Source organism: Haliotis cracherodii, unplaced genomic scaffold (assembly GCF_022045235.1).
Source record: "Haliotis cracherodii isolate W230 unplaced genomic scaffold, xgHalCrac1.p SCAF_2, whole genome shotgun sequence".
NCBI lineage: Eukaryota > Metazoa > Mollusca > Gastropoda > Lepetellida > Haliotidae > Haliotis > Haliotis cracherodii.
Window position 1 is genome coordinate 41932341 of NW_027266275.1, and position 50951 is coordinate 41983291.

General features: G+C 41.5%; 1 protein-coding gene across 1 annotated transcript; it reads left to right on the plus strand.

Annotated features, from left to right (window-relative positions):
• Window positions 1-401: 401 nt before the first annotated feature.
• LOC139468116 (myosin-2 heavy chain-like) lies at window positions 402-50140 on the plus strand. Its single transcript, XM_071249856.1, has 27 exons — window positions 402-485; window positions 813-836; window positions 24021-24715; window positions 25421-25523; window positions 26714-26889; window positions 27640-27774; window positions 28179-28351; window positions 28649-28814; window positions 29532-29665; window positions 31448-31562; window positions 32359-32559; window positions 32794-32835; window positions 33068-33250; window positions 33543-33701; window positions 34191-34394; window positions 34730-34833; window positions 34961-35093; window positions 35463-35659; window positions 38433-38529; window positions 39469-39676; window positions 41050-41228; window positions 41471-41626; window positions 41974-42119; window positions 45836-45975; window positions 46338-46435; window positions 48152-48296; window positions 48966-50140. Exons 1-27 carry the CDS (start codon window positions 458-460, stop codon window positions 49028-49030), a joined length of 4206 nt encoding a protein of 1401 aa, XP_071105957.1. The 5' UTR covers window positions 402-457; the 3' UTR covers window positions 49031-50140.
• Window positions 50141-50951: the final 811 nt, after the last annotated feature.

Sequence of the window (50951 nt, forward strand, 5' to 3'; positions counted from 1 at the left end):
AGACAAAAATATTACAATATATACAAAGATGTATGAATATTTGGTCACAATTCTCCACCTATTCACTATTGTTTTACACCCCTAACAAAACCAATACGTAGGCTTCCATGCCTGGTTTGCTGTACATCGATTCGACCGGGTGGGAAGGAAGGCACTCAGTCCTTCCTCAACCGATCAGATCTACGCCTTTCAAGGTATTCGAACAATCAGAATGTTCGACTGACGTTCCAGCTAACAAATGACAGGATAAGAACGAGTATTAATAATGCACAGTTGGGTACATATTATCATCCTTTGCGTTCTGGAGTTTAACCGAGACGATCTGACATCACGTGATTAGAAACGTCATGCGCGTTTTGCGCATGTGTCAGATTTTACCATCGGATAATGTACCACAATATACACGGCACTTGGCGGCTGTTCTTCACTGAAGCAAACCGTGTATCTGCTCTCAGCGATGACACGACACGCACTGGGGCTGCTAGGTAAGCTCTACTATAAAGCATGCAAGCATCAGTTCTTGATAGTGCCCCACACCTATGTACATGTATTATTCTCTTGGATAATATAATAATATAAATAATAATAATGATATATATATATATATATATATATATATATATATATATATATATATATATATATATATATATATATATTGTATAATTATGTAAATGTTTTGAATATTTGAACGTTTATTCTTGTAACTATATTTGTTTGCATTTACATGATTTTAAATGCGATTGCGTTTTTCGACGTAAAGTATGTAAATGATGTATTACACTGTATCTGCAAGACTGTTTCTGTTGCAGTTGCGCTGACGATTGTTTCAACATGTAAGTGGCAGTAGTAGTAGTAGTAGTAGTAGTAGTAGAAGCAGTAGTAGTAGTTGTCGTAGTATTTTTGTAATTATTTATGTTTATTATTATCCATCAACATCGTTGTTCTGTCAAGATCAAGCAGAGATTTCACAACTATAAATTTACTCGATTATGTAAACGATTTTGTTCTCTCGACACATTATTTGAAAAGGCCTGCTACTTTCATCGAAGTACCCCTTGACCTCCTATCGCTATCAGTCCACAGTCACGCTTTAACTAAGTAAGAGCACAAGCACGTTCGTGTTAATATATCTAGATATGTAAAACAACACACCATCATATCTAGACATATAATCAAAACACACCATCATATCTAAACTGATAAATATGTTTCCTCCTATAATCAAGATACTTATTGTATCCTCTACAACTCTGCTTAACCCCGTGAAGATCCGGGGTAAAACAGGTCTTCAGCAATCCACGCTTGCTGTAAGGGACGACTATGCTTGTCATAAGAGGCGACTAACGGGATCGGGTGGTCGGGCTCGCTGACTTGATGTATGCATGTCGTCGTATCCCCGTTGCGAAGGTCAATGCTCTTGATAGCATCTGGTCCAGACTGGATTATTAATAGACCGCCGTCTTATAGCTGGGATATTGATGAGTGCGGCGTTAAAACAAACAAACAAACAAACAAACAAACAAAACCTCTGCTTGATCAATGAGCCTCACATTAATGTTATGATTGAAGCGAATTTTATATCGTACACTGAAGGTTGTACTGTAAATTCAAGTTGTGTGTAAATGTCAGCCTGATTGTCTTGGTTATCGTCTTTCCGTTTATTACAATGACAAAGGGTAGCCAACACAGAACATAAATGCCCCATCGATAGCACATCATTTGGACGTAGTTGTATTGGCGCTCAGAAACGACGGTGTGTATTATACATTCGTACCCATAACGCAGCCTTATATGTTTCCATGCGGAACTGCTCTTTTATGTACGTATTCGAGATAGAGAAATCAGGTGGGCTATATCTGATTTTAAGAACGAACAAAGCGTTGTAATGTTGTCACGATTTTAGAGCCAAAGCCTGGCTTCTTCAGGTCTTCAATGTTATGAATCAGCACTTCAACTACTTGGCCACTCTATCGCCCCTAACTATTGACAGTACTCCAAAACTATAAATATTTGGCTTTCTGCCCAATCTACCCTGCAGTTCACCTTGACCAAGTAAGAGTGTGGTTGTGTGATGGACAAGACAACAGATGGTAACTGTTAAAGAGCTTTGTGCACGCCAGAAATCTATCGCGGGATCGAATACCGATTTGCCCCGATTATGTTTCTATGTTTATCAGCACCATACCCATGCTCGTGGGTTTCATCGAAGTGGTAAACGCATGAGATTAACATAATTAGGTGTACCTTTCCGATCAGATTTATGTTTTCGGTTTCCCATACTTCAGAGCCATACAACAAGATAGGTAAAATCATAATATCAAATGCTTTTAAAAACAGTCAAGTGGAAGGTTACTATTCCGTACTGTTCTCGGAAGATAATACACGTACTTAGTATATTCTCTATCAGGGACTTTGCGGCAAATGCAAATGTGCCAAATTTTATGAATTCTATGCTAAGTAATTATAGTAATCAACCATTTCCAGCTGACTGTTACCCATGTTTGTTTTAGAAATGTTAACAAGAAGCTTCCACTATTCGCAGTAACTGTACAACAAGTTTTAAAGACTTTTCTAGAGGTCTTGGATTCGTGCTAAGTATAATAATATCGTCCGCGCATAAAAGTAACAAAACTTGTATACATGATGTGTATTTTTGATCAAAATTAGCTGATACCTTCACCACCATGGTTCTTCAGCCAGGGTTCTAAATCGTTTAGAAAAGGTGTGTGTGTGTGGGTGGAGATAACATTTTCGCCTTGCCGGACACCTGAATGGCTTGGAAAGAACCAAGAGATAGAGTTACCTATTTGAATACAAGATTTGATATTGCAGTACATATTTTATTCCAGCGTGAGAAATGTTCCAGTGATACCATATTTCAGTAATTCCGAGCAAAGCTCAACCCTCCAGGCACAATTAAACGCTTTGGAAAAAATCAATTCAACCACTGAATAGCTTTTGTTAATTATATATTAAGATATTCATAAGCACGTTCTTTCCAAACATATTATCGGCTGTTGAAAATCCTTTGCTTGAGCAGGGGATAGAATATGATTAATATATACATGTAAGTAGCTGGTTAATCGTAAGCTTAGAATATACTAATGGTATCTGTACATCGTGTCGGTAACTACACTTATGGTGTCTGTACATCGTGTCGGTAACTATACTTATGTTTATCTGTACATCGTGTCGGTAACTACACTTATGGTATCTGTACATCGTGTCGGTAACTACACTTATGTTTATCTGTACATCGTGTCGGTAACTACACTTATGTTTATCTGTACATCGTGTCGGTAACTACACTTATGGTATCTGTACATCGTGTCGGTAACTATACTTATGTTTATCTCTACATCGTGTCGGTAACTACACTTATGGTATCTGTACATCGTGTCGGTAACTATACTTATGGTATCTCTACATCGTGTCGGTAACTACACTTATGGTGTCTGTACATCGTGTCGGTAACTACACTTATGGTATCTGTACATCGTGTCGGTAACTACACTTATGGTGTCTGTACATCGTGTCGGTAACTACACTTATGGTATCTGTACATCGTGTCGGTAACTACACTTATGTTTATCTGTACATCGTGTCGGTAACTACACTTATAGTATCTGTACATCGTGTCGGTAACTATACTTATGTTTATCTCTACATCGTGTCGGTAACTACACTTATAGTATCTGTACATCGTGTCGGTAACTACACTTATGTTTATCTGTACATCGTGTCGGTAACTACACTTATGTTTATCTGTACATCGTGTCGGTAACTACACTTATAGTATCTGTACATCGTGTCGGTAACTACACTTATGTTTATCTCTACATCGTGTCGGTAACTACACTTATGTTTATCTGTACATCGTGTCGGTAACTACACTTATAGTATCTGTACATCGTGTCGGTAACTACACTTATGTTTATCTGTACATCGTGTCGGTAACTACACTTATGTTTATCTGTACATCGTGTCGGTAACTACACTTATGTTTATCTGTACATCGTGTCGGTAACTACACTTATGTTTATCTGTACATCGTGTCGGTAACTACACTTATAGTATCTGTACATCGTGTCGGTAACTACACTTATGTTTATCTCTACATCGTGTCGGTAACTACACTTATGTTTATCTCTACATCGTGTCGGTAACTACACTTATAGTATCTGTACATCGTGTCGGTAACTACACTTATGTTTATCTGTACATCGTGTCGGTAACTACACTTATGTTTATCTCTACATCGTGTCGGTAACTACACTTATAGTATCTGTACATCGTGTCGGTAACTACACTTATGTTTATCTGTACATCGTGTCGCTAACTACACTTATGTTTATCTGTACATCGTGTCGGTAACTACACTTATAGTATCTGTACATCGTGTCGGTAACTACACTTATGTTTATCTCTACATCGTGTCGGTAACTACACTTATGTTTATCTGTACATCGTGTCGGTAACTACACTGATGGTATCTGTACATCGTGTCGGTAACTACACTTATGTTTATCTGTACATCGTGTTGGTAACTACACTGATGGTATCTGTACATCGTGTCGGTAACTACACTTATGTTTATCTGTACATCGTGTCGGTAACTACACTTATAGTATCTGTACATCGTGTCGGTAACTACACTTATGTTTATCTGTACATCGTGTCGGTAACTACACTGATGGTATCTGTACATCGTGTCGGTAACTACACTTATGTTTATCTGTACATCGTGTCGGTAACTACACTGATGGTATCTGTACATCGTGTCGGTAACTACACTTATGTTTATCTGTACATCGTGTCGGTAACTACACTTATAGTATCTGTACATCGTGTCGCTAACTACACTTATGTTTATCTGTACATCGTGTCGCTAACTACACTTATGTTTATCTGTACATCGTGTCGGTAACTACACTGATGGTATCTGTACATCGTGTCGGTAACTACACTTATGTTTATCTGTACATCGTGTCGGTAACTACACTTATGTTTATCTGTATATCGTGTCGCTAACTACACTTATGTTTATCTGTACATCGTGTCGGTAACTACACTTATGTTTATCTGTACATCGTGTCGGTAACTACACTTATGTTTATCTGTACATCGTGTCGGTAACTACACTGATGGTATCTGTACATCGTGTCGGTAACTACACTTAGGTTTATCTGTACATCGTGTCGCTAACTACACTTATGTTTATCTGTACATCGTGTCAGTAACTACACTGATGGTATCTGTACATCGTGTCGGTAACTACACTTAAGTTTTATCTCTACATCGTGTAGTTAACTACACTGAAGGTATCTGTACATCGTGTCGGTAACTACATATTTGTCAATCTATACTTCGAGTGAAGTCCGGCGAGCTCGGACCAGGTGTCCCGCGACTTCCGTGTTTTTTTAAACATGACTTCGGACTAATGAGCCTCATGTCGGTGTATATTTCGCACGTGACACAATAAATACATGTAGGTGTCGGGTTAGCTGTACCGCCAACCGCTGCAAATAAAAGATCGCTGTCCCATTCCATTATATCGCCCCCCATAACCAAACAGGTACCACAATCAAGCCTGCAAGGTAAAATGCCATAAACGCAAAATTTTCCACTTTCATATAAAAAACATCTGAAATCAGAAATCTCTCTTGCTTATTTTTTTACATGTGAAATGTGGCCATCGTTGAAGGACAAACGTAACGGAAGGGAGCACGGTCGTCTTGGGGCATGATTACGCGCTACCCTCGTTAGCGATAAAGGCCATTCAACCCCGGCTTTATCTTATTTTTATAACAATTGCCAAATTGAGATGAAAAACGTCGTTCCGTCAGTAGAGGTGATACAAGCAATATCGGTCGTCATCTAATAACTATTAACCATGGAAGAATTCCCTTATGTGATTATTCTGCACATTACATGATGTCAACAGGACAATGTATGGGTTGCTGTCGGATAGAAACCAAACAACGGCAGAATTGCCTTGTGATGGCGTTAAAGTGCATGGTACACATTGCAGAGGCATGGTTTGTTGTCCCTACCCTTGATCCGGATATAAAAACGCTAGGTATTAACAGGATTTATTGACGGCTTCTACAAATCTACCCATTATTCCGAACGATCAGTGTTTATACATCGTAATTGACAAGGTGGGCGGTGTAGCCTCACATAAAACTTGACTTCGATTAATTCTCGTCATTTAGGAGAGATAGTAACCATATATAGCATGTAACAAATCCTTGATATCAATACATTCCAATAGTTATTATTATTTTTCTTTCATTTATTGTACTGGGTTACATTTTACCTTTAAGTTGTAAAGATATCAGAATGCTTTAACATGACGTTAGATAATAAAAGGTTATGACACAATTTTCAGAATTTATAGAAGCAGTCAATTCTGGAGCTTAAGATGGCTAAACATTTTGAAAGGACATAATATGTGTACGTTAGTGGATTTATGCTTGAATATGATAATGGCTAGTTATGTCTGCGACAAAGACCAAGAAGAATTTATTGCATGGAATTTCTTTTCTTAATTCATGTGTTCTTGAAGTCAAGTTCTAGCCAGATGGGTGTTACCTTGCTACAATAGGAAAGTAGGTGTGAAACGGTTTCTCCAAAATCTTAACAATAACGGCAAGTGTCGTAATCTACTTAACCCATTTAAAAAGTCTACTGTTTGTTGGTAGAATGTGATGTTTTATTTCATATTGAAACCATTGAAGTTCAGAGTCTCTTGAACATCGAAATGGATTATAGTTATATCGTTGCCATGTGTGTATTTGTATGTCGGTTTCTAGTATATCTTGCTATTTTCTGAAGTGTAGATTACTAGTGTAACAGTGTATTATATTTATTAAGGATCTATAGTAAAACTGGTTTCCCTTTGATTGCCTGTGTAGGCACTTCAAATTGTAAGCTTGGACAGGAATGTCTTATATTTTTAGGTTTTCTTATTAACATATGTTGCTCAAACTAATTATTTGATTGAGCTGACATAATTTCTTTTTACATTAAACTTACATACAAATTTATCATTTGATAAAATTGTCCTGATGCCTGGAGCAGGACATTCATATAAGATACCCCTTTCTCTTTCCAAGTTGGGTAGCATAGTACTTTTCTATCATTTAGAATGTTTTGTTATACAAAATAGTTTGCGAAGTTATATTAATATGTTTGATGTGTCATTCTTAGTACCAGAAGTAAAAATCACCCAGGAATGGAAAAGGTCACAATAGAACTTATTACGAACTAATGGGGTGATGACACCTTTTAGGTCTTGACAGTCATGTTGGAAAACAGTTCGGTTCTTTCAATGCTTTTGCAGATAATCTTCTTTTCACTGAAACGTTTAGTGCGTTTTTCCTTTATTTTGGGGTGTATTTAAATCTCCATCTTTTACGCTTCATATCTATTGGTCTCTTTTCATCTCGTCCGGTTTGTTTCCTCATATGAATCTGACTTCTTCTGCAAGTGTATCTGGTGGGTTCGGAAGAGTTGAAAAAAAGGATTTAGCTTTGGAGTAATAAGTGATTATAATGCACAATTTCCACCCAATTTTGAGGTTGCGCGCTAACAACTAAGACATTAGAGTTTATAAATATAACAATGGTTTTGGCAATACTTTTACATTCGACCAATTAACCACAGGCCCATCCTAGAAAGCTATTGTCCTAATTTGATAAGGTGACCAGTGGCATCTAGGAACTGCACGGGTGTCTCTCTTCCGGAGTCGAGATGCTCCTTCAGTCACATCAACCTGCTGTCCCGGTACACACGTTTTGGATTTGGTTTTGTCAATATTGACTTGCAATCCCGAGAAACGCGCAAAGAATTTTAACATGTAGCACGGAAGGGACTCAACCCCAAAGAGTATTATCCCAAATATAACATGTGTTACATTTGACCACTTTCTGAAAGGCATTGTGTAGTCATACGTTCTTCCTGATGAAACCACGTGACACTATTCTAGGAGTCGTTATATCTAACACTTGAACATTACTGACGGAGTTCTTTATTCTTTTATCGCGACTGAACAGGAACGAGAACTGGTACCATTTCCAAGTAATTTGTTGAAAATGATGTCTTTTTTGGAGTACTGTTTTATGTAGCGTAACGTCAGATGAGCATACAATACTACTTGACGATATCTCATCTTGGTTAGAGTGATCGTCGACGTTGCTGCTATCATAGTTCCAAACAGACAGGGGGGTGGGGTAGCCTAGTGGTTAAAGCGTTCGCTCTTCACGCTGAAGACCCGGGTTTGATTCCCCACATGGATACATTCCATACAAACCCATTCCTGTTGTTCCCTGCCGTGATATTGCTAGAATATTGCTAAAAGCGGCGTACAACCATTCTCACTCACTCCAAACAGACAACGTTGAGTATACGTTATGTAGAAGGGGGCGTCTGTTGGTTTAGCTCCAGTCATCTAAGACGTACTGTCACATTACAGTCTACTCATTACCTTTGCCAGAAAGGTTTTTTTTTTATCGTTTATTGCTATAAAATTATATTCGAAAACGGGTTATTTATAGCAAACGTAATCGACTATCGTTGAGCTCGCTATAAAACGTGCAATTGTTCCAACCTTACCCCTTACGTGTTAAACGTAAAGACACCAGTGAAAGGAGAAGTGATGAAGTAAAGTCAACGGTGAAGGGGAACTAAAGGCTGAGGGGAAAGATGCAGCGACGAACTAAGGAAACCGGTAAACTCAAGCCATTGTTGAAAGGTGAAACGGTGAACTAAAGACAAAGGTTGGGGAGGTGTAAAGTCATTGCTTAAGGTGAACTAAAGTCGGTGAAGCGGTGAACGAAAGACAATGGTGGGGAGGTGAACTAAGGGAGGTGGGGAGGTGACACGTAAAGTCATTGGTTAAAGGTGAATGGTGGAATGTGGAGAAATCAACTAAAGACATATGTGAAGGGTGAAGGGGAGAACAAAAGACATCTGTGAAGGGTGAAGGGGAGAACTAAAGACATCTGTGAAAGGTGAAGGGGAGAACTAAAGACATCGGTGAAGGGTGAAGGGGGGAACTAACGACATCTGTGAAGGGTGAAGGGGAGAACTATAGACATCTGTGAAGGGTGAAGGGGTGAACTAAAGACATCTGTGAAGGGTGAAGGGGAGAACTAAAGACATCGGTGAAGGGTGAAGGGGAGAACTAAAGACATCTGTGAAGGGTGAAGGGAGAACTAAAGACACCTGTGAAAGGTCAAGGGGAGAACTAAAGACATCGGTGAAGGGTGAAGGGGGGAACTAACGACATCTGTGAAGGGTGAAGGGGAGAACTATAGACATCTGTGAAGGGTGAAGGGGTGAACTAAAGACATCTGTGAAGGGTGAAGGGAGAACTAAAGACATCTGTGAAGGGTGAAGGGAGAACTAAAGACACCTGTGAAAGGTCAAGGGGAGAACTAAAGACATCGGTGAAGGGTGAAGGGGGGAACTATAGACATCTGTGAAGGGTGAAGGGGAGAACTATAGACATTTGTGAAGGGTGAAGGGGTGAACTAAAGACATCTGTGAAGGGTGAAGGGGTGAACTAAATACATCTGTGAAGGGTGAAGGGGAGAACTAAAGACATCTGTGAAGGGTGAAGGGGTGAACTAAAGACATCTGTGAAGGGTGAAGGGGTGAACTAAAGACATCTGTGAAGGGTGAAGGGTGAACTAAAGACATCTGTGAAGGGTGAAGGGTGAACTAAAGACATCTGTGAAGGGTGAAGGGGAGAACTAAAGACATCTGTGAAGGGTGAAGGGGAGAACTACTAGTAAAGACATCGGTGAAGGGTGAAGGGGAGAACTAAAGGCATCTGTGAAGGGTGAAGGGGAGAACTAAAGACATCTGTGAAGGGTGAAGGGGAGAACTAAATACATCTGTGAAGGGTGAAGGGGAGAAACCAGTGAAACATCAAGGGTTAACTAAATGACACAAGAGAAACGGCAAGGGTTAACTTAATGACACCAGAGAAACGTCAAGCAACAGAATTTATTTTACCACAATACATTTCTACAAGGTCCCGACACCAACATACTAAAAGTCCCAAGCAATCCCAGTTTGGGAAATATGTCTTATTTGCATAATCCAATATGGCCACCAATTATCAATATACCTTCCATATGTCAGATGAGGGTCAATGTTTTGATGAAAAAAAAACATGTGTTGTCTTGCGAAACATCCATGTTATGTTTCTAAAAAGATATTCAAAACTCTTGAACGTTTTCGATTATTGACAAATCTGCAAAAAATCAAGATGGCCGCCAATTTCAAGATGGCCGCCAAATTTCCTAAATGTGTGTTTACACTGTTGAATCGTTTATCTCTAAAACAGTGTGCTACGACTTATATGCATATAACTTGGCACACTAACTCTGGCACGCTAAGAGTTTAATGGCTAGACATAGAATGTCAAGACACTGTTGGTCTCTGATGACATATTTGAGTGATTTAAAGTTCTACATTGGGGTAAACAGACCCAAGGATATATGTAGAATACTCAATCATTTGAATAAATCCAATATATCCACCAAATATGAATATTTATCTCTTAAATGACATGTTTTGGCGAGTTTAGAAATCAATGTTGATTGTTATTGTCTGAATCTACTTATTAACATGACAATAAAGGCTATAACAAGTTTTGTTTTCATTCCTGTAAATACTTGTTGGAAACTAGGATGACCTATATGAGGTCCTCTCAGAATTACCCCAAACCAGTTGTTTCACAAGAAGTCGATGAGTTATCTCCCTTGTAGTTCATTTGCTGAAATTCAATATAACCACCAAATACCAATATTTGAATATAAATCTGAAACTTCATATCCACTGCGCATTCCATCACATGATTGTGTGATTCATGAACATTATTACGTGATGAACAGTGTAAAAAATGTCACATTGAATGCTGCAGCTTGACGTTGCAGGGTCATTATATACATGTACCTCGAAAGTCTCAACAGGTTTGTCATCCCCCAAGAAGTCTGGTAACTGTTTATTGGTACGGCTTGTACCATGGCATTCCCTGCACACATCATTGCAAGTGAGACCATATTTCCGAACAAGTACATCTTCGCGTGTTACAGTCCTTCTTTGAAATTACAGCAGATAATATCAAGGAGCGCTGAAGGTGCTGCAGTCTGATCTGACTGTGTTGATAAGCAACGTCCATCTGTCCTCTGCCATCCCCGCTCAAATTCACATTGGACCACATTGGACCCTTTCCACTCCTTTATCAGGTAGTTGACATGGGGGCTGTTGTATTTTGCGACTGCAGAGGTTGCTGGCAGAGTTTATGGCTCTGCAAGTGATCAATTACTCGCCACCTTCTCCCAAAAATCGCTTGTATCATAAACTATGCAGTCCTTCCACCTTATATCCGCCATATAAAGACATATGTTCACCTGCTTCGGTGATGACTTTTCATCCCCAGTTTCCCTGTTTGGCTGAAATGTTTAGCCTGATGGCAGAACAAGGCATCATTCATGATTTTCTTCACTGCTAGACCCTTTCCTAAGCCACACAGTCGAGAAGTGGTGCCAAGAATTGCATGTAAAAAGAGCACATGTTCACATATATCACTGCCCAGCTTTGATTGATCATGCACCAAATCCTGTTCCTTCTTGAAGCTTGCTTGGGTTCTGGTGCCAGAAACGTTATGTGCTTCCTTTTCAACATGATGAGGAAGGAGGATAAGCAAATCTGTGTCATCTCCCACCAGAACATTGTCTTGCAGATGTGACAGCGTCTTGTTTTGCCAGCTTCTCCAGTTTGTCACCCAGATAAAACGCTGTTTGATTTTGTGAGAAGGTGACAAAGAACCTACCACATGTAAGCCACCAACACTGCCGCCATTGCAACCTCTGTTGCCACAGCCCGCCATGTCCACTACCAGATAATGGAGTGGAAAGGATTCAATATGAATCCATCAGGGTGGGGATGACACAGGATAGATGGACGTTGCTCACTTACATGTATACAGACAGATCAGCCTGCAACACTTTCAGCAGTCCTGGACATCATCTGCTGTAATTGCAAATGGGACTGTAAAACAAGAGTGAGTGAGTGAGTTGGATTTAACGCCGCTTTTAACACTATTCCAGTTATATCGCGGCGTGTCAGCTTGCTGTGGTAGGAAAGCCCAAAGTGATGCAGGTGTAAGACGTTTACCATTTCAGTGAAACCAACGAGTACGGGTATGGTGCTGACAAACCTAGAAACATAATCGGGGCGAACCGGGATGCGAACCCACGATCATAGGTTTCTGGCACGCCCAAAGGAAGCAACTCTGCACAGCGAATCGCGGCGCCTCAGACGACTGGGCAACCCATGCCCCCCTGTAAAACAAGAACAAGCACTTACCAGAAATTTGGTCTCATTTAAGTGTTGTGTGCGGAAAATGCCATTGTACAAGCTGATGATGTTCATGAATCACACAATCATGTATCGGAAAGAGCAGTGGATCAAATGTTTTCAGATTTATATTCAAATATTGGTATTTGGTGGCTGCAATGGATTTCCACAAATGAACTACAAGGGAGATAACTCATCGATTCTATTGAAACAACTGGTTTGGGGTAAATTCTGAGAGGACCTTATATAGGTCATCCTTGTTTCCAACAAGTATTTACAGGAATGAAAACGAAACTTGTTTTAGCCTTTATTGTCATGTTAATAAGTAGATTCAGACAATAACAATCAACATTGATATCTAAACTCGCCAAAACATGTCATTTAAGAGATAAATATTCATATTTGGTGGTTATATTGGATTTATTCAAATGATTGAGTATTCTACATACATCATTGGGTCTGTTTACCCCAATGTAGAACTTCAAATCACTCAAATATGTCATCAGAGACCAACAGTGTCTTGATATTCTATGTCTAGCCATCAAACTCTAGGCGGCCATCTGACCGCCTCCGTGGTCTTGTGGTAGAGCGTCCGCCCGGAGAGCGGAAGGTCCGGGGTTCGATCCCCGGCCGCGTCATACCAAAAGACGTTAAAAGATGGTACTTGTTGTTACCCTGTCTGGCGCTCGGCATTAAGGGGCTAAAACAAGGACTGGTCGGCTCGGAGTCAGTATACTGTGTCTGAGTGGGATATTCATGTTAAACTGCGGCATGGTATCTCAGTGAGCTAGCACTATAAATCGGCATTAGTCCGGACTAGTACAAGCAGCCACACAAACACACACACGTACATGCACGTCGCTATATAAGTGCAATAATCTTGGACGCGACGTTAACCCCATTTCACCTCACCTCACCTAGGCGGCCATCTTTGAATTTTGGGCCACCAGGGGGCTCTGGTGACGGAATTTCTTATCTAAAAGTGTTAACTATACTTCAGTGAGTTAGTGTGCCAAGTTATATGCATATAAGTCGTAGCACACTGTTTTAGAGATAAACGATTCAACAGTGTAAACACACATTTAGGAAATTTGGCGGCCATCTTGAAATTGGCGGCCATCTTGATTTTTTGCAGATTTGTCAATAATCGAAAACGTTCAAGAGTTTTGAATATCTTTTTAGAAACATAACATGGATGTTTCGCAAGACAACACATGTTTTTTTTTCATCAAAACATTGACCCTCATCTGACATATGGAAGATATATTGATAATTGGTGGCCATATTGGATTATGCAAATAAGACATATTTCCCAAACTGGGATTGCTTGGGACTTTTAGTATGTTGGTGTCGGGACCTTGTAGAAATGTATTGTGGTAAAATAAATTCTGTTGCAATTTGTTCAAAGTGAAACCTTATTTTGCCTGGACTACAAAGGGGTGAAAACGAGACCTGCAACAGTGAGTGCATGTGATGATTGTCGTTTGCGTCATTTGAAGGGCTGTGACGTTCAGACATTCTCTTGTGTGTATGCACGTGTGTCAACAATATATATACCTGTCACACTGTCGGGTGTCATGTGACGTGACTTGACAACGCTGACCTAGACCGCTGTTACAGGTTGCATTTTAGCCCTCTTGAATGTGTTAGCGGGAAAGCGACTGAAAATAAGACAGCTTATATACACAGAAGAGTGCTGTGTTAACGGTAGTTGACTAAATTGTACAAACACTACACTGCCTGCCAGACTACAGTAGCCGTCATAGTGGAAGTGATATATTCAAGAATCACAGCATGTACATGTCATATACGAAGTACTCTCACAATCCTGCATCTTGTTATACCAACTGGACCATTTTAGGATGAAATAAGAATGTAAAAATAAGTAACTCTTTTTTCCTGCGAAACGGACAAACAGGGGCAGGATGAACAGAAACATATGTTAGAATGGGTATGGACAGATCTAACCAAGCTGGTTTAACGGAGTGTCTGTTGACGAGATGGGTGTGTTTGGTAAACGAACCTCGAGAAACATGTGAAGCGAAGGCATGGAAAACGAACAGTTACATTACGTCACATTCTAACAGAAATAAACTTCCTGTAGACAAATAAAGTTACCATACCTCCAGACTAATGAGATCTGATTGGTCAACGTGATCAAGAAAAATACTGTGTAACCCGCCTTGGAGACTCGTGGCATAAAACTAAACGCGGGACGCATACAACCCCATGTAGCCCTTGTGAACTTACAATAGAAACATTCTGAATAAAACCCCATGTAGCCCTTGTGAACTTACAATAGAAACATTCTGAAAAAAACCCCATGTAGCCCTTGTGAACTTACAATAGAAACATTCTGAATAAAACCCCATGTAGCCCTTGTGAACTTACAATAGAAACATTCTGAATAAAACCCCATGTAGACCTTGTGAACTTACAATAGAAACATTCTGAATAAAACCCCATGTAGCCCTTGTGAACTTACAATAGAAACATTCTGAGTAAAACCCCATGTAGCCCTTGTGAACTTACAATAGAAACATTCTGAATAAAACCCCATGTAGCCCTTGTGAACTTACAATAGAAACATTCTGAAAAAAACCCTGATCAACAAGAATTATTTTAGATGAACAACACTTTGACATTATTTACCTGTCTTCACATAGGCGCAAAATGATGTTGCTTCTTGAACCCACTGTTTATGTAAATCCAGTGTGAAGACAGAGAAACAGCCCCCCATATGTTACATGGCACGCTGACAATGAGGGAGCACCTGGTGCCGACTGAATGCACATGTATTCCGACAATTTATAATATGTTACACGGGTGGAAACTATATAAACACAATGAAGGATTCAAGCATAGATTCGGGATTTATCAGTCACACGAAATGCGTTGATATCGCTCATGATGTGTAAAGCAATTGCATGTGTCAACAAATATAACTTCTTAAAAAGGAAAATAAGCGGGATAATTCGATATGTCATGTTGATATGCATGCTCTAATGCTCCTCTCGTCTCGAACTAGGGATAAAGTACACTTTCAAAGGTTCTGAGAGCTCCAACCAAATGGGAAAATGTCAATTAGTACATGTATTCAGTGGAGGCAATCGTGCCTATGAAAGTGCTGACGTATGCATTGTTTTAAACGTCATCACCCTAGCTGCCTAAGATAATCAATTACCACAATCTATAACTCACATTGTAAACAGGGCTGTTCATAAAGCATTTGGACAAGCGAGTTTTTAATATTTTGTTGTTGTGTGATAAATTGTGTTACTGACGCTAGTCATTAAACATTCTTACGTCGCTACTGTGTGAAATTTATAAATGTATGTTGACAATAAATAGAAGTTTATACATATACCTTGTACTACAACGCACATAGTTCCACGTGGTCGCTTTCAAAGCATACAAAAGATGTTGCATTAAACAAACAGGTTGTTTTCCGATGCCATGGCAACTCAGCTATACCTATGGAGGTAAAGTACCTGTGGAGGACACGTACATCTATACGAGCGATGTATTATTGATTGGCGGAATAGCTCGCTCCGTTGTAGTGGCTGAGTGTATTTACTTTATTGATGCTGCGTTTGTTCCCTTCTGGGTACAATGCAAAGAAAGAAAATATACTCAACACCAAAAGAAACGCGAATTTGAAGTGGTAAAAGAAACATGCTATAAAAATGAAGGTTTCCAATAGAAACATATCAAACTTGGCAGTGTTATAGGAAAATATTTAATTCACGTACGACTGAATGCCATGAACTTCTTGTTGGATTCAAGGTCACGTTGACGTTTAAAGTCTTTTTGAATCACATTCAGTAACAGGTATGACAGCTGATTGGTCTGTTGTGAATCCCAAACATTCTGGTAATAAGGAGTATTCCATGTTTTATGAAATTCGTGCGATTATTGCAAACTGCGTTTTTGTGAATGGTATCATTTAAAATAGAATGGAACATTGTCTGATTAAAAATGTAATTCATACTATAATTTTACATCACTTCTCTGTGATGATATCGCCCATCGAACATCTTCGCGTTTCTTTTGTGGTTGACTATATGTGTGTCAATGTGTATCACGACATCTACCGACCCGAAAAAACATTACAGGAGTGATCATGATTTCTGTAAAGTGATGTATTTCCCTCTCAGACGTTTCTTGCAAGGCTGTATTCTAGAAATGACGTAAACAATGATGGACTACTTCAACGAGGCTTTAGAAACCCCTGGGAATTCCGTTATACGAGTAACAGAACAGTTGTTTATGGTGATTTAGACACTTAAATATCATACATGTATTGACACTGCGTTCCCCTCGTAAGAATATCCTTGCTGCCAAACTAGTGGACTAAATGAAGGAATGCACACGAAAACTATCGACTCCGTGCTCAGACTAAAAGCGAAAGTCGACAGCATTTGCAGCAGTCTATGAATTAAAGTCAACACATGGTCGACACATCTTTATAATCCCATTTATATGTTCAACCAATTCATCGCCTAATCGAAATCTCGCTGATCGTGTCGGACATTTTGAAGTCCTGTACTAGAAATGAACATATAACGACGCATAATCACTGCGGCTGACGTAGTTAGAAACATAGGCTGCTCATCTGAGGGTGATGCCGTTCAAATCAGGTTGATTAAAGTCATCGTCGACGTTACTGCTATCCACAATAGTTCCAAACAGACAGGGTGGTGGGTAGCATACGTGGGCTCCTAGAATCTCGTTGTGGGGGAAGTATTTTCTCACGATACAGCTGGTTGGTTTATGGCATTCGGTGCAAACATGACGTCACATATGAACAGTGAAGAAACATAACAATTAGTTGCTCCGGCGTTCGTACCGTTTGGTCCTAAAACTCTTTGAAGTGCCAGACTCAAAGTGAAAGTCATTTTCTAATTTAAAAAAAAGGCCTAGTGGAATTATGATGATACATTGTCAATTATTGTGCGATATGATAATAAAATGTAATATACATACATCGAAATAGATTCCATAATTGTACATTCATAGAGCTGGTCATATGGTCATACTCATGTTCTGTATTCCTCTTGAAACACGTCTGCTAATACGTGCCTTAGTGGCTAGCAAATGTTGTTATTTGTCTTGTTGTTATGGTATAAAACGAGAGTACGCCATGAACTTGAAATTGACGTCTGCTTACATAGCACGCCGATCGTGTGTGTCCTTGACATCGTGTACGTGGTCACCTAGGCGTGGGAACCGCCCGGAACTACACGGAACAGTTCACACGCGACTCTTCTGTTTCAGCGGTTGTTGTCGAGTTCATGCAAATGTAAACTCGGAATTCATTCCCATAGGTAAAAAGCAATCGAAAACGAATTCAGTTAGTGGCGTTGTTTATCCACTATGAATATTCAATATAGGTAGCTGCATTGAAACCAAAATATTAATTGCTCCCGATAAAACTCGTTCAGTTGTTTTCTTATAATTTAGGCGAGAATCAATAAATTGTACAAGGACGTTTGTTTTAATACCGTCTTTAACACATTTCGAAGAATTTAAAACATTTGAAATAATGGGGGTTTAGCGTTTGTTATGTTCATCAATACGATTGTATACAAGCATTTGTCCGAAGCACATGAGGGTTGCCAGATTATACGTATCAATCTTCCTTATCAATAATGTACTGGCACTTCAATTTCAAATGTAAACATGAAACAAGACTGTTATGACAACAATTCAGTTAGCAACATAAAGTCATCTTGAATCCGACTGGTGCCTGTGTTTCTGCAATATGGTGTTCTAAAGCTTTCAATGTTTACACTGTCAATGAATTACCAGGATGCTTCTGCCTCAAGTTGTATATGTTTCCTAGCTACCCGCTTTATGGAATGCTGAATACAGAGTGTTGTGGTACCTGGTGATGCTATAGACATAGACTATTTCATTTATTGAACAGTGTTTATTGTGACAATACCTTTGTGGCGTGAGTTCTAAGGACCGTCACGGATGATAATAATAATAGAACAATCGATAAAACAGTACCAAGATCAAAACCTAGGTTGCTCGAGGTTGATTTTTGCGTACAAGGCAGAACCAGAGGCCATGTCGTTCAGAGATTATTTTTTTAATTAAAATATTCACGAGTAGAAGATCACATTCTTCCTGAATATCCACAAAGAAGATTTAAAATACCGAACTTACTTTAAAATATACTGCAAGTTTCTTGTGAAAAAGTTGACATTCATGTAAATCAAGAAAGTTGAGATCTATCCTCTTGGTACGTTCCTGTATAACAATAGTTGATATCTATCCTATTGGTACGTTCCTGTATAACAATAGTTGATATCTATCCTCTTGGTACGTTCCTGTATAACAATAGTTGATATCTATCCTCTTGGTACGTTCCTGTATAACAACAGTTGATATCTATCCTCTTGGTACCTTCCTGTATAACAATAGTTGATATCTATCCTCTTGGTACCTTCCTGTATAACAATAGTTGATATCTATCCTCTTTGTACGTTCCTGTATAACAATAGTTGATATCTATCCTCTTGGTACCTTCCTGTATAACAACAGCTGATATCTATCCTCTTGGTACCTTCCTGTATAACATGAGTGAGTGAGTGAGTTTGGTTCAACGCCGCTTTTAAAATTATTCCAGTTATATCGCGGCGTATCAGCTTAATGTGGGAGGAAAGCCCGAAGTGATGCAGGTCTCAGACGTTTACCACTCCGGGGAAACCCAAGAGCACGGGTATGGCGCTGACTAGAAACATAATCGGGGAGAACCGGGATTTGGACCCACAATTATAGGTTTCTGGCTTGTTAGGTTCATATACAACCTGACAGTAAATATCTACCCTCTTGTTATGTTCATGTATAACACGACAGTAAATAGCTACCCTCTTGTTATGCTCATGTATAGCACGACAGTAAATATCTACCCTCTTGTTATGTTCATGTATAACACGACAGTAAATATCTACCCTCTTGTTATGTTCATATACAACACGACAGTAAATATCTACACTCTTGTTATGTTCATGTATAGCACGACAGTAAATATCTGCCCTCTTGTTATGTTCATGTATAATACGACAGTAAATATCTACCCTCATGTTATGTTCATGTATAACACGACAGTAAATATCTACCCTCTTGTTATGTTCATATATAACACGACAGTAAATATATACCCTCTTGTTATGTTCATTTATAACACGACAGTAAATATCTACCCTCTTGTTATGTTCATGTATAGCACGACAGTATATATCTACCGTCTTGGTATGTTCATGCAAACACAGAGTTGATGTCTACCCTCTTGTTCTGTTCATGTATAACAAGACAGTAAATATCTACCCTCTTGTTATGTTCATGTATAACACGACAGTAAATATCTACCCTCTTTTTATGTTCATGTATAACATGGCAGTTGATATCTACCCTATTGTTATGTTCATGTGTAACACGACAGTAAATATCTACCCTCTTTGTATGTTCATATATAACACGACAGTAATTATCTACCCTTTTGTTATGTTCATGTAAAACACGACAGTAAATATCTACCTTCTTGATATGTTCATGTACAACACGACAGTTGATATCTACCCTCTTGTTATGTTCATGTACAACACGACAGTTGATATCTACCCTTTTGTTATGTTCATATATAACACGACAGTAAATATCTACCCTCTTGTTATGTTCATGCACAACACGACAGTTGATATCTACCCTTTTGTTATGTTCATATATAACACGACAGTTGATATCAACCCTCTTGTTATGTTCATGTACAACACGACGGTAAATATCTACCCTCTTGTTATGTTCATATATAACACGACAGTAAATATCAACCCTCTTGTTATGTTCATGTAAAACACGACAGTAAATATCTACCTTATTGTTATGTTCATATATAACACGACAGCTGATATATACCCTTTTGTTATGTTCATGTACAACACGACAGTAAATATCTACCCTCTTGTTATGTTCATTTATAACACGACAGTAAATATCTTCCCTCTTGTTATGTTCATGTATAGCACGACAGTAAATATCTACCCACTTGTTATGTTCATGTATAACACGACAGTAAATATCTACCCTCTTGTTATGTTCATGTATAGCACGACAGTAAATATCTACCCTTTTGTTATGTTCATGTATAACACGACAGTAAATATCTACCTTCTTGATATGTTTATGTATAGCACGACAGCTGATATCTACCCTTTTGTTATGTTCATATACAACACGACAGTAAATATCTACCGTCTTGTTATGTTCTTGTATAACACGACAGTTGATATCTACCCTCTGCTATGTTCATGTATTATTGATTTCCTGTCCCGTCGGTTTCCATGTTTAGTAGCAACGTAACACCACCAGTACCCGAGAAAACATGGCTTTGTCTAAGATAATTATTGTCGAAAACAAAAGCAACGCAAAAACCTACTTAACATCAATATTCCTTTTCTGTCGATCATGTATACTGCAGACACCATAATTATATCAAACTTTAGGCATACAAGATGCAATGAAACCGCCCGAGGAGAGGTTAAATGGGGTTTAACGTCACATTCAAGATTATTGCACTTATACGCACGTGTGAGTGCGTGTCTGCTTCTACGAGTCCGGACCAGTGCCGAATTTATACACTCTTCAAGAAAAGAAACGCATAGTTAAAACAAGGATATTAATTAAGCGGATGTAAAAGTATCTACACAGAATATGCGTGAACACAATCAAATGAAATTAGACACAGAGATCGACAAAAGCATTGTCGTCATTGTCAGCATTAATTCAGTTCAGTCATTCCACATGTGTAGCCACAAGGGGGCGCCATGGTCACTACCTCGTCACACCACCTCTTACAGCCGTCACTGCTCGACAACTCCTTGGCACAGATTGCACAAGTCGTCGGAGTTTTTCGTGGGGAATTCTTCGCCATTCCTCGATTAAGGCGTTGGCGAGTTGTGCCAGTGTGTGGGGACGCTGGTGACGTTGACGGACGCGTCGATCAAGTTCGTCCCACAAATGTTCAATCGGGTTGAGATCAGGCGATTTGGACGGCCATGGAAGGACATTGATGTTCTCATTAACAAGGAAATTAACTGTTGCACGTGCTGTGGGGGGCCGAGCGTTGTCATGTTGGAACAGCTCCCTCTGGCGGTCAAAAGTTGGGAGGAGGTGAGGACGCAGAATTTGGTCTATGTATCGGTTTGCTGTAAGATTGCCCTGGACAACCACTAACTGTGATCTACCCGTGTAGGATATGGCTCCCCACACCATGACACTCCCTCCACCAAATAGGTCCACCTGCCGGACGCAGTTCGTCGCAAAACGTTCATGTCGACGTCGGTATACACGTTGTCTTCCATCCCGTCACTGAAGAAGAAAACGTGACTCATCGCTGAACCAAACGCGTCGCCAGTTCCTGAGATCCCATGCATGTACTCTGTTGCACCTCCGGACACGTCGTTGACGGTGTAGACGTCGCAAGACAGGTCCAACATTTTGAGATGAGTTTGCGCTCAATGCACAACAAACATGACATGATTAACGGGAATCCAACATAAGAATTGTCTTTATGACGACTGCTGGGAAAACAATCTTATTGGAATTCTCAAAACACCTATGCGTTTCTTTTTTTGAAGAGTGTATATATCCCACTGAGATACCATGCCACAGTTTAACCCCACTCAGACACAGCATACTGACTCCGAGACGATCAGTCCTTGTTCTGGCGCCTTAATGCTAGGCATGGTAACAACAAGTACCATATTTTAACGGCCTGGGATCGAAGCCCGATCTTCCGCTCTCCGGGCAGACGCTCTACCTCTAGGCCACGGAGGCGGTCGATAACCGCCTATCGAGAAGACCTCAGAAAATAAATATTATACAGCTTGGTTGATATAAATAATAACGCTGGTGTAAACACGAGCAGACCACTGACACTGCATTTAACATAGATAATCTTCTTCTGATTGAGGTAAATGTCAATGATACATACACACGATTAGGCACCTCCGAGATGAAAACTATATTATACTTCTGAGATTATAGGAACACAATGGGCGTCACCCAATCGATGCCTGGACTACACTACATGTGTAATGCCATACGGCGTGTGTGGCGCACAGGGGGACAGCGCATCGAGGAGATGTTTAAAATACTGTGACATCACGATAACATGAAGGTCACCCGTCTTACATGGTCTCATACCATCACTGATTGAGGACGTTCGCCGGGAACAACTCAGTCGCCCCAACCTGAATCGTATTCATAACCTTTGTCTTTGAACTTTGTGTGAAAGGGATATTAAAGATATTTAAATAAGCAAGCACTTTCAAAATCCAGTATATCTCTACAGATAACATCGCACTAACTAGTGTGAAAAATATAGTGTAATGAATGTAAGGGGCCATGGAAAATAAATATAATATCAAAAGCAGCAAAATTGTTAAAAGTCAGCATTTGGATATATCTCCTCTCGTGGTATATATCCCGACTGTATCCATACTGTACATATTGCGTGCTGCCATAGACACGGACGAATGAGTATGATCTCTATGGCATGTTTATGATGTGCAGTTTTTTGTAATTAGAATTCAAGTACCTAATCGTAAATATTAAAAATAATACGAGTTTATTTTCGAAAGGATGGAAACACGAGGAATGTCAACACACCTTAGTTTAGATGTACTGTAAATTAACCTGATTGGTTCTAAAATGTCCAACAAAGCCTTAAAATGTTTGTATGCATATCTATGATAAAATGTGCGCCAACTCGATATTCTTTCTCCATACATGATGTATTCTTTTACCATTAGACCGCCGCCGATGGTGGACAGAGCGTCTGCCCGGAGAGCAGAAGGTCGGGGGTTCGATCCCCGGCCGGTTCATACCAAAACGCGTTAACAGATGGTACTTCTTACCCTGCCTGGGGCTCTGCATTTACGGGAGTAAAGCAAGGACTGGTCGGCTCGGAGTCCGTATACAGTGTCTGTGTGGGGTATTCATGTAAAACTGTGGCATGGTATCTCAGTGAGCCAACACTACAAAATCGCATTAGTCCGGACAAGTACCAGCACACACACACACACACACACACACACACACACACACACACACACACACACACACACACACACACACACACACACACACACACACACACACACACACACACGCGCGCGCGCGCACGCACGCACGCACGCACGCACACACACATGCACGTAGATATATAAATGCAACGATCTTGAACGAGACGTTAAACCCGATTTAACCTCACCTGACCTTTTACAATTGAGATTGACAACATGGGCTGAAACTTTGACATTATCAAAATCAGCTTTGCATATGGTTATTGTTTCATATTCTACGTCGAAAAAAAATATATTCTATGTTACATTATGGAAAATATGCATATATTCACATACACAATCATCTATGAACGTTCATATTAAATGCCTGAATAGCTACACATAGTTGTATGATGATGTCATGCTGTTGGTTACTAACTGATTATCCAAGTGAACGAGTCAAGGGGATGATTCAACATTGTTGTGGTATATTGTTCCAGCATATTATTTTAGGAAAACATCGGTCTCCATTTTTCGTTGATTTATTTTTTGACTGTTATTAAATAGGCTGTGCGCAAACCAAACCACCAATCAGAATGATAAAGAAGGAACCACCGTTGCAAAATATGACACAACAACAGAAGGAGGCGCTCGTTGAAAAACTTGCACTTGGAACACTCGTAGAAGAAGACATTAAACAACTAGCGATGATAAGAGAGAACCTCACAGACGATCAACAGTCTCAGCTCGCTGAAAACACCCTGAAAAATGTAACAGACGAAATTAAGCAACTGATATTAGGGAAATTTAAAAAGAATCAGCAATTAAGCCCATTTGAACGTCACATTATATGGGCCCTGGATGAAAGAAATGAAATTACATCACAAGATCTGGGAAAAACCAGAGAGGAAATAGAAGAAGCGGCGAGGGATGCGTTGAGGGATTTAGACGAGGGTGCACAACAGACCCTGAAGTCTAGACTGGGAAGGCCAGGTGAAAGTCTGACTGATGACGATATCGCAAAGTTAGAAGCTCTGAAAATAGAAGGCAAACTGTCTCAAGACCAACGGGATAAACTAGACGAAAGAATTGCAATGGATTTGGATGCTTCAGAACAAGAGGAGTTGAAGTCTGCTTTGGACGGTGGGGTCCTCGGAGACGATGAACTGAGGAAGCTGAAAGCCATGTTTAAAGCAGGAAACTTAACTGCAGAAGAAAGAGAAAAAATGAAAACAATTGCAGGATTAACGTCAACTGGAGAGGTAAAGCAGTTTTACAAAAACAACTACAGTGACTTAAATAGCATTTAATTTGAACAACCTTTACCCCAGTGCAATTTAGTATATCTTGTCTACTCGAACTCATGTTGTTGTATAATCACATGTTGGGTTGATCTCTAATTGTAAGAAGTATTTCAATGTCGTTATATTGCTACTTGAAATGTAACAGTGTGTGTGTGTGTGTGTGTGTGTGTGTGTGTGTGTGTGTGTGTGTGTGTGTGTGTGTGTGTGTGTGTGTGTGTGTGTGTGTGTGTGTGTGTGTTTGTGTGTGTGTGTACATTTATCAACTAGTCTTATTGTACCAGTAGAACCCACGTCATGATGGGAATCATCACAGAATTACGAACTCATGTATCTGATAAATCCAGATGTGTTTCAATCCAAAACAACCCACACATAATCTTCGAACTAAATGACTGATATAAAAGGTCTAAGTAATCTTAAAGCAACGTGAGGGGCGGTCGGGTAGCCTAGTGGTTTAAGCGTTAGCTCGTCACGCCGAAGACCCGGGTTCGATTCCCGACATGGGCACAATGTGTGAAGCCTATTTCTGGTGTCCCCCCGCCGTGATATTGCTGGAATATTGCTAAAAGCGGCGTAAAACCATACTCACTCACTAAAGCAACGTGTTCACATCTTTTCCCTTAGTCTCATCTTTACTCAGTATTCGTTTTTGTGCTCATTCAGTCAGTCAGTGACATATCTCGGGGACTTGCCGACATCCCAGACGATTTTGGACTGGACGAAAGAGGGAAAGAAGAGTTTCTGGAAGCCGGTCAGCAACTAAAAGGTAGGTCACCCTCTTCCCATATTGCTGCATCCAACTGTAATAGAGTGAGCGAGTGAGTTTAACGCCCTGTGAACAGTATTCCAGTTATATCACGGCGTGTGAGCTTGATGTGGGAGGAAAGTACGAGGTAAAGTAGGACTTGGACGTTTTTCACTTTGATGAAACCCTAAAGCACGGGTATAGTGCTGACAAACCTGGAAACATAATCGTGGCGAAACGGAATTCGAACGATCATAGATTTCCAAGGGACGCAACTCTGCACAACGAATTGCGGCGCCTTAGACATTGGGCCTCCCGTGTCCCCCAACTGTAATGTAATGTGTCATGATATCGCAAAATGTTATCTTGTCCTACCCAGAGGCTTTAACGAACAAGGTCATCAAGATACATGAAGTTCAGATACATCCCCGTGGGCACGGGTGCCCCAGTCGTCTAAGGCGCCACGATTCGCTGTGCAGAGTTGGGTTCCTTGGGCACGCCAGAAACCTATGATTGTGGATTCAATCCCGGTTCGCCCTGATTATGTTTCTAGGTTTGTCAGCACCATACTCGTGCTCGTGGGTTTCACCGAAGTGGTAAACGTCTGAGACCTGTATCCCTTCGGGTTTTCCTCCCATATTAAGCTGACACGCCGTGGTATAACTGTAATACTGTTAAAAGCGGAGTTAAACCCAACTCACTCACTCACTCAGATACATCCCAAATATGTTGTTGGACCAGTGTTATTATGATATTACTGCATGAATGCTTTATGAATGAACCGTTGTCGTATATGTCTCATCTGCATTGCAAGTCAGGATTAGATGCGGCACTTGCCACTTACACTGTAACATATGTCCATAGTTGAATCACTGAAACACCAATCGAGCTTGTTAGTTTATGAAAGTCCATACAGAGGACCCACCCAGATATATTCATTGGGAAATTTTGAATATGAAAAACTTCATAAATAAACAATAATAGCACTGAACATCTATGGACATTGCAGCAAGAACGTAATATATACCGATCACCGTTAATGAAACCATTCCGATAAATACTATTGCATGATTTGTTAAGCAGCGATACAAAGAGTTTTCATCGATTGTGCTTCACCGGTCTCGTCCCTCCTCGAACGTTCTTTCTTTGCTTCAGCCCCCCGAAAACCCTACCATTATACTATAAACTAATATATTTTGTCACTATTATAGATGTCATTGACTTTGACGAGCTGTCAGATCCAGCTGCCCTGACAAAGTTCCTTGAGGAATATAAAAAGCTGCCTAAGGAACAAAAGAACCTTCTTGCGAACATAAGCACTCTCATCACCTCCATGTCAAAGGCTGAAATTCGTGACATGTCTGACGCTATGCTCGAGAAAATGACAGTGAGTATGGTTGCTTGGACAGTAGTTGTTATGGAATGTTCTCAGATACCATGTATTAGTCCCGCAAAATGGAGCAAAATAAACTAAATGGCAGCCTGACATCAGGATTCATTAACACAGGGGCTTTTGTGCAGGAGAACATTGATGGCACTATCCACATCATACCTCACATCAAGGCGTGAAATATGATCACAAGGTCAACTTTTAACAGGTTGCCATGGTGTCAAAGAATACCACTTAATACAGAATTTAACATGTGCATGTAACAATGTTTTACTGGTGACACTACCCGTGAAGATCCGGATAATAATTGATATTAAGCAACCAATGCTTGTCGTAAGAGGTGACAAAAGGGATCAGGTGGTCAGGCTCGCTGCTTTGGTTGATGCATGTCATCGTATCCCAATTGCGTAGATCGATGCTTATGATTTCAATTACTGCATTGTCTGGTCCAGACTCGATTATTTACAAACCGCCGTCATATAGCTGGAATATTGCTGAGTGCAGCGTTGAACAACAAACAAAGAAACAATAACTAGTGACAGTCTAGGGAATTGCTTCATTTTGCTAATTCATAAGATCTGAAGCTCTTAGATTCTACTTGTCTTTGAGACAATGAAAGAGAATTACATTATTTTGTTCGAGCAGACACACGCCTACTATCACAACACGATCGTCCAGGCTTGAACAATATACACATGTGTATATGTAACGTGTTAAAGGTGTTTCAAATTGTCTTTATACATTTAGCCAGACACATTGGCCAATTTGAAAAGAAACATGACGAATGAGCAACGGGCGGAGCTATGTTCCAAGGGACTAAAGGGCTCACAACGACTGTACGAGAAGCTTGATGGTCCACTGAATTGTGATAGCGTCAAAGGGGTACGTATCTTGATACACCCTGGTATTGTTTGATAGGAATTACTTAAAGGTTGACGGGTGACAAAGTAGACACAACTTATGGATAACAACTTCTTTAATTTCTTTAATTGTGTCTACTTAAGATGCGCTTTGACATTAGAATACTTTTGCAAATGCATTTAGCATTCCACCAAAGTAAGCACGTTGTATCTCCCATCAGAGGGATTGGGAATTGTACGATTTCATTAACTTAAGAAAATAAATTCTGAACTCGAAATTTGACGTGAGGTATGTACGAAAAATCGATTATAAAGGAAAAGTCAAAACTCTCGACATTCTTTTAAAAATGGTGCATATTCGTCATGAGTAGATGTTATCTATTGCCTGCACAAAGACAATGCACAAAGTATGTTTGCTGAGAACAGGAGGCGGCTCAGGACATGGAGGAGTTTGAGAAGAAACGAATGAACCAGAACATCCTCAGGAAAAAAGGCAACCCGTCGAGGCTTTCGGGAGAGGATGTGGATGATTTCCTCTCCACTGGATTGGTGGACAAGGATATTCTAAAACTGATTGACCCCGCGGATTTCCTTTCAAAGTACGTTTATAGATACAATGTCGTAATAGAAATAGATGAGGTTAGATTTCTCCCCATTCGCATGTGGGATTGTCTAAAATTGTAAAAAGCCTGCGTTTAGGCTTCCTCCCGAATTCACCTGTCACGGTCTGAGGTACCTATGCTACTCGGCATGGAGGCTCAGACCCAAACTCACTTTTCTACACGTCAGTTTCTCATATTACTTCATGCGTAATCTGATAATTACTTACTGCAGTGAAGAGCCTGTAAACACTTGCTGAATTTTTAAATGAAGTCAGTGTTGCTGTATTGCTTCAGCGAGAACCTGCGAGAGACGGCCATCAGAAGCGGTGAAAGTAAAGTGTTGAAGGACAAATTCAAGGAGGCGAAGGGTTCGCTGGGCACCGCCACCGCTGCAGACCTAAAGAAGATGACCGGTGCAGAATGGACATTATCAGATGCTGAGGGCTTCCCAGAAGATGCTGTAAGTATTACCACAACAGTAAAAGTAACCAAAAGTAACCAATTATAAACGATTAAATTCTTTTTGAGGATATAAGGTCACAAACGTTTATTGCTATGAGTGCAGGAACGTTGAAGAAACGAGGTAAATTGGCTTCAAAGCTCCAAGAGATTTTTATATTTTTTGACTAACACGTCTTAACCATTGAGAAAATACAGATGAGTAAACAATTCTTAAAGTTAATGTAAGCTGAAGAGCATGAAAGCACTGTCCCAATACACAAAATATTTAAAACCTTTAATTAGGATAATATTTACAAAAAACAATCTAATGCCCCCTGCTTCAACGCGGATCTGTCCGCGTATGTATACATTATCAGTGTTTCCATCCAGGGAAGACTAGGTCCACAGTACCCCCTGCTTGTTATAAGAGGCGAGTAAAGAGGATCAGGCTGACGGATTGCGGGTTGTCGTTATATCATTTACTTCTAGATTCCTGGAGGGGCCTGGGTGACTCAATGTTCGAAGGCAACGCAATTCACTGTGAAGAGTCGAGCCCCTTATCCGTGTCAGGATCCACTGATTTCTAGTTCAAATACCCGAGTCGCCCCGTTTATGTTCTTGGTCTATTATCGTCGGTCTACGTGAAGTCGTAAAAGTGTACGATCTGCGTCTCTTAAGGTTTTGTTCCCAGAGCAAGCCGAAATGTCGCGTTGTCACCATTTCCTTCTCACTCCAGATCCGCGGAGCAACTAAAGAATTTCTGGAAGGAGTGGATGAAACAGACATGTCTATCAGAGCTAAGGTGGGCGAAATTGTGAAGAAAGGTCTACCCACCAACAGAGGACAGACCACAACAGCCCAATTGGCCAGGTATGTGTATTAATGATTTGACAGGGATTGAGTTTTCATTGTTTCGGAAGTTGTTGTCGATTTGGAAATGGTCAACGGTCACAATTAAGTGCCCCCACAGTTTACAAGTTCAACAGAGGCCACATTAAACTTCCACATCAGAGGCGAGTCAATTACATGATTGGTTGGCTTGTTGTTTAACGTCGCACTCAGCAATATTCCAGCTATATGACGGCGGTCTGTAAATATTCGAGCCTGGACCAGACAAACCAGTGACTGACATCATGAGCATCGATCCAAGCAATTGGGATCGATGACATGCTTCAACCAAGTCAGCGAGCCTGACCAATCTATCCCGCTAGCCGCCTTCTACAGCAAGCATGGGTTGCTGATGACCTATTCTACCCAGGATCGTCACGGGTTGGCAATGACATGAGCGTTATCTGATGGTGGTTCCCCACAGGCCGGGGCGGTCGGATAGCCTAGTGGTTAAAGCGTTCGCTCGTCACGCCGAAGACCCGGGTTCGATTCCCGACATGGGTACAATGTGTGAAGCCCATTTCTGGTGTCCCCCGCCGTGGTATTGCTGGAATATTGCTAAAAGCGGCGTAAAACCATACTCACTCACTCACTCACTCCCCACAGGCAATCATTTATATCAAAAGATGGGATTGTAGTGACATCAGTGTAATAATGGTGGGTGGGTGAGTTCGGTTTTACGCCGCTTTTAGTAATATTCCAGCAATATCACGGCGGGGGATACCAGAAATGGGCTTCACACAGTGTACCCACGTCGGGAATCGAACCCGGGTCTTCGGCGTGACGAGCTAACGCTTTAACCACTAGGCTACCCGACCGCCCCCAATGATGTGACGATGACATCGGTATTTAGTGTTGAAATGACATTATTCGCGATGTGACAATGACATCAATGCATTGGTGTCATTATTACATTCATGACATCAATGTACGAAACCCGTGAAGATCCGGGTTTGAATAGGTCTTCAGCAACTCATGCTTACTGTAAAAGGCGATTATACTTGTCGTGAGAGGCAAATAACGGGTTCGGGTGGTCAGGCTCGCTGACTTGGTTGATGCCTGCGTGGATCGATGCTCATGATAACAATCATTGAATTGAATAGCTGGACTATTGCTGAATGCGGCGAAAAATAACAAACAAACAAACCACGTCAGTGTCTAGTGTTGAAATGACATCAGTACATGATGTGACAATGACGTCAGTGTCTAGTGTTGTTATGACGTCAGTGTCTAGTGTTGTAATGACATCAGTACATGATGTGACAATGACGTCAGTGTCTAGTGTTGTTATGACGTCAGTGTCTAGTGGTAATGACATCAGTACATGATGTGACAATGACGTCAGTGTCTAGTGTTGTTATGGCGTCAATGTCTAGTGTTGTAATGACATCAGTACATGATATGACAATGACGTCAGTATCTAGTGTTGTTATGACGTCAGTGTCTAGTGTTATGACGTCAGTGTCTAGTGTTGTAATGGCATCAGTACATGATGTGACAATGACGTCAGTGTCTAGTGTTGTTATGACGTCAGTGTCTAGTGTTGTAATGACATCAGTACATGATGTGACAATGACGTCAGTGTCTAGTGTTGTTATGATACCAGTACATGATGTGACAATGACGTCGTTGGGCGGTGTGACAATGGCATCAACAGATGGTCTGGTAATCACATCAAAGCAGTTGTTCAGAATACCTAAGGTCTGATGTTTATTTGACGGTAATTACGTGGCAAAGTGACTGTGATTATCTTGTTTGTTTCAGCATGTTTGAAGTTGGAATGGGCGAGGACGTATTTGAGGATGTACCTGACGCCACATTCGATGACTTCATTGATTCACTCAATGTTCTGGAGACCAAGGGGAAATCCCCGACAGAGGTATGCCAACTGAACAAAGTGATGATCGAGTGAGTGAGTGAGTGTGGTTTTACGCCACTTTTAGCAATATTCCAATATTCGGGGGACACCAGAAATGGGCGTCACACATTGTACCCATGTCGGGAATCGAACCCGGGTCTTCGGCATGACGAGCGAACGTTTTAACCACTAGGCTACCCGACCGCCCAAAGTGATGAGTGAATATGAAGTATCTCATGATAATACACACATGTTACTCAGGTTGACAATACAATAATTGAATTAAATATCAAAGTTATACATTGAAATTATTGAAATTTTACTGAGCCGGATACTACAGACTGGAGGACCCGTGAAGATCCTGGGTAGAATAGGTCTTCAGCAACCCATGCTTGCCGTAAAAGGCGACTAACGGGGTCGGGTGGTCAGGCTCGCTGACTTTGTTGGTGCATGTCATCGATTGCGTGGATCGATGCTCATGATGTCAATCACTGGACAGTCTGGTCCAGACTCGATTATTTTAAAAACCGCCGTCATGTAGCTGGAATATTCCGGAGTGCGGCGATAAACAACAAACAAACAAACAAAACAGACAGGAGACCAGGTAAAGCATATATGTTTTGGCTGATTTTCTGAAAATATAAGCTTGACATTTGAACAAGAAAACATGGTCAGAAATATGTCTACAACATGTGATCTGTTGCGTAGATAAACCTCAAAGCTTGTGAACACTCTTGTTGCAATGTAGAAGTGAAGATGGAACACAAGAATACACTATGGCAACAGATGTATTATACGTCGTGTTTTTTTTAACCAGCTTGGGGCGCTTGGAAAGAGAGCCATGAAGAGCAACACTTTCAAAAACGCATCTGAACAGACAGCAGCAAACATTAAAAAGATCGCCTCTGTACTACCATCTTTTACCAAGGAATACATCGACCAGTTACCCACCGAGGCCATAGGACAGGCCTTCAACGCCGGGGACCTCAAAGATCTGGCTAATATTGATGAGGACAAGGTACAGTCCCTAGGCTGGATATGACAATACCCTCTGGGCAATTATACTAACATATTACCATACATGTTCAATGCCTTTGGTGAGTTGTGACTGACGTCTCTCATTTTGTGTGTGTCTCACTCCGTGTCTCCGTCTCTCTTTTTGACTCTAACACGTGGTTAACACGATTTGTCATTACGTATTAGTACGGACGCCCGTATTGTATTGACTCATTGGCCCAATTTCTCTCTCTAGGCAAGACGCTTGGGGAAAGCGGCCATGGCAAGCATACGTGACGTAAGTACTTATTTTAGTGCGCGTTACATATTATACTATCAACTCCCGGGAATTGAAAAGAAATTATCCAACAGCATTATAAAATAATTTTCAGCGTTAAAGGCTATTATTTGAAGAAGTTGATATCGTATGTGTGGATTCCTGAGCGCTAACCATTGGGTTCCAAATGTGTATCCAATACAAGAGTGTGTTTTATAAGTAGTAGATAGTAGCTAGTCCGGTTATATTGCAGGGGGCACTGACCGCTGCAGACGTGAAAGAGAAGCTGGGGGCGGAAGTGTTTATCAAGGGCTTGGATAGCGAAGACTTTGACAAGATTCCTGATGAGACGATGGAAGATGACGGTGTTTTGGCGATGCTGCAAGAGAGGTACGAAGAAATGCCTGTGGAGAATCAGCTGAAGGTTATTGAAAAGGTGTGTATGAAAATCTGTAAATCGGGAATATGATTATTAACAGGGGTAACTGCTTGATACTATCATGGATTGTAAAACGATTAAATAACCAGGTGTCATAGACCGTGATTTGTATTATTGATCTCAGTGTACAATTCTGAAATTATCAGGTCACAGATTATTATAACGACACCAGACGTTCATAGGAGGAGATCATGGTGCACAGGAGATGACACGTCTTGATATACATATAAGGTTGGAGGTATTCGTGTAGAGAGGCAATGTGCAGTAGCTGATGTGTAAATGTTGACAGATGAAGCGGGGCAGCAAGAATATCACGGACAACGTGTGTTCTCTGGGTAAGATCTGTCAGGGCCTTACCCTGGCAGAGATCAAGTCATGGGACCCTTCCTTCCTGGACACCATTAAGGCAGCGGGGGGCAAGTGTAAGCTGGACTGCAATAGGGCACAGGTGCGTACGGTCTTCACCACATAATATAATAAAAGTTTTAGTACTCCCTTACATTCTACTTGTACAATTATTCCAGTCTTGTGGTTGATATCTTTTCTATTTTTTGAACGGATGTTCCGACCGTTCTACATATTTAAGAGGAGACGGCTCGCCACAACCACTGCTATTCGCTGTACTGAGTTGCCCCCCTAAGGCCTTCAATAAACCTATGATTCGAACCCAATAATCACCATGATTATGATAAGAGCTTTGTCAGCACCATACCAAAACCATGTAAACGTCAAATATCTGCATCCCATTGGGACTTTCCTTCAATACTGTGTTGCTACGCCCTGAGGTAACTGAAATACTGTTGAACGGGGGCCCCTAAACCCAGCCACTCTACGTGTTCATAGACAGTGAAGGCTTTGTCTTCACACTACCAACGATCTGCCTTGCATCCAATGTGGAAGAACTACCTGTAACATATGAATATGTTGGTATGGACAGTTGGGTGCCATGGCTGAGATTCTCGTGGCTAAGCTGGGCGAGCCAGGGGCAAGCAATGCCAAGTACGACACGGAGACTGTCAGCTCGCTGTTTGTGATCTTCCCAGGAATGTCTAAGGAACAGCTCGGCAAGTTCCCCACAGATGATAAACTGCCTGAACTTTTCAGCAAACTTGAAGGAACCGGCAAACTGAGCGAAGCCAAGGTATTTTATTCCTGAATTACCCAATACACCTATCATATTCGTAGATTAAGTGTATGTTCCACGTTTTGTTAGTCACTGTGTCACAAACCAGAGCCCGTTTACTGTTTTATGTTTGCTACATACACAGATAAACAACTTTATACAGATAACGGCAAACGTATGTGACGGAATATCGCATGATATGAGCAAGACGAAAAGGTTATCAGGTGGTACCGCACTTGTTTGACATGTAGACACACTTTTGTCGCAAATGATTTTAATCATGTAATGTACATAATTCTATGAAATGAGCAAGAATCTGGTTTTAAACTTGCTCTTAATCCAAATGCTTTTAGTCGCAGACTCTTGAGGCGAAAATCACGGCATACTACACTGGCGACAATAAGGTTTCTACCGCAGATCAAGTTTCTCTTTTGGCCAAAGTGTTGAAGGGCTACAAGTACGTAAATAATAATAATAATGATAATAATAATAATAATAATAATAATAATAATATCACTGATACCAACAAACTAACATGTACATCTTTGAAGGAGATGAAAATAGAAATTAACACCACATTTCAGTGAAAGTGCCCTGAAGAAGGAGATCCCTACTTCTCTGTGTGCTGACGTTGTAAAGGAACTGAAGGGCATGGACAAGACGACCGTGACAAAGTCTGTCCTCGAAAGTCAGGTCAAATACGCCCTGGAATGTCTGGTGAGCATAGCACACGGGTATATTACGAGTATGTGAGACACATTTGAAGACCGTCCCCAGTCAGATCACCAGAACAGAACAAAACTTGATTAGGCAAGTGTCAAGTTCCCCGGCGTCTGAGGAAAAAAGGGTTAATTTAACATTTTATCGGAACAATTACGATATTTATAAGAACATTGCCAAACCATGCACATTTCTAAGTTAGCCTATTTTGCAAAACCATATTTTACTTTGAATTTTTTTAACTTAACCAAATTTGAGACACTGCAAAATAAGGCACACATTATATAGTGAAACCTGTCACCAACATCGTTCTGTTTACTTGTGCTTGCAAACGGCTGCTTTGATGTTCTCCTCCTCGTGCTACAGACTGGGGCGACATCAGGCGCCATCACGACCGACGTGGTGCAGGAACTCGGGGATTACGTCTGCTTCCTCGGGGCGCGCGTCAGTGACCTTGATGCGACTGCTGTCAAGGATGCCGCCGGGAGCAAGCTCCAGACGTGTCCCCCCATGGACGCCGCCACCAGGAAGAAATACAAGGAGAAGATCCAGTCGGCAGCAGGGTGAGCGGCTCACGTCCATGGAGGAGTACTTACTGATTACAAGCACACGCCATGGCCAACTAGCAACACATCCAATTCCTACAACTAGCAACACATACACTTCATACAACTAGCAACACATCCAATTCATGCAACTAGCAACACATCCAATTCCTACAACTAGCAACACATACACTTCCTACAACTAGCAACACATACAATTCATACAACTAGCAACACATCCAATTCCTACAACTAGCAACACATCCAATTCCTACAACTAGCAACACATATACTTCATACAACTAGCAACACATACACTTCCTACAACTAGCAACACATACACTTCATACAACTACCAACACATACAATTCATACAACTAGCAACACATCCAATTCCTACAACTAGCAACACATACACTTCATACAACTAGCAACACATACAATTCATACAACTAGCAACACATACACTTCATACATCTAGCAACACATCCAATTCCTACAACTAGCAACACATACAATTCATGCAACTAGCATCACATACAATTCATACAACTAGCAACACATACAATTCATACAACTAGCAACACATCCAATTCCTACAACTAGCAACACATACAATTCATGTAACTAGCAACACATACAAGTCATATAACTAGCATCACACACAATTCATACCAACTAGCATCACATGCAATTCATGACCAACTAGCAACACACACAATTCATGACCCACTAGAAAGAGGCACAATATATACCAACTAGCAACACATACAATTCATGACCCACTATAAAGAGGCACAATATATACCAACTAGCAACACATACAGTTCATGACCCACTAGAAAGAGGCACAATATATACCAACTAGCAACACATACAGTTCATGACCCACTAGAAAGAAGCACAGTATATACCAACTAGCAACACATACAATTCATGACCCACTAGAAAGAGGCACAATATATACCAACTAGCAACACATACAGTTCATGACCCACTAGAAAGAGGCACAATATATACCAACTAGCAACACATACAGTTCATGACCCACTATAAAGAGGCACAATATATACCAACTAGCAACACATACAGTTCATGACCCACTAGAAAGAGGCACAATATATACCAACTAGCAACACATACAGTTCATGACCCACTATAAAGAGGCACAATATATACCAACTAGCAACACATACAGTTCATGACCCACTAGAAAGAGGCACAATATATACCAACTAGCAACACATACAGTTCATGACCCACTAGAAAGAAGCACAATATATACCAACTAGCAACACATACAGTTCATGACCCACTATAAAGAGGCACAATATATACCAACTAGCAACACATACAGTTCATGACCCACTAGAAAGAGGCACAATATATACCAACTAGCAACACATACAGTTCATGACCCACTATAAAGAAGCACAATATATACCAACTAGCAACACATACAGTTCATGACCCACTAGAAAGAGGCACAATATATACCAACTAGCAACACATACAGTTCATGACCCACTAGAAAGAAGCACAGTATATACCAACTAGCAACACATACAGTTCATGACCCACTAGAAAGAGGCACAGTATATACCAACTAGCAACACATACAGTTCATGACCCACTATAAAGAGGCACAATATATACCAACTAGCAACACATACAGTTCATGACCCACTAGAAAGAGGCACAATATATACCAACTAGCAACACATACAGTTCATGACCCACTATAAAGAGGCACAATATATACCAACTAGCAACACATACAGTTCATGACCCACTAGAAAGAGGCACAATATATACCAACTAGCAACACATACAGTTCATGACCCACTATAAAGAGGCACAGTATATACCAACTAGCAACACATACAGTTCATGACCCACTAGAAAGAGGCACAATATATACCAACTAGCAACACATACAATTCATGACCCACTAGAAAGAGGCACAATATATACCAACTAGCAGCACATACAGTTCCATGACCAACTAGAAACAGGCACAATATATACCAACTAGCAATACATATAATTCATACCAACTAGCAACACATATAATTCATACCAACAAGCAGCACATACAATTCATACCAACTAGAAATACATACCAACTAGCAACACATACAATTCGTGAAAGAGGCAACTAGAAAGAGGCACAATACATACAAACTGGCACAGTTCAACACATACAGTTCATACCAACTAGCAACACATACAATTCATACCAACTAGCAACACATACAGTTCATACCAACTAGCAACACATACAATTCATACCAACTAGCAACACATACAGTTCATGACCAACTAGAAACAGGCACAATATACACCAACTGGAAACACATACAATTCATACCAACTAGCAAGACATACAATTCATGACCAACTAGAAACAGGCACAATACATGACCTGCTAGCTACAAACATAATCTTTTGCTAACTAGCGGCAGATATTAATCTTGCACGGCCACGGACAATCATGATGCCATGGCGATGTTATTCATGACGAGCTTGTTACAAATGGTCAAAAATAGCAAGTGACAAACATGATTGATTGTCATCACAAGCATCATGAACACAACCAGTGCCGTACGGGGACAGGTGTGGGGGCGGAATGGTTCAAGTGTTTGCTCCTTACGCTGATGATCCGGGTCGATTCCTCAGTAAAAGGAGTCCCCGCCTTGTGAAATCTTGCGGAGAAATCAATGACTAACACCAGGTCTAACGTGTCAGTGCTCGATGACGGTGATGATACTCACCTTGCTATGTATTACAGTATCACCGACCTTGCGTCTCTGGATGGCGAGAAGATGGGGATGATAATGTCCTTCCTCACGGACGAGGACGCTGCTTCGCTCGCCAAGATCCCTGCGGTAGGTGTCCATTTAAATAAAAACATAAAAATCCATTCCATATTCATACGAACTCTCTGACAAAAGCCGAGATGTTTATGAATCTCTATGATGTGTTTGTTTGTTGTTGAACGCCGCACTCGGCAATATTCCAGCTATATGACGGCGGTCTGTAAATAATCGAGTCTGGACCAGACAATCCAGTGATTGACATCATGAGCATCGATCCAAGCGATTGGGATACGATGACATGCATCAACCAAGTCAGCGAGCCTGACCACCCGATCCCGTTAGTCGACTCTTACGACAAGCTTGGGATGCTGAAGACCTATCCTACCCGGATCGAGTCTCTAGGAAATAGTGATGATACTAGGTGTTCGCGAAAAGGTCAGCGTATCCTGCCCATTCGGGGGCACCCGTCACAAATACATGCAAAGGCATGTCAAATGTTCACCTAAGAAAACACGGTAACATATGGTACAAGTCAATATGGCGAACAGCATCGGACATCATTTTTGTCACTGATGTTTCAAATTTTGGAAACTTAGAGGACTTTTATGGATAACTGTTATAGCAATGTAGTGGACACAACACAAAGAAATAATCATTATAGTATAGATTGCAGAGATAGCACAACTCTGAGATTAAACTGCTTTGAAAGTGACTGCTTTAATCATTTACTAATACGATAGGGAGGTGAGGTGAGGTGAGGTGAGGTGAGGTGAAATGTGGTTTAACCTCGCGTCCAAGATTATTGCACTTATATAGCTACGTTAATACGATAGTAATACTGTAGCAGGAAGATAATGATAATCCCTATGCGGTACCTGAGATTTAGTGTAAGTAAAACATGCAATCGTAATACATTATTAACAAAACAGCAGTAATACTGCAGTAGTTCTACATTAGTACTACACGTACAAGAGCTCGCACAAGCATCACTGACGTGTCATACTTCAGGCTGTCAGGTCCGAGGCCCTGGACTACATTTCGGACATCCTGGACAAGCTGGACATTGTGGTTGAGCAGCGAGCAGCGCTACGCGACGGTGTGGACACGGCGGCACTTGCTGAAGGAAACACCCAGGTAGTCAAGGCACTGGTGGAAGCAAGAATCTCCGAGAGAACTACTGCGTCTTCCGCCGCCAGACGCCGGAAACGAGCGACAGGTAAGTTTGGGGAAGAAGGGGATTTCACCAGGTATTTGACCTCTCAGTCTTGCTATGGATCTATCACTAGTTACTGACCTCTCAGTCTTGCCATGGATGTTTCACTGGTAATTGACCTCTCAGTCTTGCTGTGGATGTTTTACTAGTAATTGACCTCTCAGTCTTGCTAAGGATGCTTTACTAGTTACTGGCGTCTCAGTCTAAGAATGGATGTTTAACTAGTTATTGACTTCTCACTCTGGCTATGGATGTTTCACTAGTTACTGACGTCTCAGTCTTGCTATGGATGCTTTACTAGTTATTGACGTCTCAGTCTAAGAATGGATGTTTTACTGTTTATTGACTTCTCGGTCTAAGAATGGGTGTTTTACTAGTTATTGACGGCTCAGTCTAAGAATGAATGTTTTACTAGTTATTGACCTCTCAGTCTTGCCATGAAGGTTTCACTAGTTACTGACGTCTCAGTCTAAGAATGGATGTTTTACAAGTTGTTGACCTCTCAGGCTTGCCATGGATGTTTTACTAGTTATTGACCTCTCAGTCTTGCTGTGGATGTTTCACTAGTTACTGACGTCTCGTCTAAGAATGGGTCTTTTACTAGTTATTGGCCTCTCAGTCTTGCCATGGATGTTTTACTAGTTATTGACGTCTCCGTCTTGCTATGGATGTTTCACTAGTTATTGACCTCTCAGTCTTGCCATGGATGTTTTACTAGTTATTGACGTCTCCGTCTTGCTATGGATGTTTCACTAGTTATTGACCTCTCAGTCTTCCTGTGGATGTTTCACTAGTTACTGACGTCTCAGTCTAAGAATGAATGTTTTACTAGTTATTGACCTCTCAGTCTAAGAATGGGTCTTTTACTAGTTATTGGCCTCTCAGTCTTGCCATGGATGTTTCGCTAGTTACTGATGTCTCAGTCTAAGAATGGGTGTTTTACTAGTTACTGACGTCTGTCTAAGAATGGGTGTTTCACTAGTTACTGACGTCTCAGTCTAAGAATGGGTGTTTTACTAGTTACTGATGTCTGTCTAAGAATGGGTGTTTCACTAGTTACTGACGTCTCAGTCTAAGAATGGATGTTTTACTAGTTATTAACGTCTCAGTCTTGCTATGGATCTGTCACTAGTCAGCACCTCTTAGTCTTGACATTGGTATTTTCACTTCGGAACGGGCCTAATACTCATGACGGAGCCACCTTGTTGGCTGACCTTCAGGAAAGCATGAGGTACTGGAGAAGTATTTTCAGTTGTTAGTTAAAGCACAGCAGGCAAATGAATACCTCGAAGCTTCTCTCTGAGTAGCTTTCGTCTCATACAAATAGGTCATCAAGGACACAATCAACGTTCACAGTGATCCACGTTGTGTTTCAGCATCACTGACTTGCAGCGACATCAAGGCTATGGGTCAGCAGGCCAAGGCTCTGACCACTGTCCAACTAAAGGAACTCTCAGACGCAGTTTTCCGTGAGTGCCTCACGACCCTCGGTAAGGTGATGGAGTGGTCAGCCGAGCAGAAGACAGAACTGGCTAGTCGTCTGAAGACTGCAGCGGTCAGTGTTTACACTATGGTTTGGGTCATGTGTGTGGGTCCTTAGTGGCAAAATCCTTATATCATGCAAGCACAATATAATAACCTATTCATGTTTTATTTGCTGTTTGGGGATCACAAGTTTATATTATTTGGGGACCACTAGTTTATATTATCTTATTGGTGATTTGATAAATGAAATAAATGAAATAAGTACATGAGACAAAAAATACAATCACTTCTCTCGTGGTTTCCGTGGTTCAGATTCACAACTCGGACCTCACTGCATGGACGGCAAACAACATTCAAGACTCCGGCACCTTGTTGGAGGGACTCTCCACTGCCGACCTGGGGACACTGGCTTGGACAACATCCCTCCTCGGAACACATGGAACTCGCCCAACATGGACCCCAGAACAGGTTGGTGCTCCACAAGATCATTATGTATGTTTCCGTATGGAAATACTGGTATAATAGGCGCGTACATTTATCATGAATGATGATCAAATTAGCTGCAATGTTCTGGAAAAGAAACTACGACCCGAAAACTTAAATGAATATATTGACAGCCATGAAAGCTGGAATGCTTTTGTCATGGAATACAAATGAAATATCTGTCACCCAGCTCCTGTGTGTTAAATCAAAACAAAGATAACATACCTTGTCCAAATCATCTAGCGCACCTGGAAGTAATACTACGACATATTTCGTATCTATATTTAACACGGGACGATAATAACTCCTACATCGTCTCTTCGTTCAAACAGCGCGCCAGTGTTGCCAGCAAATGGCTGACGAGTGAGAAGTCTGACAGTGTAGCGAGCATCACGGGAACTGAACTGAATACCATCGGACACTTTTCCTGTGGGCTCACTGATACCCAGATCGGGTCCATCACAGATGCAGCCTATGGGTATGTCGTAATTTGATCACGTAAATTCTCGGTGTGTATTTCAGACGGGACTAATGGTTTCGGAAACTTCGTGGTGCATGTGGAAAATTAGTAATTCAGAATGGGGTGAACACCCATTTTTCAGACATCATGCATGTCCCCCAGTGTGAAATCCTCAGTTTTAATGTGTTTTGTTCAATATGTCAATTGTATGTAATATAAGTTTTCAAATCAAGGCTGCCACACGACAAATATGTTCATTAGCTTTTTTTCGAACACGTTTCAAATACATACGAAACGTATATTGTTTGTTTGTTGTTTAACACCACACTCAGCAATATTCCAATAATATGAAGGAGGTCTGTAAACAATCGAGTCTGGACCAGACAATCCAGTGATTGACATAAAGAGCATCGGTCATCGCAATTGTGGTACGATGACATGCATCAACCAAGTCAGCGAGTCTGACCACCCGATCCCGTTAGTCGCATCTCACAACAAGCATACTCGCCTCTTACGGCAAGCATGGGTTGCTGAACATCTATTCTAACCCGGATCTTCACGGCTCCCAGAAATATGTGAATAGACCTAACGGACATACACGATTGCAATGGGTTTCGAAAGTGATGTCACGCTGATTTCGATTTTTTTGTTGATGCTTGATAAACGTACAGTGGTCAAACCAAGTGGTCAGGTCAACTGATGTAGAGTATAGACAGCAATTAATGACATGTTGACTTCGGTATGTGTACCAGCACTTTCTGGTTCGACAGTCCATACTGCACTGTGTGGTTCGACAGTCCATACAGCATTATCTAGTTCCACAGTCCATACAGCATTATCTAGTTCCACAGTCCATACAGCACTGTCTGATTCCACAGTCCATACAGCACTGTCTGGTTCCACAGTCCATACAGCACTGTCTAGTTCCACAGTCCATACAGCATTATCTAGTTCCACAGTCCATACAGCACTGTCTGATTCCACAGTCCATACAGCACTGTCTGGTTCCACAGTCCATACAGCACTGTCTAGTTCCACAGTCCATACAGCACTGTCTGATTCCACAGTCCATACTGCACTGTCTAGTTCCACAGTCCATACAGCACTGTCTGGTTCCACAGTCCATACAGCACTGTCTGGTTCCACAGTCCATACAGCACTGTCTGGTTCCACAGTCCATACAGCATTATCTAGTTCCACAGTCCATACAGCACTGTCTGGTTCCACAGTCCATACAGCATTATCTAGTTCCACAGTCCATACAGCACTGTCTAGTTCCACAGTCCATACAGCACTGTCTGGTTCCACAGTCCATACAGCACTGTCTGGTTCCACAGTCCATACAGCATTATCTAGTTCCACAGTCCATACAGCACTGTCTGGTTCCACAGTCCATACAGCATTATCTAGTTCCACAGTCCATACAGCACTGTCTAGTTCCACAGTCCATACAGCACTGTCTGGTTCCACAGTCCATACAGCACTGTCTAGTTCCACAGTCCATACTGCACTGTCTAGTTCCACAGTCCATACAGCACTGTCTGGTTCCACAGTCCATACAGCATTATCTAGTTCCACAGTCCATACAGCATTATCTAGTTCCACAGTCCATACAGCATTATCTAGTTCCACAGTCCATACAGCACTGTCTAGTTCCACAGTCCATACAGCACTGTCTAGTTCCACAGTCCATACAGCACTGTCTGGTTCCACAGTCCATACAGCATTATCTAGTTCCACAGTCCATACAGCACTGTCTAGTTCCACAGTCCATACAGCACTGTCTGGTTCCACAGTCCATACAGCACTGTCTGATTCCACAGTCCATACAGCACTGTCTGGTTCCACAGTCCATATAGCACTGTCTAGTTCCACAGTCCATACAGCACTGTCTAGTTCCACAGTCCATACAGCACTGTCTGGTTCCACAGTCCATACTGCACTGTCTAGTTCCACAGTCCATACAGCACTGTCTGGTTCCACAGTCCATACAGCACTGTCTGGTTCCACAGTCCATACAGCACTGTCTGGTTCCACAGTCCATACAGCACTGTCTGGTTCCACAGTCCATACAGCACTGTCTGGTTCCACAGTCCATACAGCACTGTCTGGTTCCACAGTCCATACAGCACTGTCTGGTTCCACAGTCCATACAGCACTGTCTGGTTCCACAGTCCATACAGCACTGTCTGGTTCCACAGTCCATACTGCACTGTCTGGTTCCACAGTCCATACAGCACTGTCTGGTTCCACAGTCCATACAGCACTGTCTGGTTCCACAGTCCATACAGCACTGTCTGGTTCCACAGTCCATACAGCACTGTCTGGTTCCACAGTCCATACTGCACTGTCTGGTTCCACAGTCCATACAGCACTGTCTGGTTCCACAGTCCATACAGCACTGTCTGGTTCCACAGTCCATACAGCACTGTCTGGTTCCACAGTCCATACAGCACTGTCTGGTTCCACAGTCCATACAGCACTGTCTGGTTCCACAGTCCATACAGCACTGTCTGGTTCCACAGTCCATACAGCACTGTCTGGTTCCACAGTTCATACTGCACTGTCTGGTTCCACAGTTCATACAGCACTGTCTGGTTCCACAGTCCATACAGCACTGTCTGGTTCCACAGTCCATACAGCACTGTCTGGTTCCACAGTCCATACAGCAGTGTCTGGTTCCACAGTCCATACAGCACTGTCTAGTTCCACAGTCCATACAGCACTGTCTGGTTCCACAGTCCATACAGCACTGTCTGGTTCCACAGTTCATACAGCACTGTCTGGTTCCACGGTCCATACAGCACTGTCTAGTTCCACGGTCCATACAGCACTGTCTGGTTCCACAGTCCATACAGCACTGTCTGGTTCCACAGTTCATACTGCACTGTCTAGTTCCACAGTTCATACTGCACTGTCTGGTTCCACAGTCCATACAGCACTGTCTGGTTCCACAGTCCATACAGCACTGTCTGGTTCCACAGTCCATACAGCACTGTCTGGTTCCACAGTCCATACAGCACTGTCTAGTTCCACAGTCCATACAGCACTGTCTGGTTCCACAGTCCATACAGCACTGTCTGGTTCCACAGTCCATACAGCACTGTCTGGTTCCACAGTTCATACTGCACTGTCTGGTTCCACAGTCCATACAGCACTGTCTGGTTCCACAGTCCATACAGCACTGTCTGGTTCCACGGTCCATACAGCACTGTCTAGTTCCACAGTTCATACTGCACTGTCTGGTTCCACAGTCCATACAGCACTGTCTGGTTCCACAGTCCATACAGCACTGTCTGGTTCCACAGTTCATACTGCACTGTCTGGTTCCACAGTCCATACAGCACTGTCTGGTTCCACAGTCCATACAGCACTGTCTAGTTCCACAGTCCATACAGCACTGTCTGGTTCCACAGTCCATACAGCACTGTCTAGTTCCACAGTCCATACAGCACTGTCTGGTTCCACAGTTCATACTGCACTGTCTGGTTCCACAGTCCATACAGCACTGTCTGGTTCCACAGTTCATACTGCACTGTCTAGTTCCACAGTCCATACAGCACTGTCTAGTTCCACGGTCCATACAGCACTGTCTAGTTCCACGGTCCATACTGCACTGTCTGGTTCCACAGTTCATACTGCACTTTTTCATAGTAATGACTTATTCCACGTACTGGACACCAGACATTGCATGATAACTATCCATAAAAATATCCTTGTTTGTATCATTACAGAGACGCTGTCATCAAGATTGGCGAACTTTCCAAATGTTCTGAACAGCAGCTTAAGGCTTTCGCTGGAAAGGCCAAGAATGTGTTTGGTGCCGTCAGTACTTGGTCCACCGCCACCACCACCAACGTCAACAACGTCCTCGGTAATGTGACTGATTAGTTAATGGAAACATTAGTTAGTGACACATTCAGCATCATAAACATCTAGTTAACGCTAGGTAGAAAACAAATATCTAGTTTCTCTTGTTACAAGCATAGTTTGAGTGTAAAGACAATCCGTGAATTTAATTTTGGTGCTCTAAACTTCATATCAGATTTTTGTTAACGGTTTAGCATGAGACTATCCTACTGATAGTATTTACCTTGTAATCAAATTCATTTTCTAAATCCACATGTGGATTCCCATAAATATACAATGCGGGTGTAAATGTTTTGCTAATAGAGTTAATCTGCTCAAATCATTACTGATTTGGGGATCTACTTTAATGAGTACTGTCACCTTCAGCCGGCCTGACTGGTTCCGAGCTGTCCCAGATGTCGGGGAGTCACCTGGCAGAGATCCGCCCGGAAACCATCGCCATCCTGCCTGCCGCTACAATTAGTGTAAGCCTTGTACTCCAGTATTTGATGAAAGCCTACGTCGTGGCGCGCTGTACATCGCCCCTCCGGTTGTCCGTCCGTCCGTTCTCTCGTCCGTCTGTCGTTAACTTTTGCATTTTCGACGTCTCTTCTGAAATTACAAGGCACATGGAACTGAAATTGTATAACAATGATTCCCAGCTGTTATGGTGTCTAAAATGTGCTCATACAATTCTGATCCGATTTCAATATTGAAAATGTATTGTTTGGCCGTTACACAACCATTGCTGCATGTGTCATTATAAAAATATAGATATTCAGCATGGGGTTTTCGTAATATGTGTTGTATTTCTGCGTCTTCTCTTAAATTACGGGTCCACGGGTGGCCGAGTCGTCTAAGCCACCGCACATCGTTGTGAAGAGTTGTGTAAATTGGGCACGCCAGAAACCTTTGACTGTGGGTTCATTTCCCTGTTCGCCCCGATTATGTTTCTAGGTTTGTCATCACCATCTCCGTGCTCTTGGGTTTCACCAAAGTAGTAAATGTCTGAGACCTGCATCACTTCGGGATTTCCTCCCACATTAAGCTGACACGCCGTAATATAACCAGTACACTTTTAAAATCGGCCTTAAACCCAACTAACTCACTCTGAAACGACAGGGCCTACATATGTTCGGGCCCAACATATATGACGTGTTTTACAGTCCCTCTCAGAGTGTGACCCTGTTGTATGTACGTGTCCTACACGTTTGACGTGTTTTACAGTCCCTCTCAGAGTGTGACCCTGTTGTATGTACGTGTCCTAGACGTTTGGCGTGTTTTACAGTCCCTCTCAGAGTGTGACCCTGTTGTATGTACGTGTCCTAGACGTTTGGCGTGTTTTACAGTCCCTCTCAGAGTGTAACCCTGTTGTATGTACGTGTCCTACACGTTTGACGTGTTTTAAGTACCTCTCAGAGTGTGACCCTGTTGTATGTACGTGTCCTACACGTTGAAAGTGTTTTACAGTCACTTTCAGTGTGTGACCCTGTTTTATGTACGTGTCCTACACGTTGAACGTGTTTTACAGTCCCTCTCGGTGTGTGACCCTGTTGTATGTACGTGTCCTACACGTTTGACGTGTTTTAAGTGCCTCTCAGAGTGTGACCCTGTTGTATGTACGTGTCCTAGACGTTTGGCGTGTTTTACAGTCCCTCTCAGTGTGTGACCCTGTTGTATGTACGTGTCATACAAGTTTGACGTGTTTTACAGTTCCTCTCGGTGTGTGACCCTGTTGTATGTACGTGTCCTAGACGTTTGACGTGTTTTACAGTCCCTCTCAGTGTGTGACCCTGTTGTATGTACGTGTCATACAAGTTTGACGTGTTTTACAGTCCCTCTCGGTGTGTGACCCTGTTGTATGTACGTGTCCTACAAGTTTGACGTGTTTTACAGTCCCTCTCAGAGTGTGACCCTGTTGTATGTACGTGTCCTAAAACTTCGACGTATTTTACAGTCCCTCTCAGAGTGTGACCCTGTTGTATGTACGTGTCCTAGACGTTTGGCGTGTTTTACAGTCCCTCTCAGTGTGTGACCCTGTTGTATGTACGTGTCCTAGACGTTTGGCGTGTTTTACAGTCCCTCTCGGTGTGTGACCCTGTTGTATGTACGTGTCCTAGACGTTTGACGTATTTTACAGTCCCTCTCAGTGTGTGACCCTGTTGTGTTTACGTGTCCTACACGTTTGACGTGTTTTACAGTCACTCACAGTGAACCAGATCCGAGGCCTTTCCAAGTCCCAGGCTCAGCGCATCACTCCCGAGCAGCAGAAGTTGTTCAACCCAGACCAGCTGCAGGCAGTCATGTTCGCAGGGGGCTACAACCACGTCGGCGACAGCGGAGCAGGCAAGTTCATTTCATGGTAGTCGACAGAAGAAAACAAGTACTCTGGCATCCATAAATAACTTCCTTATGTATTAAATATACCGGTCACTGTCTGAAAATAGATTTTCAGTTGACTATAACAAACGTGGTCTGAGCTGAAAATTACAGTCATTGCTTTGCCACAAGCCAACATAGTCCCCGGTGAAGTGAACATACAGACAGACATGTTTACAATGAGATCGACCCGTGAAGGTTCGGCATAGAATAGGTCTTCAGCAATCCACGCATGCCGTAAATGGCTACTATGCTTGTCTTTAGAGGGGACTAACGGGATCAAGTGGTCAGGCTGACTTGGTTGATGTATGTCATGGTACCCCAATTGCGTTGATCGATGCTCATGAGGTCAATCACTGGATTGTCTGGTTGAGACTCGATTATTTACAGACCGCCGTCATATAGCTGGAATACTGCTGAGTGCGGCGTTAAACAACAAACCAAACATAAATACAATAAGATCATCATTATCGAGTATCAACTGGATCACTCATATTCACTTCAAGCTGGGTGGATATTTCACACGATACCCAGGCTAGGTTGGACATTGCAGCATCAGATGTATTAAGAAAATAGTTTGTAATCCATCAGTTACTTCTTGTATAAAATTTAGTTTTGAAAATACTTTCTTTCCAGAAACCATAAGGATTTCTGCAATCGCAGGTGTCCTGGTTATCATGACAGCCCTTTTCATGATGTAAACAAGAAGTTTGAACAACAGATTTTGGAGGCCTTATGTTCAAGTTAAATTATCTATCAACCTTAATCACGTGCCTTAGATGTGATAATATGACACCCGTAACAACAATCAACTCTAATGATGCGAGACCATGCATGTCTGTATAAGGCATATGCAATAACGACAAATTTACTGCTGATATTTGAAACATGAATTTCAGTTGCTTTCAGCTGCTTAGAGCAGGTATAAACACGTATAAACCTAAGACATGTAAATACAGATGATGTAAAGCCTTTCCAGACTATCCATACACAATATGTAATGCTTGTGTAAAAGCTGCAGCAATATATTTCAGCGCAGCATGTTTATGTAGTTTCGAACGTCAGCATTGATGAAGTTGCAGTTTTTAGAAGTTTTACTGTTAAAGTATGGTTTGTGTTGTTTTTCATTTCAATGTTTGCACTTGTCTTAAATTCATATTGGGTCTGCATGAGAAAGTGGGAGCTACTGTTATTGAATGTTGGCCCTACCATACGATGCAGTATTTTTAGTTTTAAAAGCAACCGTTCACATTTTGAACTGGCTACAACGGGTTTGACGCGAAGGACTGGTTACAGGTTGTGTGCGTGAATGATGATCATTGATAAGGGAGATGACTCTCCTTTCTTGTGCTTAAGAGCTGCCACTGGCCTTGAGCGACTTGTATGATGTGGTCTGTGATGAAGTATGTATTAATCGCGTCCAGGAATGAACGGTTTCTGCTTGCACGGGTTAATAATGTTAGGAAGCTGATGTCGCTTTGTTTCCTGTATGACTAAAGACCTTATGGTCTGTCCAGCCATTGAAGTCAGCGATGCCAATTTGAACTTTTCAAAAACCTTACGTTCGTGACAATTCATGAGTTCTTCATCATGTCCGCTTAGACCCCCAAAAAATTTATTAACTGACATTCATGCTATTTGTCTGGACAGTACTTTGTATAAATGATGCACATTCATGTCATGAACACCTGGACGTTCAAATACATGTCATGATTGTCTACAAGAACTTAAAAGCAAAGGCTGTGATACTCTATTCTAATGTGTCTATTCTGTCATTGTTACTTTCTAAATAAAATATTTTTGTTGTCAAACTTATCTCTTTTTTTTCCATCATCAGATAACTTAATTTACATATATTTGAATATTTAGGATAGTAATATACTTATCCTAATACAAAATATTGCAAATTCCCTGTCATCCATCCCACAACACAAAGCCCAAAAGGTGCCTCTCTGCCAGGTTACCGCTCAGAGTTGCCTCCCCTTGAATCCTCATGGGCCTCTAGTCTGAAAGCTGCTGAATACATTCTGACGCTGAAGTGAATGTTTGTTTGTTTGTTGTTTTATGCCGCACTCTGCAATATTTCAGCTATATGACGGTGGTCTGTAAATAATCGAGTCTGGATCAGACAATCCAGTGATTGACATCATGAGCATCGATCCTCGCAATTGGGATACAATGACATGCATCAGTCAAGTCAGCTTGCCTGACCACCTGATCCCTTTTGTCGCCTCTTACGACAAACATAGTGGTCTTTTATGGCAAGCATGGATTGCTGAAGACCTATTCTACTGCGGATCTTCACAGGTCCCTAAGTGAGTGAGTGAGTTGGGTTTAACACAGCTTTTGACAGTATTCCAGTTATTACACAGCGTGACAGCTTAATGTTGGAGGACAGTCAGGAGTTATGCAGGTCTCAGGCGTTTACTACTTTGGTGAAACCCACGAGAACTGGTATGGTGTCCTCGAGAGCCCTTCACTAATCCAAAATCACTGGTCACGCCTATGGTCGAGTACCTATGTGGTATGTGATACGTGATGACTGGAGGATTGGAACATCACAAGTGCCCAACAATCCCCCAGAATATGTGTTATGAGATCGTAGATGAATGGGAACATGAA

Excerpts from the sequence above, each read along its gene's own strand:
- LOC139468116 (XM_071249856.1), top strand. The coding sequence starts at position 458 with ATGACACGACACGCACTGGGGCTGCTAG. Across the intron at positions 26,890-27,639 it reads CTATGCTCGAGAAAATGACA|CCAGACACATTGGCCAATTT; the intron begins GTGAGTATGGTT and ends TTATACATTTAG. Across the intron at positions 38,530-39,468 it reads CGCTCGCCAAGATCCCTGCG|GCTGTCAGGTCCGAGGCCCT; the intron begins GTAGGTGTCCAT and ends GTCATACTTCAG.